The sequence below is a fragment of the Lactuca serriola genome, chromosome 6, assembly GCF_051521515.1.
Source record: "Lactuca serriola cultivar US96UC23 chromosome 6, Lser_US96UC23_V15, whole genome shotgun sequence".
Lineage (NCBI taxonomy): Eukaryota > Viridiplantae > Streptophyta > Magnoliopsida > Asterales > Asteraceae > Lactuca > Lactuca serriola.
This window is the reverse complement of record NC_136413.1, coordinates 191059054-191131142: the sequence shown is the minus strand read 5'-3', so window position 1 is coordinate 191131142 and position 72089 is coordinate 191059054. Positions and strand designations below refer to the sequence as shown.

Genomic DNA, 72089 nt, shown 5'->3' with positions numbered 1-72089 from the left:
CATTCCTTCACGGTTAGATTCTGCTCACTTCTTCCCTTAAGCTTCCTTTCTTTTCTTCGATCCTACAAAACATCAATTGTAATCTTATCACATTATGTATTAAGAATCTATATAGAAGCTTAAAAGAGTTAGTTAATGGATTTTACCTATATTAGAGCCATACGTTTCGACTCTCCCATCTCTTAGATCTGTTAGGTAAATGGGTCAGCTTCGTCTCCAATGCCCTCTCTCTTGGAATTAAAAGCAAATTGACTCTTTTGGAACATGACATGGAACTACTTCAGACATTTTCTTTCTCTTATGATCAAACTTTTCGATCATATCATGTCTTTCGTTTCCATTGTCTATATCCATAGAGGTCTCGAAGGCAGATTCACCAATCAACTTTGCTTTTCTATTGCGCCAAACCATTGCTGATTCAGCAACAATAAGCATATAGGTGAGATCTATAAGGGTCACGTCGCGGTTCATCATATAGTACTCTCTTAGGAACTCACTATATGAGTTAGGAAGTGACTGAAGAACCCAATCAACAGCCATTCTTAACCTATCAATGTGTGACTCCATCCCTAGGACGTGTGCACACACCGACTTTCCTTCTTTATGTTTACTTGCCAAAAGGGCTTGAGTGATCTTGAACTTTTCAAGCCTTCGAACTTGTGGGTTAGGGAGAATAATTGGAGGAGGAGGAGGAAGTGAAGTATGATCTCTTGTTCCTTGATCGAATCGTGGAATATCATCTTCATGTGGAATGCTTGTTCCACGAGATTTGAGAAGACCATAGTTGTCAAATTTTGACATCTACAAAACGGGAGAAAATAAATTCAAGTTAGTTGATTGATTGAATCCTTAGTAAATCACCCAAATGAGATACTAAGGCTAGGACCCAACACAATATTCTACAACTCGGGAGAGGGATGCCGTAACCCTAATTGCAGAATATTTGAAGGTAAGTGAATGACGATTCACTAATTTCCACCACGAAAAACGAAAAGGAATTTAAGTTTTAAATCTATGAAAACTCCTAGATCCTTTGAGATTCATTAAACTTTCAATGGCATGTTTAAATCTTGATATGCCCCTCTTATTTGTGACTGGGATGCCGAGGATCACAAAGCGGGTGTGAATAACCATGCAAACTTACATGGTGCCCTCACATGTTACAGTCACCTATTCGATGTGCCGGTAAACCACACACGCTCCACCGAACTATGAAAAACATTGAGTCACCCTTTGCTACCTTTTCTTAGAACCATTTAGTGTGCCGGTAAACCACACATGCTCCACTAACGTCTTTGCAAGGGCACAAAGTGTAATTTCATGGAATTGCATCAATTCACTTTTGCATAAGTAACTAAGATTGGGGATTTGTAAAACATTTAGTTACTTTTGTAATTCATTATACTTATAATGGAAGGTTTCGTCCTATCCTACCCGTTCGGCTAACGACCCTCCACTAGTCAAGAGTGCGGTGGGTAAGAGTGAATACCCATTCAATCGCCATTTTATAGGCAATTTCCTTAAACACCCCTTATAGACTAGCTTCGTGAATGAGGCCTACTAACGGTAAGACTGACTTTTACTCATACATACATATAATGTTAGACTTTTAATGTTATATATATATATATATATATATATATATATATATATATATATATATATATATATATATAGTATAGGGTGTATTTTACACTTTTAAAATATTAGGTGATCAAATTTAATAATCATACTTTTAATTCAATTAAATTGCAAACCTAAACTTTTATGGATTTATTAAACCTCTTTTAATTATACACCTTAATTAATTAATAAAACCATAAGGGTGTGATTTGAACTTTTTCAAAACTATACTAGAGTTTTAGAATTTAACATTCCTAATTAAACTTTTAATCAACTTTTTAATTCCAAAACTTGAGGGCAAGTTTTGAAACATTTCAAGACATTAGGGTTTAGAATTTAAATATACATCAAATTAAACTATTAATCAAAAATTTAAATTCCAAAACTTGAGGGCAAGTTTTGAAACCTTTTTCAAAACATTAGGGTTTCAACTATTTAAATTTCAAAACAACAAAACTTTTGGGTTCAAATTTAAACTATAAAACCTAAGGGGAAAATATGAAAGTTTTCATAACAACAAGGATCAAATAACAAATAATCTAAATTAACAATTAAACACATAATTATCCATATTTGATTTATTTAATGATTTCTTGTAAAACAATTTATCAATTTAGTCAAAATAATTAATCAATTATCACATAAGGAAACAATTATCTTATTAATTGATAAATATCTTCAATTAGATCAAGAATATAGTCAAATATATCATAAAATCGGATTTATATTGATCTAATATGATAAGGTAACTATCCCAAAGCAAAAACAGCAAGAAATCCCGAGATATACTCCATCTGACGAGTTTACTCGTCGAGTCTGCATGGACTCGGCGAGTCTAGCCTCCAGAACATCAAAAATCGAATTTTTTGAACATGTAATGCATCAATACAATTGAAACCAGTCTAGGGTTTGATACCACTGATGGGTTTTGGTCATAATACATCCTATGTGCTCATACAAACCCTAATGCTTGGATCTAGGTTTCTCTATTGTACATGCAAGTTATCCAAGGCTATAAACCCTAATTCTAGCATATGGGAATCAATATTAACATATAATTAGGTTTAAGATGTTACCTTGATTGTTATGTTGCAATAACAATCCCAAATCTCCTTGTATTGACTTTGGAAGGCTTAGAGTCACAAGTGTCACTCCTCTAATGACTTACAAACACCAAGAGCAAATGGAGAAGGTATAAAAAGAGAGGAGAGGTATAAGAATTCGTCCCTAAGATGCCTTGGGAAGGTCTGGACGAAATCATAAGCCAAAGGGGGTTTATATAGGTGTAGAGATAGGGTTTCAGTCCTTATCCTTATCTAGTTGCTTGCTTACCAAGCAACCCATAAGATAAGCCTTGAATCAAATTCGTCCAACCTATCCTTAAGATAATCCTTACCTTATTTTGTAACTATCACATAATTACAATTCAACCCCTCTAGTTTAATTAATCACAAAATTAATTCTTAATTAATTATTGACCAATATTAATTAAACAAATGTGATTTCTCCTTTAATATATTATTCTTATAACATATTAATAAATCATAATAACCTCTCTCTCTCTATTTATTTCTCCAATCAAGTTGCTTTGGTGAAGGCAACCCAAAAGGACCATGCACCATCGGGTCAAGTACATACCAAAATAGTTATGGACTTAGATACTAATCCAACAAGGAAGACCCGGGGGTTAGCCCTAGGCAATATGCATGAAAGACCAGGGGGCGGCTCCTGGCACACTGTATGTTATTATGGATGATAGGAAGACCTAGGGGTTAGCCCTAGGCAATATATATGAAAGACCAGGAGGTGGCTTCTGGCACACTGTATGTTGTTTAGCTAAGTAGAGTAGTATGTATGGTTATACTTGCATAAAAGACCGGGTGGTGGCCCTTGGCACATGTCTGTAAGACCAGGGGGTGGCCCTTGGCACTTGTCTGTAAGACCCAGGGAGTGGCCCAGGCTTGACCAGGAAGACCATGTGCGGCCCGTGGCATAATGGCAAGACTATGTTTGGCACATAGCACCTTACTTGATTATGGATGAGTCGGTTACGTATGGTACTTGGCTATGAATGGTTTGGATGGTATGTGGTATATGGGGAACTCACTAAGCTTTGTGCTTACGGTTTTCAGTTTTGGTTTCAGGTGCTTCTGGTAGCGGATGATGGAGCTCGGGATGATCGCATGGCACACACCATAGATTAGTCAGCCTGGGAATGTTTTACTCTGATAATGAACATGTGTTTTGAAAACTAATACTATGTTTATGTTTTGAAATGATGATTTTACTTTAAGTAATATTTTATTAAAAGAAATTTTTAGTCTTGAATTTTGGGACGTTACAAGTTGGTATCAGAGCCTTGGTTTGAGGGATTCAGGCATACTCTCGGGTGTGCCTGAACTCAAACTAAGGGGTCGGATAAAAGGTTTTCAAAAATGAAAAGACAATTTGGTAAAAAGAATTTTGAGAACGAAAAACAGTTTTAGAAAAGCAAAAAGAATTCAAAAAGAAAAGAACTCTGAAAAGAGAAAAGGGGTGTGGTGCATGCAATCAACCGAGCTCAAGTAAGTACCCCAATATACCCATACAAGTTTATGTTATGATTATCAGATAATAGAACAGCATGCTAGATTAGGACTAAGGATCTAGGGAGGATGCCTTATGTGCCTGTTATATGTGCTTTTGAGCTGCATGATAGTGGTGGCTAGACAGTAGTAGGATAGCCTGTTTAGGTTATGCCTGAGTTTATGAGCTTGTGTTGCATGCTAGTTCAGATTCTGGATATGATATTATGATTGCTTGAGTATGTTATGGTTAGATTTTCCCTTGTCTAAATGTTGCTTGCTTTGTGTATTGTGGGATTCTAAGTGATGGGAGTTAGCCATCAGGTGAATACGTCATGTCACATGTGATCAGGGTTGAATAATATCAGAGTGTTGGATTTGGCCCTATTGCGCAGCTCTCGTTTAAGTCTAACCATGGTAGGGACGAGTCTTTTACTCGAAGGATTATCTGAGCCGCGTCACATGTGATGGTATCCAGGTAATGGCTAATTGGCATACGAGGAAACCTTCAGCAGCTGAGGACTGCTTGAGTTGGGTCAGAGGTTTCCCTAGGGTCAGCCTAGGATGAGGTAGTGTTGGAAGCAGAAGTAGTAGAAAGGGACCTGGTGGAGTCAATGCAGTTCTTGAGGAAAGTACGGATAGATGTGGAAGGTAGTATGGGCCCGTACTACTGAAAGCAGAGGATCCATACTTGATTCGGGAAGGGCCGAGACAAGACCGGGAACCTGGTTGTGCGTGTGTTTGGTCTCGCAGCAGTGATCAGTATTCTGATAGTGGTTGTGTTATATTTTCAGCATGGTGACGTTGCGAGAGAGACCAGTGGGCGGGTCAGGATCCGGTTCAGGATCAGGTTCGGGCGTGGGATCCGAACCAGTTGATGATGGGTTGCGCGAGTTCATCGCATCTGAGATTACGAGAGGCATCCTTGAGGCGACCCCGGTCATTTTCGGGTCGATCAAGGAGGGGATCATTGAGCTGATGGAGGATCGCCTCCGAGCTTTCAGGAGTGATTTGGCGTCTGGCCAGGCAAGTACACGCACGTTGTCCTTCAAGGACTTCAGAGGGTGTGGTGCGCCGGATTTTCATGGGGTGAAGAACCCCATTGCTTCCAGGAGATGGATCACATACATTGAGTCTACACAGTTGACGAGCTTCTACCCGGATGGGTCGAAGGTCCGCTTTGCGGCGACATGTTTGAGAGACATAGCTAGAGATTGGTGGGAGTCAGTTGGAGACTCATTGGGAGCCTCGGTCGTCGAGGCTATGACCTGGTCAGACTTCGTGACCAGGTTTAGGGCGGAGTTTGCGCCGGCAGTGGAGGTTCAGTAGCTGGCCAGAGAATTCATAGACATGAGACAGACGACAGAGTCGGTGGCGGAGATTACCGCCAAGTTTCAGGAGAAGGCCCTATTAGTTCCTCAGTATGCAGTGGATGATGAGATGCAGAGGATCCGCTATCATGACATGTTGAGAGCGGAGATTCGGGAGCATGTCAGCTTCTCGGCATGCCCGACCCTGGACTCTATGATTACCAGAGCTAGGGAGAGGGAGATCGATCTGGAGCACATTGCGAAGAGGAAGACAGATCAGACATTCACTTTGGAGGGTCCCGGGAAGAGACCCAAGACTTCAGATCAGCGATTAGTGGGTCGGCAGGGCCGAAGTCAATGCAGCACGTGCGGGAAACCGCACGAGGGAGTGTGTCGTTCCAGGAGTTCCAGCTACTACAAGTGTGGCAGTGATGGTCACGTCAACAGGGACTGCCTACGGGGGGCAAGCCCATTATGTTTTCACTACAATCAGGTGGGCCACAAGAGGACCGACTGCCCGACGATGAGGGGAGGAGCAGGGAGTGCGCCTGCCCCAACGACTATGAGGATTACGGATGGGCGAGAGGGTAGTGCCATGCAGTGACAGATGCGGAATATCTGGATTACAGAAAGGAATGTTGCAGGTACGTATCTATGGCTATTTTCATTCCTATGTGAATTAGGGAAGTTTTTACCCTGGACTCAGGCGATTTTATGTATGATTTGTCTCTCTGTTTGTATTTGGATTGTATTTTGGAATTGTCATATGCCAATTGCATACCAGGAGCTATTAGTAGCTAGTGTAGGTCGTCTTTCACTTCGGGCTCGAAGTGTCCAGTATCATCTCGGTTACGGTTGAAAATGGTTCGGGAGTGGTCAAGCACCATCATCAGGGTTGATGGTTCTGATCTGGGCGTTCGGGATGGCTTTCAGAAGCATCAAGGAGAGTGGCTTATCACCAAGGAGTCTGTGCCCAGTTATTCGGACTATAAGGACAGTAGTAAGAGCTTAGGGGATTTTTTTTAGCATCAGGGATGCGGGAGGTGTTCATCTAGTATTCGGTAATCATACGGTAGTTGGAGTGGGCTAGAGGCAGATCGCTAGCAGGGATAGGGCGATGGTGGTTATCATGCCTATCGTGTAAGGAAGGAAGGAATGGAAATCTTCGGGTTTTCGCAGGCAGTAAAGACTTAGCTAAGGCTAAGTGGGGGAGAAACAGACAGGTTATGGGAATAGAAGGGGTTTTGAAACTAGGTTAAGTTTCCCTCTCCTGTTAGGAAGAAAGACGGCTCGGGTGACTGTATGATTGGAGGATAGTGTAAATTGGAAGTTGGGAAAACTTGTCAATTGTGAGACCTCATTCTCGAAATTTCTGGTCGCGGATTACATAGGAATCGGTTGGGAGTTCCATTTGGGACATGAGTACCACTTGGGGGTACTCAATTGTGTTGTATGATCGACTATGGGTTAGTCGTAGCATCCACTAGCAGCTAGTCGGTGTGGAAAGGTGTTGTCAGACTACCGGATGGCCGTAGCATTAGATTAGTAAGACTGCGGTGTGGCCTGTAGCATTAGATTAGCAAGACTGCGGTGCAGCCCGCAGCAATCGTATGAGAGTATGGTTAGGCTACGGTGTGGCCCGTAGCACTGGTTTAGTAAGACTGCGGTGTGGCCCATAGCATTAGATTAGTAAGACTGCGGTGTGGCCCGTAGCATTAGATTAGCAAGACTGCGGTGCGGCCTGCAGCAATCGTATGAGAGTAGGGTTAGGCTACGGTGTAACCCGTAGCACCGGTTTAGCAAGACTGTGGGGCGGCCCGTAGCCTTGGTTGGCTGGCAGCGTAGAAGTGTTGAAAGACTACGAGTGGCCCGTAGCATTCATCGGTCCCTATTCGTTAGAGCGAATGTATCAGGTGTATGATTTAGTGGCAGAGTGGATTGAGCGGTTATTGGTGAAGTTTCTTCGAAAGTCGCTGGGAGCGACTAGGAGTTGAGTTGGGGATAGCGACCGGTGGGGGCCGGTCATCCAGATATTGGTAGATTGGTAGGGACCAGGGTGGTCTCAGTTCATCCGGAAGGTAGATAAGGAATAGTAGAAATTTCCAGCTAGTAGCAGTGCTGGCAAGCGGTCTATGGTGAAATTCAGATAGTTGGTCGTGGGGTGCTCAACACCAATTATAGTAGAAAGAATGCCCAGTGGATACTGGCGATAATGACCTGTAATGGAAGTAGCGGTAGTAATGGATTTGGTGAAGATAGGATCTTCACGGTGGCAGGGGAGATAGTTGTTTTGGGGCATCGCCTTGGGAAGGCAAGGGAGTCGCGTGAGGAAAGAAGGGGTGAATCCCTAAGGGTTCAGTTGAAGTACTCGGAGAGTACCAAAAGGTTGTCGGCTGAGTAAGTTGTGTTTCCAGAATGATCAGGGTCAGAGTTGACCCGAAATGATTATCCGCAAGGATTTGTGTTAGTCGGAATGACCGAGCGGGAGGCCAGCGAAGGTAGGCAGCTGGTGTTGGATTAATTGGTGAGTTATTGGAGGCAGATCGCAGGCGGTGGGCCATAGCAAACTTCGAGGACGAAGTTTTGTTTAAGTGGGGGAGAGTTGTAACACCCAAAGTTTTGAAGGCCAAGAAAAGAAAACCCTAGTTTTTAGGGGCGACTCGGCGAGTCCTAGGAGGAACTCGGCGAGTCCGAGCGGGATCCGGGTCGAGGTGTAAGTGACCAACTCGGCGAGTCGGCCAAGTGGACTCGGCGAGTCTGGTCTGTGCGAGGAAAACCCTAAATCCGGGACTTTGGGCGCTATTTAAGCTCCTTATTCTCTCCATTAGGGTTCCTTAGAGCCTCCCTCATTCAGAAAGCGAACCCTAAGCCTCCATTGTTGTGCATTCAAGCTTCCAAGCCATTTTTGGGTGAATTGAAGGAAGAAGAAAGAGGGGAATCAGTGAAGCTTCAAGGATTGGCTTCAGATCTGGAGTTTATGGAGCCTTTCTGAGATATTGGAGGTAATAAGTCGTCTCTCTCCTTTAAGATCTTCCATGGTTGTGAGATTTGGGGCTTTTAAGACATGTTTTGTCACCCATTTGAGTTAGAAGTTGGATCTGGAGTTGCTACTTCAGATCCAAGTGTGTTATGGACTAGAGAAGCATAAAGTATCAGCCCTTGAGTCAATGTGGAAGCCCCTTGGCCTTAAACCCTAGTTTATGGTGTATTTTGCTTAGATCTCCTTCTCTACACGTAAAGTTTGCAACTTTACGTGAGGAATAGGCTTGGGAAGGGTAGATCTACAGATTTGAGTCCCTGCATGACTCAAAAGTCCTCTGCATGTATGAAGGACCGGATGGACTTGGCGAGTCCTTTGAGTGGACTCGGCGAGTAGCTTGAAGATGAGGAGGAAATCGACGAGTGGGATGAACAACTCGTCGACTCGGATGAAGTTGGGCATGAACTCGGCGAGTTGGAAGAACAACTCGGCGAGTTGGATGAAGATTGTCTTGGACTCGGCAAGTCTGTTCTTGGACTCGGCGAGTTAGGTCGCGAAACCCCAAACCCTTCGAGTTGAGACTCGAAACAGTGAGTCGAATGGAGACTCGGTGAGTTGGACAGGTCAAGACTCGGTAATCGGTAGACTCGGCGAGTCATGGACTGACTCGGCGAGTCGAGTCGCTAAGAGAAGGACTCTGAACATGTGAACTCGGCGAGTAGGGTTGACCTGGAAGGTTGAATTTGACCAGGACTTTGACTTTGACCAGAGTTGACTTGGTTGTCTTTCGGGGGTCAGTTAGACTCAGTGTTGCTTTGACATTGGTAGCTCGGGGAGCGAGTGGAGCAGGAGTTCAGAGAGTTGTCGGTCAGCAGCCAGAGGTTATCAGTAGAGTTCAGCAGTGCGAGGTGAGTCTCCTCATTGTTTGTATGGGTCTAAGGCACCAATGCCAGCCCATTTAGAATATGCAAGAAAGACCAGGGGTGGCTCCTGGCACACAGTATGTTATTATGTATGGTAGGAAGACCCGGGGGTTAGCCCTAGGCAATATGCATGAAAGAACAGGGGGCGGCTCCTGGCACACTGTATGTTATTATGGATGATAGGAAGACCCGGGGGTTAGCCCTAGGCAATATATATATATATATATATATATATATATATATATATATATATATATATATATGAAAGACCAGGAGGTGGCTTCTGGCACGTTGTATGTTGTTTAGCTAAGTAGAGTAGTATGTACGGTTGTCTTTGTGATACTTGCATAAAAGACCAGGGGGTGGCCCTTGGCACATGTCTGTAAGACCAGGGGGTGGCCCTTGGCACTTGTCTGTAAGACCCACGGAGTGGCCCAGGCTTGACCAGGAAGACCACGCGCAGCCCGTGGCATAATGGCAAGACTATGTTTGGCACATAGCACCTTACTTGATTATGGATAAGTCGGTTACGTATGGTACTTGGCTATGAATGGTTTGTATGGTATGTGGTATCTAGGGAACTCACTAAGGTTCGTGCTTACGGTTTTCAGTTTTGGTTTCAGGTGCTTCCGGTAGCGGATGATGGATCTCGAGATGATCGCATGACACACACCATAGATTAGTCAACCTGAGAATGTTTTACTCTGATAATGAACATGTGTTTTGAAAACTAATACTTTGTTTATGTTTTGAAATGATGATTTTACTTTAAGTAATATTTTATTAAAAGAAATTTTTAGTCTTGAATTTTGGGACGTTACACAAATTAGAATCTCAAGGAAAGTTACCTGCACAAACCGAAACAAACCTAAGGCACAACGTGTGTGCCATCACATTGAGAGGCGAAAAGAGCTATGATGGTCCAAAAGTGTCGGTTAATCAAAAGGAAGAAGAAATAGCGGTCGAAGAGGCAACCAAATAAGGGAAGAAGGAAGAGAAAACAATCAAAAAGAAGCCCTTCATCATTGAGTCTAAAGCCACACCTGCTCCATTTCCTGAAAGATTAAAGAGCACGAAGAAAGAACGGGAGGAGAATGAGATCATACAAATGTTCAAGAGAGTTCAAATCAACATTCCACTCCTCGAGGCCATCAAGCAGGTACCTAGATATGCAAGGTTCCTTAAGGATCTTTGTGTATCTAAAAGGAAATTAAAAGGAAATCAAGTCGTAACAGTTGGGGAACATGTATCCGCGGTTTTGCAAAAGAGGATGCCCCCGAAGTGCAAGGATCCCGATGTCTTTACCGTGCCTTGCAAATTGGGTAATCTTCATGTACCCTGAGCCATGCTCAATCTAGGTGCATCTGTAAATGTCCTACCATATTCTCTTTTTCAAATCAATTGGTGTAGGAACATTGAGCAAAACCGGTGTGATCATCCAACTTGTCGACCGGTCTTTGGTACACCCAAAGGGTGTACTAAAGGACGTGTTAGTGCAAGTCGATCAATTTATCTTCCCGACTGATTTTTATGCCTTAGATATGGGAGATGATGACTCTCCAAGTTCAAGTTCCATACTTTTAGGTGGACCTTTTCTTAAAACTTCCAAAACAAAAATTGATGTCTACAATGGAACTTTAAGTATGGAATTTGATGGTCAAGTTATCAACTTCAATGTTCATGAAGCAAAAAAGGTTCCTTCTGAGGTTTAATCTGTCAATCTTGTGAATTTGATCGAGCCCTCAACTAAAAAGGGTTTAAGTTTGTCTAACAATGAACTTCTAAAGTTAGTTTTGCAAGGAAAACTAGCCAGGGACAAAGCCAAAGAGCTTGCAAAGGATGTCGATATGGACAATGAGGTGCTGGAGAGTTTGGAGTTTATTGATGACAAGAAGCATGTGAGGAGTGATGATATAAAACCCAAGCCATCCACCAAAGTCAAAATCCTTCCACCGGTGGAACAAGCACTAGATCCGGGAGCAAAAACTCCATCGGACCCTTTAAAGCTAATACATGTCGAGAAGGAGAGAACTCAACCGGTCATCAACTCAAATAAACTATCGAAGAAGGAAGAGAGTGAGTTGATAATCATGCTGAACAAATACCAAAAAAGTATTGAGTGGACAATCTTTGATATTAAACAGTTAAGTCCTTTTTTGTTTATACGCAAAAAAAATCCAAAGGAAGGTTGAAGGTTCCGTTGAAGGAGGTGGCAAGAAGATTGATGTGTTAGAGAGGCCCACATACTTAGAACGAAGCATATGCGGGGGCAAAGTCGAGCCAACGACTTAAAACAAGGGCAGTTTACCGGGATGCAACCCGGGGGTATTTTTGTCTTTTTCTTTAAAAACATTTCCATTTCTTTGAGTTTTTGGTTTTTAATGTTCCAAATGCATTTAAGCATGTTTTTAAATCACCAAGAGGACCTCAGGATGCAAAACTATTTCGTTTGAAGGAGAGAGGATTTTTTGGGTTCAAAAAGTGGGAAGTGGCAAACAGAGCCGTACACGACCCATGTTCATTTTTGCCTTATATTGAGCACGGGTCGTGTTCAAGCGAGGCAAACATTTTCGCAGTCAGAGGGGTACATGGCCCGTGTCTTTTTTACCTTATGCCCAACACGATCCGTGTTCAGCCATTTTCAGAATTTTAAACCCCCAACACGGGCCATGTGATTTTACACTAATAGAACACGGGCCGTGTTGGCTGCTGAACAAATGCGTTTTAATTCTAAAAGTCGGTTTTTATCCCTCCCCCCCCCCCCCATTCACCCATAACTCACCCCCAAAACAATTTCTCTCTTCCAAGAACCCCTAGGTCCGAAACTTTCACAATCTGTTTTGTGCTTTTGGGCTTGATACTTTATAGAGGCAAGCTTGGGGAGGTTGAATAGGAGGTTCTCACCACCAACTGCAAGGCTCCAAGAACGATTTGGTAAATTCTTTCCATATATTTAATCCTTCATATTTTGATTTAAAATTCAATATGTGTGCACTTGTGATTGTTTTAGACTCTTATCCAACCCGACTACCATCCCCCCACCTTCCGGTGATTAGATAGGTTGTTCCGCCCTCTCCAAGCACCGGGGACGATGCTTATCTTTAAGCTTGGGGAGGGATAGAGTTGTACACTAGGTTCATTCATGCATTTAAAAAAAACAAAACAAAACAAAAAAAATGTATGAGATGATGAAACTCTTTACATACAAGTGCTCCATGAAGTGGGAAATATGAAAAAATACCGAAGCAACCGGATTGTTATCGGAAGTGTAAAATTAGTTTTCATAACTAGGAGACCCAAACACAGTAATTCGAGACCTTAGCCTTAGATAATAAAAAGAATTTATATTGAAACGTTTTTGGGCGGTAATAACAGCTATAGGATGATTTGCTTCTGAATGTATAAAAATAATCTTTATCGACAACTTTGGACCCACATAACACGAACCTATTTATTGACATGCGTTACCCCCGCGGTAACAGAGAGCTTAAGTATCAGATCCACACAGTCAAGAAAGAAGGAAGGGTATAACTGTGATATCTAGTACCCAAATCATAATTTCAAGTGCCAAAATGAAGAAATCTCAAGAAATTCCAAAAATGAAGATTGAAGAATCCAAGTTCAAAACGAAGTACAAATCAAAGTTCAATCAAATCAAAAGCCAATTCAAAGTCGAATCTGGCGAATGAAGAACTGTGTGATATGATACTTGTGGCTCTCGAAAAAGTGAAAGCATAGGAGCTGGGCTCGCTGTTTTAGCGAAAGCTGATTCGTTGTGACGGGTTCTTAAGGATGCGTTGATTCTGATTCTTGGCCATCTAGTCTTAAGGACATGAGATCCGGACTATGTTATTTTCGCCCATAAATCTTAGTAAGGTATAACGTTTTAATAAAACTAGGTTTGGACTATTGGGTTACAGCGTTTCGAGTCTTCCTCACCTTGGGAGTCTGTGATATGTGGAAGGAAGCAGGATGGTCGCCTTGGTATTAATGATTGGAGCCCCATTAATGTAAGGTTTGATCGTATATGTCTATATTTATAAAAATAAATAAAAAGATTACTTGTGTTCTTAAATCTTTTGTTGGTTCAATTTTTGTTCCTTAAGTATCTTTTGTACATATGTTTCATTTTCATGGTTTTCATCGCATGCATTTGTTCTTAGCTTTTAGGATCTTTTTGTCCACATTTTTTCTATGTTTCTTTTTGCCATCTAGAAAAAGTCCTGTTTGTACGGTTCTTGTTCTTTCTTGAGGACAAGAAAGGTCTGAGATTGGGGAGATTTGTTAGGTGCTATTTGTGCACCTTTTTGCACACCTTTTAGTCCCATTTAATGCATCTGTTTAGCACAATTGTTCTTCCTTTTTCTTGCGTTTCATCATATTCATGTTAGTCTCTAGAACAACCTTATTTGCACACTTTTATGTCCTTTTCAGGTAAACCGGAGGTTGGAACGCACTTTGGGAAGTGCCGGGAAGCATTGGTGAAGATTTCGGGATGATCGGGCGAAGAATGAAAAAGTTGGAAAAATCAAGTTTGCAATTGGAGTCAGAGAGGTACATGGGGCGTGTTTGACCAAAATGGGAGCTATTTACCATGCTGAACACAGGGCGTGTCAGTTTAGCCTATTTTAACACGGGCCGTGTTCGACCCAAAAGCCAACTTTTGGCAGTTTTTCCTATCTTTCATATTACGGGTTGAGGGCCATTTTTACACACACACACACACACAACATATCAGAGCACCATTGGAGAGGAGAATTCAAAGGTTTTTGCAAGGGTTTGTCCGTTAATCATTTTGAAACATTAATTCTCATTTTTGTAAGTTGTAATTACACTTAATTTCATCTTTTAGACTTGTGATCTTGTTCTAGCCAAGTGTGGCTAGAACCCTAGTTTCTCCAATTTCATGTTTTGACTTCTTGGTAGTGACTTCAATCATATGACCTGATGTTTGTTCTTAATTTCTATCTAGTGAATTTGATTTAGCTTTAATCGAATGTTTGATTCTAATTGTGATTCTTATTGGCCATTTGAATTAGGGTTAGGTCATTCAAGTTATCTCTTTTACAAAATCCGTAATTGTTTTGTGAAATTGAACAAGTAACAAGCACTAAACTGAGTTCCATTAAATGAATTTAGTGTAAATCTTATTCACACACTCTTACGCTCCCGAGCTTGTGAGGAGTATTGGGTGTTGTTGAGAACATTCATATAAAGTTTAATGCAATCTTTCAACCTAATTCTAAGAGCGTGTTCAGATTAGGTTAGTAAGGTTAGGGTTAATCAAAGAGCTTGTTTTGGTTAATTAATGTGGTGAATGGGAAGCGTTAGAGCTTGTTAACACTTTCAAGTACCAACTTAGATAGAATTAAGCAAATATCATGTTATCTTGGAATCACATTGCTAAGTTGTCATACATGAGGTTGGAGTCCTTACCATTTCTGAATTTAATTCACTTTTTAAGTTGATTACTTGTGTTTTTAAGTTGATTACTGTTGGTGACCATAATACCTTGCGCAAGGAGGTATAGACTAATTATCCCGTGTTTATGTGGATCGACCCTGCTTGCCTTGTACTACCTTTTAGTGCAATATAGTGGGATTCTTTTGAAGTATATCGTACCCCTTTATTTGTTGGGTTTGACGCGCCTAACATGGGGTCAGAGGCCCTGAAAGAAAAGAAAAAAGAACATGTGTAACACCTCAAATTTTTAGACATTTTTTTTTTCATTTTTAATTCACCAATGTTACTCATAAATTCAAGTTATCACATAAAATATAAGTTATTATCAAACAATATCAGAGTATCCCAAAATCCACATGATCTCATAAGCTGGCGAATGTGTACAATCATGTCTCCGCCTTCCCGAAAATCTACATAAATACCCGAAACACATTTAAATCAACACTGTAAGCACGAAGCTTAGTGAGTTCCCCAAAATACTATATACACAAATAATTAGCCTCTGATGGATATATCTCGATAAGGACCCGCTGGTCATGTGTCTCGGTGAAGACCCTCCGGTCTCACGTCTCGGTATGGACCCTCCGATCACAACTCAACATATACACAGCATAATATAACAACATAAGTCACAAGACATAATGCATAATAATACATATAATAGTATAATTAAATAAGACTCTTCGATCAACAATACGAATAAGACCCTCTGGTCGATAATATAAAGAAGACCCTCCATTCAATAATACGAAAAGACCCTCCAGCCACACATGCATTACCACACAGCTAAGTATAGTGAGAAGACTCGCTTCAACCGTTATGCGAGTAATCCTACATTGTCGATGTTGCTGCGAAATGGCTCCCAAACTGAGCCAAACAACCCAACACCATAATCAATAACTAAGCAAGGCTAAAACCTAGCACTAGGACCGAAGATGACCCAACTAACCAGGGCCACAAATGACCTAAATCCATTAGGCCCACCAAGGCCCAATACCAAAAGATCCACAAAGGTCCACTAATGGCCCAATTTTCCAAATTAGGCTCAAAACCTCACTTAGGCCTTACCATAAAGCCCACTGCTTAACCCTTCACCAAAACACACCTTCTCAGATGGACCAACAAGACACTAAACAACCAAGCCAAAAAAGGTAGACCAAACACACAAACCCACTCAGACAGAGTATGCGGGGCGTACAAGCATGTATGTGCAACGTACTCGCTTGGAGGCTTGTACATTGCGCGTACTTGCTTGTACGCCCAACTTACTCACGTTATCCAACCTAAACCTCATTTCCACTTAATCCATTAAGACAAAGTTTCCCAAACCACAAATCTTTCCTCATTGAGCTGGAATATCACGTAAAGTTGCCAACTTTACGTCCACAAATGACCAAATGAAACTCTTTAGCTAGAAAGGGACTTAATGGGTGATCTTAAAGAAGCCCAAAACAAACTCAGTTCTTAAATGATGAACCTTTAAACAACTTAGCTCATCCATTAACTCAAAAGAAGGCCAAAATCACAATAAACTAGTCATGAGGAGATCTAATCATACACAAGACAAGTTTGAAACTTAATACCTCAAATGGTTTCCCCACAAGATGATGACTCTGGATCTAAGGTCACTCCACCAAGCCAAGCAACTTCAAACTCCTCTTATTTCCTAATCAAAAGCATAAAAGAACACCAAATCCTCCCAAGAGCTCAAGAACACTCTCAAAAGGTAACAAAGTCGATTAGGGTTTCTAGGGTATGGAGGTTGGATTGGAAATGAAGGAAAAGGGACTAACATTAAGCTTATATAGGGTACAATACCAAGTATTAGGGTTTTCAACTTTTCCACATACGCCCACCGTACCTCCTCGTACGCCTAGCGTACAAGGTCTCGCACCCCGACCCACTTTCCCACACTTTCCCACACTCCCTTACGCATGGCGTAGAGGTCTTCGCATCAGTACTCCCCACGTAACTCCTTGGTACGCCCAGCGTACTAAGGTCTTCCTCCAAACCCTAATTCACTCCTAAAGCTGTAACTTCTTTGATACAACTCCGAGTACAACCACCCTTATACCCATGAAAAGGCATCGAGGAGTCGTACACTATTATCAACTCATATCATCCATAAGATAATCCGAACAAACATCTACTTTCCACAAAAGCCCAAACTGAAAAATTACCGAAATACCCCTTTAGCTCCAAATCACAACTGAATAACCGAATCATCCAATATACATCATCGACCTCCAAATTAGCCCAAAACAAACTTCTTCAAGGATTATAACCCTGCTAATACCCAATCCTTGATCACCATTCCAAAATGAAAGCGACCTGAAACAGGATGTTACAATTCTCCCCCACTTAAATTAGATTTCGCCCTCGAAATCTTTCCTTACGAACCCTCAGTTCATAACAAACAACCCAAAAAGTGCAACCGCAAATTTAAAACATAAAAAACGATCTCCCCAAGAAAATCAAACCCAACAAAAACGTCCAACCTGAAGTAGAACGAACCTTTCGCCGCTGCAGAACCACTTCTGCCTCTCCAAACCTGAAATCTATATTGGTCTGACTCCCCGATATACCGCCCATGCAAAACATCACCATGTTAAACCCTCATTGAATAACAGACCAAACAAAACACTTCCAAACCTGATTATCTTGATGCGACCAATGGAAACAAGTTGTTGACCATAACCAGCTGCAGAACACTTATGCTCGACACACCAGTCGATCTTGATCGAAACCCAAAAGAAACGGAGGGGTCACCTCGCACCGAAGACCAACCACCGATACTGCTATCAAAACCCATAAGAAGAATGAATCACAACACTCTGTCCTCAAAACATTAAAAGAAAAAACTGCCGATCCGCAAGGAAGCTAAAATTCTACCCTATGTCGGGCCTCCCGTCAGACATAACCATTCCAACACCAAACTCAGGACGATTCAGTTCCGATCCTAAACTAAATGACCATGCCCGACCGAAACTATCCACTGATATCCGTAAACATAAGTCGCAACTACCTTCCAATGCTTAACACTGAATCCGACTCTCAGCCTAAAAGTTGAACCGCTAAAGGTTGCCCTAGCCCATATGTCAAAATGACTCCAACAGCCGTTCGATCCAACATAGTTATCTTAATCAGTCACGTTTCACATGCAAACACTATGTTCGCTTTACTCCAAACGAGTATTACAACCGATATGTAGACCCACACATCACCTCCGACCTTTTTCGCCTACCACTCACTAATTCCATGCAGGCTGTGGTCTTTCCCCAACTAAGAACCGACCCACACAGGTCTAATACATCGGGTGGAATCCATGACCACTCAAAATGAAATCCATTTGAAAATCCGAAATCCCAGCCTGCATATCCCCTTCACAGATGGAGCCAAACTCAAACACAAGAACCTGATCTACAACCCATATCCAACCTGATACTCAACTCACAACCCGAGATCTGCTAAACTACATGTGCATTACACCCTAATCTTCCTGATTTGCGACAACACCTCCCTAAATCGAGATATAATGGTTCCCGACCACCGCTGGGTATACCAGTCTCGCACCTGGTCCAACCACTAGGTTCCCAAAGACTCATATGGCAAGGCTACCCTGCCTAAGAACCCCTCTGCTTCACACACTGACTAATGGATACCACGACTCCTCGTAGCCTTACGAAAATTCCCCTATTGGATAGTGAATGCTACGACACCATCAGTCTTACAACACTCCCTCACTGACTAGTGAATGCTACGACACCCCACAGTCTTACAACACTCCCTTAGTTGCCATAGGCTCACCCACGGTCTTTCCTGACAGTCTCAAGTGGTTACCCCCACTTAGGTTCATCCACTCTATTATAACCTCGAAACTGCTAGATTATCGAACCATCCCACACTCCCATTACCAAATCAATACCACTGAGTTTACTGAACCAATACTCCACGACCAAACATTAATGAGTGCACACACTCAACCGGATAAGGCACTAAACTACTCTTGAAGAAGATTGCGTGCCCAAAGTACATCCCCTTAATACAATTCCATACCTCTCAACAATCCCCTCTGGCAACAAAGAACTGATAGACTCACAACTCGATTAGGCAGATAGTCAATCCAATGCTCCACTTGCCACTAAAACAAACCAAGTTTTATAATAATTTTACAGTCCAACACTTTAGAGCAACATACTCGGGAAACCACGATACACCATTACAGAATCTCACGATAGCTTGTCAAGACCACTGATCTTCAACTTATACAACTCGAAACCTTTGAAGTACTCCAACTCAAGAACGGAAAATCATCAACGATTAAAATGCATTGACGACAACTAAAAATCCCAACATTCTCTGATCATAACCCTCGCGAAACTACACATACCAACTCATTAAGAGCTTAATCCTTAAGCCCTTAAGTCCATTTTCCAGGTCCAAGTCCAAAATGATGTTGACCATAAAGTTTCCAACTTTATGGTATTGCATGGCCATTAAGTGCCCAACACCAAAGATCCTAACCTCTTAATCCATTAAGACAACTTAGGCCATGCATGAGAAGAAACTAGTGTCCAAGATTACATTTTTATGACTCAACATGCTCAAAAACCTCTGAAAGGACAACTCAAATGGATTAGAGTAACCTCCACTCATAATACCAAGCTTATAGGACCAAAAGAACATAAAATCAAGCCCAAAACAAGATATAAGTATAACTTCACCAAGTTCAGAACTTTATATCTCCAAGTGATGTCAAATGATGATGTGATTCTGAATCTAAGGTGCTTCACTCCTCCAAGATGGTCTATACTTCCTTCTTTCTTCTTCAAAGGCAGAAAACATACAAACAAGCTCACAAGGTAGATTAGGGTTTGCAAAAACGTTTTGAGAGGATGGATGCTGATGAAAGGAACCAGGTTTGAGAGTTAATGAAGAATAAGAAGGGTCCAAATCCTAAATATTAGGGTTTAGGACTTAACCTCGTACGCCCAACGTACGTAGCTCCGCCCCACAATTCCAAAAATGCCAATATTAGCCCCTCCCAGCCACAAATCTTACATTTTAAGGAATGGTATCTTGGACTAGAGCTAACTTTATTGCTAATTAAGACTTATATCTTTTTTTTTGTATTTTTTAATTGAGTATGTTGAAAAAGATAAGGTTTCCGTATGTTGTGGGTTGGAAAAGATAAAGAAAAAAAAAAAGGAAAATTGATGTAACATTAACTTGAGTGGATTGGGACTTTGGAGAGAAGCATAGACTAGGGAAGGGAAAATGACTTGTTAAGGTAACTAACTATTTCAATTGTCCATATATAGGTAATGTTCTTTTTTTTTTTGTACACATTAAGGTAACTAACTTGTTTTGTTTGTTCACATTTAGGTAATATGACCGACTATCACCTGTTTGTGCTTATGTGACATCCACCTGGCATATGACTTGAATACGTTGCACCTACGTGGCATGGTGCATATATGGGAAAATGACTTATTAAGGTAACTAACTATTTCAGTTGTCTATATATAGGTAATGTTCTTTTTTTTGTACACATTAAGGTAACTAACTTGTTCTGTTTGTTCACATTTAGGTGATATGACCGGCTATCAACTGTTTTTGCTTATGTGGCATCCATCTGGCATATGACTTGAATACGTTGCACCTACGTGGCATCCACCTGGAATATGACTTGTTTTGGTTCTTCTTCCTCATCTTATTCTTCAAAACGACAAGATGAATTTCAAGCTGATCATCCATGTGATTGTGGCTTACCATCTCGTGTGAAGATTTCAAGAACTCCTAACAACCCAGGAAGAAAATTTAGAGTTTGTCAAAACTCGATTGTAAATCAATATTGTTGAATATGTTGCAGGAGTTCTTGAAATCTTCACACGAGATGATAAACCACAATCACATGGATGATCAGCTTGAAATTCATCTTATCATTTTGAAGAATAAGATGAGGAAGAAGAAGCCATCGTCGATCGATCTAGGGTTTAGAATTAGGGGTGGAATCGTATGACACAGTTATAGTGTAATCGAATGAAGACAATATATGCACCATGCCACGTAGGTACAATGTATTCAAGTCATATGCCAGGTGGATGCCACATAAGCAAAAACAGTTGATAGCCGGTCATATTACCTAAATGTGAACAAACAGAACAAGTTAGTTACCTTAATGTGTACAAAAAAAAGAACATTACCTATATATGGACAACTGAAATAGTTAGTTACCTTAATAAGTCATTTTCCCATATATGCACCATGCCAAGTAGGTGCAACGTATTCAAGTCATATGTCAGGTGGATGCCACATAAGCAAAAACAGGTGATAGCCGGTCATATTACCTAAATGTGAACAAACAAAACAAGTTAGTTACCTTAATATGTACAAAAAAAAAACATTACCTATATATGGACAATTGAAAGACATATACGAATACGACTAACCCAAAAATAATCATAGACGTAGTGAGAGCGCCAAACATATGTTTTGAAATTGGAATCTCACTCTCTAGTCTCCCACACACACACACACACACAAACACAAACACGCTTGTGGAGGCGTTGTTCATGAGTTGCTCGGCCATGGTCGATGGATCATCATAGAGCTTTGATGGCATCCGCTTTCAACTTCAATTAGTCTCAGTTCGTGGCCGCATTCTGTGTAATATATGCAACAGAAATGCCTGTGAAATCCGTCCATGGACAGCAGGGAGGAGGATAACCTTCCGGCAGACCACAACCATGATCCCAATCTCTACCGTTCATTTAACGCAAGCACGTCTTCTTCTTCATCTTCCTTCAACTCTTCTCCCCCTGACTTCCTCCGTAATGTACAAGCCGCCTTCAAACGCCATCGTAATCTCTCTCTCTCTCTCTCTCTCTCTCTCTCTCTCTCTCGCTATTTCTCTTTAATTTTATAGTTTCAGTTCAAATCTTAGTTATTCGCTTCTCACGAGATTATGAAATTAGGGTTTTGTTTTACCCATGTCCAAATTTCGAGGGCTTCAGCAGCTGGTCTAATTTATTAGTAAAAATTAGGGTTTCCTTTGACTTAATTTAGAGATAGAGGACTCACTTCTCGTCCTTCTGTTGCTTGGCTGATACATCAAATTCGCGGTTACCTAGTGGCTGGAAATTTTCAACGGGTCACCAACCTAGGGTTTTCAGTGTCATCTGTCCGGATTCTCTTTGTTGGTTTATGTTGGGAGTTTTATTTGCAGATCCTTCAACTTAGGGTTTTCTTCACATTGCAGGTATGATGCCTCGGATGAACTTGAACAACTTCCAACCTAGACGATTAGTGGCTCATCGACAGGAAACATCAAATAGCTCAAGCCCAATACTAGATTCCAAAACGGATGAATCTCATCATGTTTCAGCAAAACCATTGGCCAAGAATATGACGACTCTTACCACTTATAATCATGAATCTGCTTCAGTCACACCACCTTCGATTTCTGGCACACCTACTGAAGAAGGGAAATTTAAATCAGTTGATGCTCAGAGATGTCAACCTAGTTTCAACTGTGACTGTAAAAACAAAAATTCTTTTGATTTGCCATGCTTACAATGCAAACAAGTTCTACCAGTTGATGCTCCAAAGAAGGTTCAGTTTGCATTGGAAAATGATGCACGATCTCATATGGGTTCACTTGCATTGACAGAAATGGAATGTGACACAAATAATCAACTAAATGCCCCAGCTGTTCTCAATCATGATCCCAATCTCCAGAATGTTCATAATTTGGATTCTGATCTTACTTCAAGGCCTAATGATGAAAGAAACTTCCTACAAAGTGACTTTGGACACCACATGACTTCATCTTCAAACCTTGGCTCAACTTGTTGTGCCACAACACTAGTGAATTCAGTACATGCTCCCATGGTTAATTCAACAATACACAGCTATCCTGAAAACAAATGTGAGCTTCCTAGAAATCAGCAAGGTAAAGAAACAGGATCATCTTCTTCTTCTTCTAGCATGCTTAAAGATCCTCCTCCTGTTTCTGACAAGTCAACCAAGGGGGACCCACTTTCAGTTGATGCTATTGATTTAAAGAATGATGTGAAATCAGCATCTTTGAAGTCTGGAAAGCAGGAAAAGCCTTCTTCAAAGAAAGATGCTTCAGCACCTCGTAAGCGAAATTATGATCCGGATTTGTTTTTTAAGGTTAATGGAAAACTCTATCAAAGGCTTGGAAAGATAGGAAGTGGAGGAAGCAGTGAGGTCCATAAAGTAATTTCTCAAGATTGTACAATCTATGCATTGAAAAAGATAAAGCTTAAAGGTCGTGACTATGCAACTGCATATGGGTTCTGTCAGGAAATCGAATATTTAAACAAACTCAAAGGAAAGGACCATATTATCCAACTCATTGATTATGAGGTACGTGATTTTATTGTAGCATCATTTCCATACAGAAGGGTAAAACCGTCATTTACCCTCATTCATTCATTCAGTCTTGAGTCTTGACTGCTTCTAACATTCAATCTTCTTCTTAGGTGACAGATAAGGCTTTGCTGAAGGAAGTGATGAGTGGTTGTATGAGCAATAAAGATGGAAGAGTGAAGGAAGATGGGTGTATATACATGGTACTTGAATATGGTGAAATAGATTTAGCTCACATGCTTTCACACAAATGGAGGGAACTTGACACTTCCAGCTCCACCATTGATGAGAACTGGCTTCGTTTTTATTGGCAGGTTTCTATCAATCCCTCATTTTCCAGTTTTTACATTTTTCAATATCTTACAAATGAATAAAAGTACATTGGTATTTGCAGCAAATACTTTTAGCTGTTAAAACCATTCATGAGGAACGCATTGTGCACTCAGACTTGAAGCCAGCCAATTTTCTCCTTGTGAGAGGCTCTCTCAAACTTATAGATTTTGGTATTGCAAAAGCTATTTTAAGTGACACCACAAACATTCAACGCGATTCTCAGGTTACTCAATCATCTCTCTCTTTCTTTTTTACTTAATTAGTCAAGTAAACTAAATATGACAGACATTAACCCTGTTTTTATGTATATAAGGTGGGGACACTAAGTTACATGTCCCCTGAAGCATTCATGTGCAATGAAACAGATGCAAATGGGAACACCATAAAATGCGGTAGACCCTCAGACATTTGGTCACTCGGATGTATACTTTACCAAATGGTATATGGAAAAACACCATTTGCTGATTACACAACATTTTGGGCAAAATTCAAAGTCATAACCGATCCAAATCATGAAATCCATTACCAACCACCTCCCCCAAATCCATGGCTTCTTGACCTAATCAAGAAATGCCTCGCGTGGGACCGCAAACAAAGATGGACTATCCCTCAACTCCTTCAGCACCCTTTCCTTGTCCCCCCGATTCCGGTTCCGGTGTCCGACCGGAATCTTATTCAGTTGGTTTCCGATTCCTGTCGTGAGGATCGGAATGCGATGTTGATGTGTTCGAGGCTTCAAGAACTGGTGACGGACCCGGTCGGTTTGGGATCGGTTGATGAAAAATGTAAGTTGCTTGATGAAATGTCGAGGCTTTGTATTCAATTGAAGGAGTTGTTAGGTAAACCGGAATCTAATTAGTTGATATGTATGTAAAAGTTTGTATTTTTTGTGTTGATTTTGTATTAAGAAACAATTGATGTTTTAGGTTTGTGATAAAAAGTTTTCTCAAAAAAATATATATATGAATTTGAATTATGATAATACATACTCTATGACATATCTAAAGTTTCAATGAGAAGTCCGACTTTTTTCCGAACAAGTGCGAGTTGATCTTGCATTGTTAAAAACTCGTTCCTCATAATCCTCTCGGCATCTTGAATGATCGTCTCGTTTACACCTTCTTGCAATAGTCGTGCTCTTAGCTTTTCTGTAGAGACTGTTGTAACACTGGTTATAGGGTTCAACAATTCGCTATTAGACATTCGTGGGAACATCCGCTTCACTGCCTTTAAAGCTTCCATCCATTCCATTTGATCTTCCCGTGTGTGCGCTTTCAAGTGCATCCCTTTTGTTCCCGTAAATATCGAAAATCGTCTATCATCCGATCTACTTTCACAAATAGATGATACCTACACAAGGGAACAGTATAAATATCTTATGTATTTAACAAATATTTGGCTATTATGTATCTACAGGTAAGTTTTATAATCCCAATAAAACCACATGTGCACATTAGTGAAGTGAGCTATACGTAGGGGTGAGCAAACCCAAACCAAAAAACCGAGAAACCGACAAAACCAAAACCGACGGTTTGGGTTTGATATTTTTAGAAACCGAAAAATCGGGTTTGGTTTCAGTTTTTAACCAGAAACCGACTCATCCAAACCGAGAAACCGACCCATACTTAAAACCGACAAACCGTCCCAAGAAACCGACCCATCCAACCCGAGAAACCACCCATACTTGATTGTGTTTTAGTTGTAATAGACTATTTCAGGCTTTAAGTGTAACTTGTAATAGACTATTTGTTGTAAGACTCATGTTTTTTTGACTTAACTTCAATTTGTTATTTTTTGAAGTATCTAGCTTGTTGCTTCATTTATGGAAAATGGGTTAAAACCCAAAACCCATGGGTTAAAACCCAGAACCCGTGAGTGTATGGGTTGAACCCAAGAAACCAGAAAACCGCCCAAACCGACCTCAGAACCCGAGAAACCGAACTGGCCAGAAACCGATCCTATTGGGTTCTAAAAACCAAAACCGACCATTTATGGGTTGGGTTGGTTGGGTTTGGGTCCAAAACCGACCCATGCACAGCCCTAGCTATACGTGCTCGAAACTACGTCGTTTTGAGAGGCATAACGAATTCTACACCTTAATTTTTGTACATAACAACCAAAAGTTAAATTTTTCGACAAAAGAATGAATATATGATCAAATCCACACAATCATGCAATGGAATGGTAAAAATATGATAAAACCTTGAGATGAAGTTCACCAAGCGGCTTGCGGTGGTGAGGATTAACATGGCGGGGATTGTGATTATGAGAAGAAGTACCAATGATCCGGCATTCTTTATCGGGTTCTTTGGTGGCAATGGGGCAATGAATCTTGTAGTAGGAAAGCACACCATCTTGTAACAGAAACCATCTTGGTCGCCAACGTTTCCCACAGTTTATCCATTTAAGCAATATCCCTGCCACCCTTGTGCCTACCATTGGATTTGCTGGTGGCTCTGCAACATGAGGATGAACATGGTGGTTGTTGATGGCGGAAGAAGGAGGAGGAGGCATGGTTTGTGGCGGGGACATGGCAATGGTGGATGGATCATGGATGTTGGTTGGCCGGAGAGAGAATAGAAAGAGAAATGGTGTGCGGTTATTTAGGCGAATTAACAGTTAATCTAAGGATAAGGATAGGTTATATCCACCATCGCTATTAATGTATTTCTCATATTTATTCGTGGTCCTAAACCAATCTTTAATTTTCTCCTTCCTCGTTAATAGTTTTAAAAAATTATATATGATCTATGCAAATCTTAAAATATAATTATAACAAAAATAGTATTTATATTTTTAAAAATATATTTAATTGAAGCTTTGAAAATTCTAAAAAGATGAATATATAGTGAAGATTATAGAAATAAAAGTAATTTATATTTTTTTTCACGCCGCTATAATGTTATATTCCCCAAAAGCAATGTGAATCATGTACACAACAACCACAAGAAGCCCAATGCTAAGACTCAAACACTTGTGGAGGCATCTACCAAAAAACACAAACAACATGCGGTGAATTTCATCGGTTGAGTTTGAAACTTGAATGTAAAGTAGACAGGGATACAAAAGTCATTTTATGGTATGATTACGACCAATGAGTTGATAAAAAGATGATAATATGATGAGTGATCAATATTTTTGACATTTGTGTATTCTCATTATTTTTATAAAATGAGATGGAACTTGGAAGCATAACAACATCTACTATCTAATTGTCTTTACTCAAAGCAGCTGCCAATTTCGTTTGGATGTGGTCGACTGCAGCACGAGGAGAAAATCTAGGAATTATTTCCTGCAACAACACAAACTTTATCAACCACAAATTTCTAAGTCTGATACAAAATCCAACTTCATCTTCTTCATCTATGAGTTGTGCAACCTACAATTAGAGCTACAATGTGTCTGATACACTGTTTGAGTATCAATGTATCAATTTCAAATCTGTTCTAATGCAAAACTAAAGTTGTTCATGATCTGATTATGCTATTCCTACCCTGAATGCCTGATTTGCCTTAAGTTGTTAGCATTATCTTTGGTAACATCTTAAACTACTAATCTTCTTCATTTATCAGTGCAAATATATCCATGAATCCTTTTGAAGAACCTGTTTTAATAGAAAACCCTTATATGCGTTTAATTAAAACATAAACGACTACTTGTAATCGAAGATGTATCAATTCAGAAGCTGAAAACTTAGCCTGTTAAAGGTGGGGTATCTTTGTATTTAATTAGGGCACAAATTGACTAACCTCGGTGCCATCAGAACGGAGTCTTGCCAAGACCGGGATCTCATACTGATATGCTCTTTCCCATTCAGGATTGCTAGTTATATCCCTAATCTGATACACGATCATAAGTGGTAAGACGTAGCTTAAGGATTATTGAAACGACAATCATGGGGGAAGTGAGAAAGAGGTATGGTACCAGGTACCTACCTGCAACTCGACGTCATGGAGGGAGTAGGAATCAGGTGAAGGAGAAGAAAGAGAGAAGGCGGAATGAAGCTTTTCTTTGAGGCCATCGCACAAACAGCAGCCAGGCTTGGAGTAAAGTATCAGCTGCTTTCTTGATGCGGATTCGGAGGAGGAGGAAGAGTAACTGCAGGAGGTAACAGAAAAGATGGCGGGGCTCCCGGATTTGACATTCAGCCTGCGAGTAAAGTTCATCATGGTCGCCGGTAATGTTTGTCTTGCTGGTAACAGTGCAATCGCCGCGGCGGCCATATTTTCTTCCCTCGTGAAAACGCCCAATTTTCCAATGCTGTTGATAGGAGAAAAAACTGTCAAAAACGAAACTCTAAAAAAGTCTCAATGCCCCCCAATTTTTGCATATGCTCGTTTTGTACCCACAACTTTTTTTTTTCAAGTGACAAAATTGCAAGAATGGTCCTTGTGGTATGTCCAAAAATGCTATTTTGGGCTAAACAGGTTTGGACTAGCACAAATAGTCCAAAATTTTTCATTTTGTTGCATTTTTTGTCCAAAACAATTTAAAAATTCTGAAAATGACAAATTTGCCCTTTTCCATTTGTTTTTTTCTTTTCTTTTTGTTATTTAATTATTTTCTAACTAAAAAAATATAAAAAATAAAAAAAAATCTCTCTCCCTCTCTCTCCTGTTCATCACCCTATACCACCCACACAAGCACCACCGCCCAACGCCACCTTCAATCTCCCAAGACCTCCCTTATTCCTCAATTGCTGGAGCTTCCTGTTAAAGCTCGAAACTTGAACAGAAGGATTAAGGCTTGAATCTGATAAGATACCTTGTATTGTTGATGAATCGACTTTGCTTGAACATGAATTAAAGGAAATTGGGGGGGGGGGGGGGGGACGAGGCTAGATCTGTCTGATTAGGAGTTAAATTGGGTTGCAAACTGATCTTGGAAGAAGCTTAGTTGAAAACTAATCTTGCCCCTACTTCTGATTCATAATCATCATTGGTATCAGAGGTGGCACCTACAGAACCTGCTCCATAATCAAACTTTAAGATATGGGTTAAATACACACACTGAAAAGGAACTCAGGATCACATTCAAAGAAGATGAAAATGGTGTGTTCTGAACAGAAAAGAAAAATGGTTACTGAGATCGATGGAGGAATAAGGAAGAATGACTGGAAGATGCTTGAGGGTCGAAAAGAGATGAATACAGAAGGGAAACAGGTGGTTATCGTCGGTTCTTCTTCTCCGATGAACAGTGCCGACAGTCCTGTTTGCAATCGATCGGAGGCTTGCTTCAGCTGGCCATAGTGGCAGTTTGGTGGTTATTGGGTCAGTCTGCCATTAAAATGGAAGGAAGATGAGAGGTTGGGCTGAAGAAGGCAACAAATTCGGTTGTTGTTGGGTTTTTCTGGTGATCAGGAGAGAGAGAGAAAGAGAGGTATTTTTTTATTTTTCTTTTAAATATTAAAGAATTTAAATAAATAAATAAAACTGGAAAAGAAAAAAACCAAGGGCAAAATCGACATAACAAAAAAGTTTAAAGTAAATTGGACCAAAATGGCAAGAAAATAAAAACCTTTGGACCATAAGTGCTAGTCCAAACGTTTTTGGCTCAAAATGGCAATTTCCACCTAATCACAGGGACCATTCTTGCAATTTTGTCTTTTCAAGTTGAAAATTAGAAAACAAATGCGACCCCAAATATATACTAGGTTAGGGTTTGAGTTTAACTCGAATTGCTATTGAGCTTTATGTATATTTTAACCGGTTATGTTGCAAATTGTCTTTAGTAATTGTCAAGTTTTATGTATATTTTAACGAATTAATGTTATAAAATAGATTTTAGTAATTGTTAGTTTGTCTTTCATAATTATCGATTTCAGTTGGATAAAACAATAGGTGACAATTTAGGGGTGAACATATTAACCGAAAAACCGAACCATAACCAAATTAACCGATATCATCGAACCGTTTAAACCAAACCATTACTAAAATATACGGTTCAATTTCTAATCTTTGTTAACAAACTACATATGGTTCGGTTGTGATTTCAATTAAAAATCGAACCATTATAAACCAAATCGAGCCAATAATATTAATAATGTTTTAATATAATATAATATTAAATATATGATATGTAATTATATTGAAAATTGAAAATTTGAAGGATAATTATTTGGAGTTAGATAGGATAAGTAATATTCTATCAATACAATTATATATATAGGTATATACAATAATAGTATAATACAATCATTTATTTTTTATAACGGTAGACTTATGTCATCTTAGACCATTTTGGTTAACCGATATTAACCATTAACCGATTAAAACCGTTAACCAAAACCAATATTTGCTGCTACCTAATGGTTATCGAAATACATTCACCAATTCTAATGGTTATGGTTCGGTTTTGACCAAGAACCGAATCAAACCACCCCATACACACCCCTACGTGACATCTCATACGACATCCAATATGACAAAATGTGTACATATAATGTCTATTTGGCGTCCATGTAGATTTTTATAAAATTCAATAGTGTGATTATTGTAATAATTATAGAATCAATGAAATTAAGGTTTTGTTTGTGAAGATGATATAAATTAATAAAAAGGATAAATATAATGAGAACAATCAACCAGAAAGACCCAACAACAACCAACCCTTGAAAACCCAAATGCAAATGGGTTTTTATCTTATTTACAATTTCAACACTTCATCATAAAAAAATAACATAATCATTTGTTTTAATAATAAGTAGAAATAGTTATTATAATCATAATATTATTTTTTTTTACAAAAAAGGACACATGTAAAACAGTAATAAACTGCACCGTCTGAATGATTTATGTTAACCCGTCACAAGACTTACGTAAAAGATTAACTGTACAACACTAGTAACACTGTGGGTGTGCTATGGTTTGAACCATGAACCCTCTTATGTGAAGTTTCACTTATAACCATTAGGATCCCATTGAGGGCACACATTACACATGGACAACTTTGCCACTTTGGATTTCTTATAGATGTGGCATAGGGTTGGATAATGTTTTACCAGATTCGAAATCACGTTAGCGGCGTAATAGAATAAAACAATAATTTATTTCACTAATAAATATAATCAAAAGAGAGCCGCTTTATATCACTAATGATTATTATGTTGGATTAGAAGTCTAAGCCCATAACTATATTTGGTATGTATTTGACCCGATAGTAGCATGATCATTTTGAGTTTGCCTTCACCATAACAACTTGACTAGATGAGTTATAGAGAAAGAGGTTAATTGTGATTTATTAATATATTATAAGAATGATATATTAATTGAGAAATTATATTATTTAATTAATACTGGTCAAGAATTAATTTATAATTAATTTGGTGATCAAAAGAGATTAATTAAATTAAGGGGACTGATATTGTAATTATAAGATAATTACAAGATGGGCTGTGGACTCCTAAAGAAAGGAGGTGGATGAAATTTATGTGGAAGCCCACATAGAAATCGTCCATAGGGGCCTTCTGGAAGGATCATGTGTACTGTTTAGGGCTTAAGCAATCAGATTAGGGTTTTGACTGAAACCCTAGTAGGTCAGCTATATCAGGAACCCTTGGGACTCTAGAATTCAGCCACTTGAACCCTAAGAAGAGTACCAACCGAATTTTGTGATTCATAACCTCTCTCTTATATTCCTTTAACTTGCTCTTGGTGTTTGTGATCTATTAGAGGCATCACATTTGAGGTGCTAAGTTCTCAAAGGTTGAAGATCAAGCAAGCTACTAGAAAGGTAATCATCTAACTTTGTATTAGGTATTAATTTCGAAAATATCATGCTAGTTTAGGGTTATAGCTTTTGATGATTATTATTGCATGTATAATTAGAGAAAACCTAGATCCAAAGCTTTAGGGTTGTATGTGCACCATATGATTGATGTAATGCTCAAAACTCATCATATTATTACACCATAACAATTCTTAGATACATAGTTAAGCCCTCACTACCGTTTGATTTTTTTTTTTTTTTTTTGATATCGCTTGGTGTGATACCCATAAACTTCGTATGTAACTTTTTAAACTGTTAGATAAGTTTAAGGTGGATGTATGCACTATAAAACATATATGGTATGATGTAATAGTAACATGCAAGTTATGTTGGCGGAAGTTGAAAGTAGAATGTTATTTATGTTCTAAGTAGCATACTATTTGGCAGTACATGTCCTATTTCGGCGCAAGATTTAAATGTTTAAGTTAGTTTGGTTTGAACCTAAGACTAAAACGATTTAAATAAAAAATAGTCGACTTAATATGACTTAAAACATGAAAGTTATGACAAAAATGACAAAGGACTGTATAGGACGCGTCTCGAGCAGATAATACAAGTATCCATAGAGTGAGAGCATCGGTATTATATATATATATATATATATATATATATATATATATATATATATATGATTTAGTTGCACAGTCCACTCTTAAACAAACATGTTTAGTTTGCATGTTGATCAGTTACGGAAAATGTGGTTAAGTTTAACTTAAACGGGAATTACCATTTTAACTTCATTTGCTGCAGTCTTTGTTCTAGACCCGTTGGACAATATCTAAGGTGAATTTTGGGAAAAGTACACTATTTTCAAAGAATTAGAGCTTATATTAACAATTACTTATTACCTCCATAAACAAACATGTTTAGTTTGCATGTTGATCAGTTACGGAAAATGTGGTTAAGTTTAACTTAAACGGGAATTACCATTTTAACTTCATTTGCTGCAGTCTTTGTTCTAGACCCGTTGGACAATATCTAAGGTGAATTTTGGGAAAAGTACACTATTTTCAAAGAATTAGAGCTTATATTAACAATTACTTATTACCTCCATAAAGCATCAAAGTTGTATCTTCTTTGATCTCCATCTTTTAAATTTGGGTTAAAATAGGATTTTATCATGAGTGAAGGGGGTTCAACTTCGATAGTCTCTTCTATCAAACTCAAGTTGGTTTCTCCTATATCATCTTAAGTTGAGGGAGTGTTATAGTATATTATGTATCTTTCTTACGTTGGTGTTAGTATTTACTACACATGTTCGACCCTAACACTTCGTAGGCTTTGTGCGGAAATTAAATTGAAGCCTCATTATTATTATTATTATTATTATTATTATTATTATTATTATTATTATTATTAACTAAATTCTCTGCTGTTAAATTTTAAACTTAAAATTTATAACCAACATATCATACATTCCATTATATGCATGCTTTTATTGATTAGTAATAAATTGAAACAACAAAAACAAAAAATAAATAAAGAACCAACACTTTATTATTTTTTAATTATCGATCTTTTAACATTTAAAAAAAATCATCGATTATTCTTTGATAATAATTATTTTCAAGAAAACATTTCTCATTCAAAATCAAAGTCAAAATATTTAATCTCATGTAGATCACAAATAAGATTTTAAAAGATTTAGTTTTGAAAAAGTCTTTCCGCTAATGCATCACTATTGAGAGCAATCAACAAAATTTTGTATGATACACAAAAGCTATATAAGTTTTTATCTTTTTAAAGAAATTTAATTTTGCATTAGTTGTACTATATTTGTTGGTAAATATTTTGTAACAATTTCAATTTGTTGAATACAATATGAGATATGGCAATTGTAACCTTTTATAAAGATTTTTGTTGCTTGTTTTTAGTTCATTGATATTTAGTGACTTCAACTTTTCTACTGATAAAACTAACATGTTTTCATATTGATTGCATTGCTCAAACCTTTGGTCCAGTAAACAAATAACTTGATTATTTATGTACAAAAAATATCACATCTTAAATGATTATTAAAGTAAAAGTTCATGTACTATTTTTGATAATTCAATGTCACTTTTGTCAAAATATTTTTTTTCTTAATTTCTTGTTTTATTATTTTTTTATTCAAAATCTTCTCAAACTCATGCTTTCTCGGTAGCAGGGTAGATATAAAAATCTCTTTATATTGGTATCAATTGCAATTATACTTATAGTTAATATGATTATTTTTGTATTTTCTTTTTTTTGTAAAACTTGGTATTAAAAGAAAATTTCAATTGGAGACGGTAGCCCCGTACTACCGCACAATCCACACAACCCAGGACCGCCAACCTAGGACTACAAATATGTTATTTGGGATTAAACCCTTTCTTATGTTTATCTTATAGTATTATTTTAGAATTTTAGATAATTCCATAGACTCACTTTGTGTTGTAAAATGTAAACTAAACTCATAATGAATAAAAAGAAGTTAAAAACCATTCTACAAAACAAATTCAAAACATTATGTACTTTTTGCTAGAAAAACATTCCAACAGGCTAAACCGTTCAAGTGATCCATGCCACATGGTCATAATGGACTTGACCCACTGAACCCAAAATCGGCAAGCCATTGTCAGAACTCAGAAGGAACATAAAGCCATCGGACATTTATTGTTTACCCGATATGGAGGCCGTCGATATTAATGCAAAAATGTAGGATAACAGACTTAACACTTAACACTAGCCCCAGCCCCATACCACTTTTTTTTCCTATTAATCAGGTCAATTTACATTTTTTTTTTTAACCAGAAGAAAACAAAATAAAAACGATATAGGTTGGGTTAAGGGACAACAAATGGAAAAATACAACACTAAATCCAATTTAAAGAGATCCCTTTCAAAGCAAAATGGACTCTACGCAAATGGGATGTCTTTATGTTCGTCCAAAGCAAAAACAGGGTTTGGTGTTACATGTATTGTATGCATTCATTTGTCATTTACCAATTCAATCACTAAAATTATGCTAATATTGATCATGATCACAGAACTTCATAAGATAAAATAACATGCTTCGTTAATCACCAAAAAGAATGAATGATTTTATATCATTTATTGCATTTATTCCATCGAATTATATAAACATAATCAAATATACGATTAGAGAAGCAAATCAGACTTGGAAGGCAATCTCCTGAAAAAGTTAAATGGCACCGACGGCATCCTGTTCCTAAACCTCGGATGCCGGAGCCAGTAAAGTCCAAACAGAACCGCCACCACCTGAAACGGCGTCACATACAAAAACACCGCCCACACCAAAGCAATTATTATAAAGATCGCGGTAGCCCTAGAATCTCGCCAGCTCAGCAACGCCATAGCCCTCTCCCCTTGTGTCGCCATATCCCCAATCACCGTTTGAACTCTTCCGGCAACACTTCTCATCCGATCATACCTCATCCTCACAATATCATTCGGCCGTGAAGTTGGAAACGGGTCAAATTCCTCATCCAATTCATCAGGATGCACCACCTCTGCCTGCGATATCCGCGCATCCATATGCGGTGGATTCCGTGGCCGGAATCGGTAATTCCAAAGTCCGATCACAAAAAGGTAAAGAAACACCGTCGGAAGTATCAATTCCGGGTAGCACACAAGAATCACAAACAAAACGTGTACCAAAATGGTGGTCAACGGATTCCGCCATTGACAAATCCCATCCAACCAACGGAATACTGCGGTGACTCCCGACAAAAGTGACATAATCCGGTTAAAATTCGCCTTGCTCCTCCGTAAACTCCACATATGGTAATCAACGTCGAGCATATACTCGACGTTTTCTCTTTTTAGTGGCGGTTCAGCTCTTGCGAGCCGAGTCGCCACTATCATCATCGCTTGGTGTCTTAACCAGTCGATGTGTTTAACGGAAATCGGTTGAACATAATGCATTTTGGGGAGCAGTGGTCGCCCATACTGGGCGACCATGTTCACCCATGCCATGCAGGTGAACCGGATTGCCAAGTGGAGCTCACCGTGTTTTTTTAACCCATTGGGTGTTAGGACCAACAACGGGTAGTAATGCGTGTAGATTCGATCCGTTTCCAAAGTGGATAACCGAATTCTAACTTTCCCGATTCGTTGGTCGCGTGACTCGTCTTTGTCGCTGATGTGGCAGTTGTCAAAGACGGCTACGGTGATGACTGTACACGGGTCGTAAACTTCCCAGGTGTACTGTTCGTTCCAGCGAGGCGTTAGTGTGTTGAGAAGTGTACGGGTTCGAACCCATTTGTTACCATATTTAGCGACACAATAAGCGTCGGTCATACGACCCTCTCGAATCTTCATAGGAAGGAGATTCTGTGCACTTAGGATTCCGAGTTCGAGGATTCCGATGCTTTGTTTCCTTAAAAACTTGGAAGACGGCTGTAGATCACTGCTGAAATGGGTGGATTCATCGAGAACATGATATCCAGCGTCTAAACATAATTTGAGCTGAATCTTACTTGCGAACTTGACCTCTTTCTTCTTCTCGGAATCATCGTCCCAGTGGGTGGGTCTCCCGAGGTCAATCCACACAGGTTCCAGAGCTTTTCTGTAATCGATTCTTTGTGGGATTCTACGAACGGGGACATTTGTCCTGCCGACACAAACGTCTTTTCCTGGCCCAATTCGATCCTCAACGCTGATTATAAGAAACTCGTCGAATGGTTCAGAGGCGACGAGCATTAACTCCTCCTGCCATGAGGGATTCAAGCTTCTGATTTGTGAAATTCTGGTGGTTCGCATCTGGCTTCCGAGGTTTATCTTGACGTAAAACTCAGGGTGCCGACTCCGGTCCACAGGGATGAGATCTTGAGCGTCGATGACGTGAATTCTTAGGTAGAATAATTTTGGAGAGAAATAGACATTCGATCGCGTGTTTGCAAGGTTGTGATGACTAATGCCATGAGCATCGGAGTGCCATGCTCCGGGGAAGGCTTCGTCGGCCTGAGTTCCCATCCAGACGGCGAGCATGATTTCTCCCCTGACTTTTACACCGTTTTTGTCTTCCAGTCTGTACCATTGAGGAGCTAAAGGACTATCCGGCGGGACTCGAGTTGGAACATCGACTATATCGAATCTGATTTTTCCGACGAAATCGTCTTTTGTAATTAAATCTTTATCCTTCACTACCAATTCGAGAATGGTGGATTGTAATCGTTCTTTGGAAAATGCGAAAACCTGGTTCCAGACAGGGTGGTGATTCTTCTCATGGTGTTTTGTGACGCCTTTGTAGTTTCCGAGCTTCACTTCCACGTATGGGTCGAGGCTGCCGGTGACGTCCATCGACGGGAGGTCTCTGGCTTTAACGACGTTTACATACAAGAAATGCATCTGCTCCACCAGATCGTAGGTTGTCGCCGTCTTGTCAGCTCCACGGTACCCCATACGCGCCGCCACCGGCGGCCGTGTCTCCACTAATCCGAAATTCGATGGTGGTTTTTGTCCCGGGAACTGCTGGTGCATATGCATCATGTTTGGTGGTCCAGCTCTCATGAAGTTGCTTTTGCTTTCCACCGTGACCGGGGGTGGAGCTGCCGGGACCGGTGGTGGCGCGCCTCCGTGGCCGCCGGTGCCGACGGAGAAAAAAGTTCTGACTTCCTTTTGTTTCTCTTTATTCTTCTTCTTTTTCGCATCACTATCGTCGTACTCCTTGTACTCGTTTTCGAAAGGAAAATGATTGTTGTTGATTTCTGCTTCTACAGGGACCTGTTTGGTACTTTTAAAATGATCGTTCCAATCATCTTCATGACGAGCATGGTGGTGCTGTTGCGGTGGCGGTGGCTGTGCCGGTGGCGGTAGATTTGAAGAAAACTGACCATGAACGGCGTAGATTTTAAGAGCGATATCTCCTCGTATATTGGAGAACAATCCACGTTTATCAAGTGGGTATCTCTGGACAAAACCTTCAGTCTCCGACAAAGGCACAGAGTCGCCAGATATCCGAACACGACCAAGAAAGTTTTTCTGATGATTGGGGTTCCGATCATTATATACAGTAACCTCGATAGTGGAGAACGGGAGATTTCTGGGATCTTCAACGTTGAAAACGAGAGTCTCATTCCAAGCCGGGTTGAGATCTCGGATTTTGGTTTGGGTACGCTGGCGTTGGCCATCGAAATTGACCTCAACAAAAGCGCTTGCAGAGCCTTGGCCGTCTTTGGGCATGAGGTCGGCGGCGTCGATGACTTGTACTACTAGCTTGGCCATGGTTTTCCGGTGGCCGGCTGATGAATTGGAGGAGAAAGTGAATGAATTGGGGGAATGACTAATGACTAGTGACGTAGAGGTGAAGGGATGAAGTTTGGTATAGGCGGTGTTGTGTTAGTGTTGTGGTGATGGTGGTGGTTGGGGCCTACCATGGAAGAAGATGGGTCCTGGTTTTTGATTTATCGTTTCGTATATCTCTTTTTGATTCTGTGGTTTGATATGAAAGGAAGTGAAAGCGATTATGTTTGTTCAAATACTCCCTCCGATTCTGAACAAATATACTTCTTTCTTTTTTTCAAACTATTTTTTTTATTTTAGGCATATTATTCTTGTTGTTTTTTACGAATATTATATAATAATAATGGGGTTAACTAGGTTTTTGGGTTGATTTTGTTATATGTCGAATGTATTAGGTATATAGTTGTTTAGGTGAAGATTTTCCTAACATTTTAAGTTGCGTAGTTATTTTGAGTGATAATTCCATTTATTAGTAACCAAATTTCTTAATTATTTTGTGCTGAAATTTTGTTGTAATTATGTTAAGATTAATGATGATTGTTATAATGATTATTATATCTTTGATATCTTATGGACTTATAACAATGTCACATATATTAGAAAAAATTATTAAAATTTGAAAGTTACTTTTTTCAAAAAAATTTTTTTACATAGTTTAACAAATTATATATATATATATATATATATATATATATATATATATATATATATATATATATATATATATATAATTTGGTTCCTAAATTCAGTGTTTGGTTTCTAGCTTTTTTATTTCTTGCGCTTTGACCAACCGTATAATTTCATTTTGTTGGCTTGTTCATCCTTTTTGAACATTAAAATATTATATTACTCTTATTTATTTTCTTTTTGATTTATTTATTATTAAGCTATTTATAAAAATATATATATATAATTACATAGTGGTATATTAGTTCTTCGCCTTAATCTGCAACTACCATTGAGCACCACTAACATCGACGACCATCAAACACCATTCACATCCACACCTATATTTTGTTTTCATATTGACACCACTATTTCCCTTTCCTTCATCGATCACACATCATCGACCACACACTCTCAATCTCTGGCACCACCAAAAAAACTACTAGCAAATCCTTTCTTTCTTCAACAAAAAACCCATAGAAAAAAAACATACTAGGGACTACTGTCTACATCTAATGAAACTAAACCTGATGATAATACCTTTCGAAATCGCCTCAAATGAAACCAAACCAAGAATTGCCTCAAATGGAGATTGTTAGAAAAGAACATTGATAGGCTTGGAAAAAAGACGAAAACCCTATATTTATTCCCAATTTCTTTGATTTCCAATGTATCATCTTCTTCCCCTTTTAATAAGCTGATTTCAAAGCTTTTACAAGCTGGTGAGGTCATTGTTGTAAAACAAACGGAAAGCCTAAATCCACCCCCACCTCTCAAGCTTTAGTTAGCTTCTATTATAGACAAAATCCACATTCGATTGCAGACAAAACAACACCCACCTTATATTTCGATGAAAAAGTGGGATCTAATGGTTTCTAGTAATGGTCCTGCCGGCAGTGTACCGGTGGTCTAGAGTGGTTTAGCTTCAAACGACGTGAGAGAAAAGGGGATGCATAGTAGGTTTCAGAAATTGTAAGGTGGGTGGGATATCTTTATTTATTTTTTTTTTCTAATTATGAAATTATAATATAAATAAATAAGGGTGGTATAGTATTTTTTGTATCAAATAATGATGAAAAACACAACAAAATAAAATTATAAAACAGTCTGTAAAGAAAAAAATAATTTAAGAACCAAACATGTAATTTTACTAAACTAATAACGATTTCAATAATTTCTTTCTAAAAGAATGTATTTGTATAGTATTTTACTTTATAACAGTGAAAACTCTTTAAAATGTTTATTTTATTTAATTAAGTAATATTCTTGAAGTCATTGATTTTAGTGTTTATTAATTAAATAGAATTGTTATATTGGTATAGTGTTTGAATAGTACTTTACCTTATAGATATTGAGATATTTATATAAAAAAATATAAAGTTGTTTATATAAAATGAAGTTCATTTTCGAAAAAGATCTACAACTATATTGTGGTATGATAATTTTTTATTATTATTGTATTTACGGATCTATTGACATATATTTATCAAAAGTAAAATATATTTATATGATCCATCAGTTACGTATATCATATTTAAAATAACAAGAGTGTCGATTTTAAAAGGCAAACATTAAAAACATAATAATATTAATAAAATATTATGAATTCTTTTAGCTATGTAGTGACAATTTTTTTTCCATATGTTTATCATATTTATCAACCATAATCATATCATTCAAGCAAGGTTGTTTAAATCCCGATTTTGATATGAAAATCTTATGATTTTAAAATCCATAAGTAAAAAAATAATCACAAGCACACTATGATCCCTCTCACCTCATTATTTTTATTATGTAGTTGAGTCTCAAGAATTCATCTATTCAAATTAAAATCGAGCATCACATGTGATAACCCAAAAAAATGAATGCTATATATGATAATTAATTGATTATATCAGTTTTTTTAGAGAATTATAACTAGGTGTAATTAGGTTTAATTAGGGAAAATAATGAGGATTAAATCCTAAAATCGTCACCTTGATTAGCAACATAAATTCGTGCATGTGAAGAGGTTATAACAGCTGCAACCATGGGCATTATAAAGGGCTCGAGAAACCAAGTGGAATGCCCACTAGAATTGCAAAAAGAGGTGAAGATTCGAGTAAGAAATCAGAGGAAGAAGTCTGTGAAGATTTTTGGTATTCTTTCAAGAAAATTGAGGTATTTTCTTCAATTGAAGCATGATATAATCACTTAGTTAGGGTTAGTAGTTCGCATTACGTGTCTTGGTTCCGTCTCATGTCTCCTCATGTCTCTGTTCGGCTAATAATTGATGGAATTTGGGTGTATAAATATTTGATTATATTTTCTAAAATAATCTGGTTTGAGATTTTGTTTTTATTTGGTAGTTTTTCTCTTAAAAATCAAAGCTCTTATGTACTTAAAAATGACAGAAAATGAAAAAAAATTAAAAAATTCGGGTTAAGAAGATAGCTCTCGGAGTGCGTTTCTTTGAATGGGTTAAAAACCACCTCTCTTGAAAACATAAGAATGCAAATATAAAATTAAAATATTGATTTGTTTTTTTTGGGTAGGGGTTATTATCGATTCTCAGCTTTTATATTTTAAGAATAAATACAAATTCAACCCCTGTAGTTTGATGACATTATGATTTTGAGATGAAATTATATACGAACACGTTATACTTCAAATGAATTGGAGATTAAAATTTTATAAATAACCCCTATAAATGTGTGAAAAGTTATTTTTTTTACTTTAAATATGACATGGTACTTCTTTTTTTTGAAAAAAAACAAGAGTTACAAAATGGTCCCTACAGTTTTATTTACTCGCTAGTTATTATTATTATTACTATTTTGAAATTACTTGTATTTTAAACATTCTGATTATCTCGACTTTTGAAGTGTTATTTTATGGTTAAAACCTTCTAAATTTGAAAACGTTGTGCTTTTAATAAACTTGTCATCCGAATGAGACACATGTGTGATGGAACCGAAACGGACACGTTGGATGTTTTCTAAGATTACGACCTTAGAAAATTTGTTGGTTAGACGTAGGGTGCATGTCTGCAAGTAGCGTGACGACACGATCTTAGTAGAATTTTTCGATCCCGATCCGATTTTACGATCACAATTTTATAAAGCGTAAAACCATCTTAAATAAATAAGATATCGACTTTGCCAACATTGATACCATTGATTTTAATTTTCATAAAAAATTGATTAAATTCATGAATATATTCTTTTTAGAATTAAAAACAGATGATAGGATAATTATGCAAAGATTGTTATCTTAATAATTTTTACAATTAATGTTAAATAATTTAGTTAGAGTCAAATAAATTATCATATAAGAGAGAGTATCATTTTTTTATCTAGATAAACTATGTAAAAACTACTCATTTTGAATGATCGAAATATCATTATTTGTTGGTAGGATGTCCTTGTCCACATTACAGTGCGCGTTCCTACATGTCAATTCCAATAATCCCATTGCACCACTAAAATTGTGCACTTTTTGGAAAAGCAATACAAGATTGATTGCATTGTATCAAATAGACCACTAGAATATGAGAAACTGACTAATCTAATTCATTCATATAAAAGACTAATTTGATAGCAATAATCAATTTCTTATAATTTTTATAAAATAATCACTTACTCCGGAATATGATATTCCAGAGCATTTATGTTCATTTCGGAGTTGGTGGTGGTTACTAGATATTGAGTCCAGAATATGATATCTGTACGTTTTGGACAAGAAAAATGTATTCCGGACTGAAGTCAGGTTTGTATGGTCATTCCGGAATGGAGTTCTGAAAAAGTAAAATAAGGGTATTTGTGAGTTCTTTGTTCTTCCACAAGAATATATTTCTTTGTGTTTGTTTTTCTATTGCTGAAACCCATTTTGATAGTTTTCATATACTGTAAAAAATGAGTATGTATAAGACTTTTTTTTCGAGTGTCAGTTTCCGGTGGAGGCATATGACAACGTATCAAGGGATTTATCAAATATATTGTTCGAGACTATACATGTTTTGATATAGATATAAACAATGATATCAACTTCGGTGGGTTGATAACGTTGGTTGTTTCTAAGTCTAAGTTACATACTAATCAAATACGTCTATCTTTTTATAACATCTCGATTCTCAAGTATAAGAGTTATTCCTTTAAGCATGTTTTTTCCTTTGGAAAACGGTGTGGTGGAAGCCTCGCCACAGCGTGTTGAAGGAATTTTGGGTCGCATGTTTTTATGAACCAACATGACGTGTTAGTGAGGGAAACATGTCGTGCTGGCGGCTGGATGAGAAACCCTAAATTTTAGGATTTTACACCCTATATAATCTCCTTAAGTCCCTAGGGCTGATCTTTTATCAGCCTCCAAAACCCCATATCGTCCCATGTGAACCCTAATCATCCTTCCCTCTCATTTGTGAGCTAGTGTGATATTTTTGGAGCAAAAGAAGAAGAAAGCAAGGATCTAGCAAGCAAAGCCCTCATCTTCATTTTGACACTCTTCTGGACCTTTGCAAGTGTCAAAGATCCGATTTTTATTCCTCTATGTAGCTAGATCTTGAGTTTTGTCCCTTTTTCTCCCTATTCTTGGATGTTGCTATGGATGGATCTCATAAAGTGTAACACCCAGAATCAGAAAGGCCAAGAAAGGAAAGGAAAACCCTAAGTCAAAAGAGGGTCAACTCGTCGAGTCCAAGGAATGACTCGGCGAGTCGAAGCGGACTCCTTGTCAAAGATTAAGTGACCGACTCGGCGAGTCGGCAAGTAGACTCGACGAGTCTGGTCTGGTTGGGAAAGCCCTAATTCCGGGACTTGGTACCCTATTTAAGCATTTTATTCTCTTCCCTGGGGTTCATTACAACCTCTCTTGTCCAGAACCCCAAAACCCTAGCCACCCAACTTCATTTTTGGAGCTTTTGGTGAAGATTGAGGTCCATTGGAGTGGATTTTGAAGGCTTGGAAGAAAGGAGCAAGGAAGGAAGTGTAGATCCAGCCTTCATATCGTTTTGGCAACTGTTAGAAGGTAAAAAGTCTAGACCTTGAGCTTTCAATTGATAGATCCCCTTTCTAGTTTGCTTTTAGTCACATTTGGATCATTTCCAAGGTTAATCCGAATATTAAACACTTGAGGATGGATTTGGACAACAGATCTGGACACTCTTGAGTTTTAGGAGCTCAGAGTTGCTGGCTTTATCCAGCTAAGATCCCATTTCATAACCTAGGTTTTCTTTGAAGCTTGGATTAAGTGTTTTAGCCCCATAAAACCTTGCATGCACGTAAAGTTAGCAACTTTACGTGCAATGCCAACATAAGGAGTCCAGATCTATGAGTTGGAGGTGTTGGGATAGACTGTAATCGAAAAAATAGAGATGTCACAAGATGGACTCGGTGAGTCATTTCATGGACTCGACGAGTCGGGCCGCAAACCCAAGATTTTCTGTTTATGAATCGGATCAGTGAGTGGGGTTAGAGAAGGGCTCAGTCAGTCTGTGTCCATAATGGGCATGAAGATCATGGTACTCGACGAGTTCAAGGAGGAACTCGACGAGTCCAAGGCAATCTCCTTGGCTTATGAAGATGGACCCGACGAGTTGTTCTACAACTCGGCGAGTCGGTTGAAGATGGTCCCGAATGTTAGTTGAAGGAGAACCCGTCGAGTTGTTGCTAGACTCGACGAGTAGAGTCGAGGTTGCTTTGGGATTTGAGGAGCATGGACTCGACGAGTTGGTAGAACAACTCAGCGAGGTGAGTCAACTGGAAGTTGACTCTGACCATTGACTTTGACCTTGAGTAGGACCTTGACCAGAGTTGACTTAGTTGTCTTCTTGAGGACAATTAGGCTAAGTGTTGTTATTGGTATTAGTAGTTCGGGGAGCTAGAGGAGCAGCAGTTCAGGGAGTTGTCGGATAGCAGCCAGAGGGTTACTAGCAGAGTTCAGCAGTGCAGGTGAGTTTCCCTTTGTGCGAATGGGTCTACGGCCACAATGTAGGCCCATTATGTTCATGTTTATGTTTATGCTTATGTATAGAAGGAAGACTCGGGGGTTAGCCCTAGGCACCTATTGACATATGTTCCGGGTTACGACCTGATGCCGAGCGAGGCCCGAGGAATGTTAGGATGCTAGAGGTCTTTGTGATTCTTGCATGTGTCGGTATGAAAGGATCCGGACCGAGGGCCCGATGTCGGGGTAAGCCCGAAGTACGTTAGATAATAGTATGCTTCCGGGCCCAGGGTCCGATGCCGGGGTATTCCCGAGGAAGATTCTTATGTTGTACGTTAGATTATACTTGTTGTCTTCGTGATACTTGTATGTGCTTGTTGAGGAGGTAAGTGTGGGCGAGGTCCTGTATCTCATCACTAGTTGAGTATGGATGGGGTTCCATATCTCGATATTAGCATAGCAGGGGCGAGGCCCGTGATAGGAAGGATGTGAGTGTGGGCGAGGGCCCGTATCTCACTACTAGAAGGAGTGTGGACGGGGCTCCACTACTCCAGTAGCAGACTAGGGGCGGGGCCCAAGTTAGGTGAGGCCTTAGAGCAGGGTATGGTTAGGGAATGTTTATGTATGTTTCAGAATGTTATTTAATCGTATGTATGTGTATGGCGGGCGAGGCCTAGAGTCAGGCGGGGTCTAAGGGAAACGGAAATGTATACCGAGCGTAGCTCGAAGCCAGGCGGGGCCTGGTGACGGACGAGGTCCGATAGCGGGCGGGGGCCCAATATATGGTTATGTTCTCATCATGGATATGTATGGCATGTATGGATCACTAGCTATGTATGATATGTGGTAGGTTGGGGAACTCACTAAGCTTCGTGCTTACGGTTTTCAGTTTTGGTTTCAGGTATTTCCGATAGCGGAATGAAGAGCTCGGGATGATCACATGGCACACACCAATATAACCCCTTTTTGTATGTTTGAATGACTTAATGTTATGGATTAGTAATTTTTTTTTTAAAAGAAATTTTTGGTCATGATTTTTGGGATGTTACATAAAGTTTGCAACTTTATGAATCTCCACGTCAAGGCGACCTTGTAGTGGCTTGGATCTGGTCTTTAGCCAAGCTTTGATGCTATGCATGTAGTTTAGTTCATAATTTCCCCTTTTTGACCCATTTTGGGTTCAAGACATACATTGGACATGCATGTCTATAAAACACCAACATTTGGGTTGATTTTGCTGCTAAAATCTCTCTTGGAAGGGATGGGTTCCAGATCTCAAGAATTTTGTGCTTAATGGTTAAACCCTTGGATCTTCAAGCCTTGTGGATGGGTTTTTGAACACTTGGAGTATCCCCCAATGGATAAAGTTGGAAATTTTATCCTCTTAGATAGCATTTGCGTTTAGATATGAGCCTCGGAGTCCCTGGAATCGCAGGAACAACTGAATGTATTAAGTTGGGGTAAACACAGCGTGTTTGCCTGCCAATACGATGTTAGATAGCATTTGCGTTTAGATATGAGCCTCGGAGTCCCTGGAATTGCAGGAATAACTGAATGTATTAAGTTGGGGTAAACACAGCGTGTTTGCCTGCCAATACGATGTGTTGGCTGGGGTTTTCCGGACCATTTGATTTCCATCGAAACACGACGTTTTCGTTAGTGCACACGGCGTGTTGGGTCAACATGGACTGTTGTCCTTGCCTGTTGACTTTGACTTTGACCATGGTTGACTAATTTTGACTTTTGAGTGCATTTCGGGTATTTCGGGATTTTGATGGAAATGGTCACTTAGTGGATGTAGGTTTTGAGTAGAGAGATGAGATTCAGAGTCGGACCTTATCAGTTCTGTCCAGCTTGTGAGGTGAGTCTTCCTTGTTATACTTTCGGATCGAAGGTACCAAGGCCGACCCACTGGTTTGATTACCTGATATTATGTAAGCTGAGTATAGAGTAGATGTGAATGCTAGTTTTGATAGGCTAGTTTGGTAGATCTGTAGGACTACCTGTGATACTGCCTATTTATTTGTATATGATATTATCTATTAAATGTCGATATATGGTGTGGGTTGGGTTGACGTTGTACTGCTCCGTGTTGTAGCCAACAAACCCTTGAGCATACTAGATATGAGCTGAGGGTCAGGAAGGGCATGTCAGACTCATATTGAGCTTTTGCTTATTCGTGTAATCTTTTCTATTCTCTCTGTACTTTTGAAAGCTAATTGGACCCAAACATATTATATTTACTTCTTGTGTTCATCAATAATACTTTACTTTGATCTTGTTATTCAATCTCGATTTCATTGCAACTACAAAATCTCCGAATACACTTGAATAAAAGAAAGATATTTAGTGCATAAATACTTCCAATGCCCAAACCCCCGAGCTCTTTACTAGCCAAACAATTTTTCAAATCAATCTAAGTCATCTTCCTATCTTCCAAGTCACCACCCACAAAAAAAATTATTGCGAAGGGACTCCAATCTTTTTTCCACATCTATCGGCATCCTGTAAAGGGACATATAATAAGTAGGGAGATTCCCAAGGACAACTTTAAGCAACACCATTCAGCCTCTAATAGAAAGGGTACGAGCCTTCCAACCAGAAAGTTTTTTTTAACTTATCAAAACCCCTTCCAATTTGCAATACGCGACATATTGCAACCAATTGGAACCCCAAGATAAGTAAAAGGAAAACCCGAGGTCCCACAGCCCAACACCGCAACCATGTCATTAATACCATCTTCATTGAGCTATTATACTCTACTTAACTGAGTTTATAGTTTTCTGCTTGGTCAGTAAATAGTAGTGGTACTTTCGAATATGTAAACCAATCTTTTTCATCCTAAAGTTCTTTCACGATCACACACAATGACATATGTCCAAGAGATTTTTGGTATAAACCAATCAAGATCTAGACATATCAAAACTTTGTGTTTATGATCCAGCATCATGAGACCGTGATGGAAGTGAAACCCAAACTTTCGAAACATAAGGAATTGACGGGGAACTTAGTTCCATATTTTATTGAAACTTTTGTTTCAGTACCCATTTTCAATACTCAAAATCATATTCCTTCTTTTGTAGTAATCTTGATCAAATGTTCGAAACCCACGACATTTGTTACCCAATAGGATTCAAGAATAATTTTGGTTAAAGAATATGATTTCCGTATGAGTGTAATTCTTAACCTTTGTTACTTAATAAATTTTCCAAATCCTACTTGTCACTGGTTGCACTGGTCAAATAGGTAATTTCACTTACAACTTGTCACTCTTATGTTTAGATGTGGTTTGTAACGAAATCTTCAACCACCTTCAAAACTTGATAAAAGAGGCACTTTGATACTTCTCTATAAGTATTCGATTGTAATTCACAGGAAACCACACAAGATGTTAGTCATCTCTCTTTATGAATAACAAAGTGATCTTTGTCTAGGATCTAACTACATTTGTGTCTAAATATTTTTGACATCACAGAACCAAAATTTTCTTACCTTGCTTCTTATCCTTTTGTTTGGCACACATTGCACTCATGAAATCCTTGTGGTTCTGAGTAATACCAACTCATGCTGATGATTTCTCAAGATTGACACATGACTTTGCTTTACAACCCAAAAGTGAAAAAGCCCAACCTCCATTCCGAAGGTTTATGACGGTTCTCATTCTCTTGGTGTAACGTCCATAAAAATATGCCAAATTTAAACTTTCTTAAAACATTTCAAAACCATTAAGCATTACAAAACTTGTTTTCAAAATAGTATAATAACAGAGTATCCGAGAAACAAATTCATAAACATGAGGAGTTGTACGATCACGCCTTTGCCTTCCTGCGATCATCTGATGTACCTGAAACAAAACTGAAACTGTAAACCCAAAGCTTAGTGAGTTCCCCCAAAATACCGATACACTGCAAATAATACATATACAAATAACATGTACTGGGTCCACAACTTTACAGGCTGGATTACCCCTGGGCCCATAGTGTGGGTCTGGCTTGCCTTCCGGGCCCACAACTCACATCTGGATTGCCATCGAGCCCACAATACGAGTCTGGTATGCCCTACTTGGCCCTCAGCTCCTATATGGAATGTTCCCAAGCCTACAGTACAAGTCTGACATGCCCTACCCGACCCTCAGGTCGTATTTGGAATGCTCTTGAGTCCTCAGTATGAGTCTGGCATGCCCTGCCCGACCCTCAGCTCATATATGGAATACTATAGGGTTTGTTGGCTACCGCACGGAGCAGTACAACCTCAAACCAACCCACATAATATGTCGACATATAACATAGCTAATGCATATAAAAATAATTATGTAATAATACAAGTAGTCCTATAGATCTACCAACTGGCATAGCGACTATCAATCATAACTAACTCATACTCAACATAATACCAACTGCTAGGATATCATATCCAATGGGCCGACATTGGTGCCTTCGACCCCTTAGTATAGTGAGGATAACCCACCTCTTAATTGTCGAATCGAAGTGATAATCTCAAACTCTTGAACCACGACCACGAACTCCACCACCTATATTTACCATAAGACCATTTCCATAAATTTCTAATATACCAAAATACCCCAAAAGTCAACTAGCCAACCCTTGATCAAAGTCCAAGTCAGTGGTTAAGGTCAACAGTCCATATTGACATAACTCGTCGAGTGCAGTTCACCGACTCGTCGAGTCCTTCCAGAACTTGAGAAGTAGTGAAATCCCCAGTTGACTCGTCGAGTTTCCCTGCAACTCGTCGAGTTCATGCATGTCAAAATGTCGGGAAAACCCTAGCTGACTCGCTGAGTCATCCTACTGACTCGCCGAGTCCATGCATAAATCCTTGCACGACAATATTCATCAGACTCGATGAATTGGCCATGCAACTCGTAGAGTCGCTTCAGTCCTTTCTCTATTCAGATGCTTTTTAAGCCACTCCAAAGCTCCATGTTACAGATCAAGCTTCCCAAGGCATGTTTATCATGTAAAGTTTCAAACTTTACGTGCATGCAAGGCTCTAAAGGCTTATAATGTCAAATCCAAGCTTATAATGGGGTTTAACTCAAAAGGGAAGGTTCATACTTGCTAAAGCTGGAGACTTTATAGCTATAGAGACCAAGATAAGCTCAGATCTGAATCTGGAACTTCAGATCCTATCCCATACCCAAAATGGCTAATATACATGCTAGAAAAGCCCTAATCTTAAACATAAAGAGATCTAGAAAGAGGGAAGGTGAAGGTAATGACTTGTTACCTTCAAACTGATGCCAATATGCATAAGAGTCAAATCCACCAGCTCCTCTATGCACAAATCCGCTTATACTTCAAGTATTCTCTTTCCAAATCACCTTCCAAGCTTGAAAATCACACAAAATGGGCACACACACGAATTAGGGTTTCTGGGCTCATAAGGGGCTGTAAGGGGAGGCTAAGGGGGCAAACAATCCTTTAAATAGGGTGGAAAACCCCGGAAATTAGGGTTTCATCCTTTAGCTCCAACTCGTCGAGTCGTGTCCTCCGACCCGTCGAGTTGGTCACTTAAATACGTGGCCAAAAACGTTCCTACTTGATGAGTCAAGGCATCCAACTCGTCGAGTAGACCTTTCAAATATGAAAGTAAAGTTATAAAGTCCATATCTGAGAGTCGGGGCGTTACATTTGGGTCAAGTTAACACCCTGTGTGATGTGATGTTTGGTGTTCCACCCCGGGTTTCAAGGAAAAAGTGATGATCTATTATTCACGCATGCCTACTTTTCTGATGACTGGTGCAGGTTTCAAGGATACACGTCAGCCATATTTAATGTAGAAACCACTTCAAGTTCAAAATTCCAATCAACTATAAAAATGGATTTGGAGGTTCAATTCCAATTTTACGACTACTTAAAGTTCACAAGAGATTTTTTCCTTTATTCTCTCTGATTTCTTCAAGCACTTCAAAACCCTAACAATGGCGGCCAATCAATCCCAAACCACTGATGATGTTTCTTCTCCTCCAATCATGAAGATTCAAAGCACAAATTATTGAGTTCTTGATGATGTTGATGCTTATCCAGAGGGCTTACGGATGCTAATTGTTGCTCTTCAGCATTTCGTGTTATCAACTGCAATGTTCAGTTCGTTTGCAGTTCCTCTTACTTGGTTATCGCTTGTTGATTCCATGGCTACTTACATCAAGACAATGCAGATTGTTACTTTCCAACTCATGAATGACAAGAAATCCAGGTTATCCAAGAAACTTTTTGCTCAAATTATGAATATGCCCAATGTTGAACCTTTTTCTAAGGTTAACAATGCCCAAATCATTTACATGTTTAATGAGATGGGTCATCAACCTGTTCTTACCAAGATTAGTAACTTTAAGAAGTCGTGTTTACCATGTCTTTGGAACTTTATGTTTGGAATCTGTCTTCGTTGTTTAACTGGAAGAACAGTAGGGTTAAACAAAGGCCGATTGGAAGTGTATGCTATGGTTGATGGAACCTACTACAACTTACAAGTGGATTACGCGACTTAACTTTGGAAAAAATTTCTCAAGAGTATTGAGAATACAAATGCTGTTGATGGAATTTCGTGTGCTTGATACTGAAGCTTGATATTGCAGTTTGTCTACATGAAGGAGGGGATTTAGGCTTCTGACACTGATGAATTGCCATATTTTGCTACTTATCATTATCCTAAGTCTGTGGAGGATGATGTTGATGTTTTTTTTCTTCTGTAGCTCGCATTCTTGATGCGATGCTTCAAAAAGTTGATCATGTCAATCCAATTCTAGTATAATACTTGACGACACTTAATCCTTCAATTGAAACTGCAAAATTGTTGGATGCTTCAACTAAAGGTTCTTCGAAAAAGAAAAGAGGATCCAAGAAGAAAGTTCAGGAGAGTCCTCCTCATGTGAGTCCTGAAAAACTTTCGAAAACAAAAGCTAAAGGTGATAAGGTTTCGAAGAAGAAGGATCAATCGCCCATAGTTACCGAGCCTGTCCTTCCTGAAAAAGAGGTTGTTGCGACGAAATCTGGTGTTCTTAAACGGCTGAAGAAAATGGCTTATAGTTCACATGAAAAATCGACATGTTTTTCTCCAAAACTTCATTATAAACCTCAAGTTACACGAAAGGGGGTGATCTTTCGTGAAATTCCAACACATGTTTCTCCACAATCTAAGAAGAGGCATGCTAAAGACATGGCCAAGCACATTTCTACGAAACAAATGAAACACAAGAAATTGAGGAAGTTAGTTTTACAAGAAGACTGAACTGGCGAATAAGTGTTTCCTGAAACTCGAATCACTGATACAATGGGTCATTCTTCACTGGTGAGGGATTCTCCAGTTCAGTCTACTTTCGAGGAGATTGGGAATCTTGATGGCAATGTGGAAACTTCTACAGTAGACACAACCATTAATCACGATGAACAACCACAACAATCAACTCCTGAGCAGACACTGGTCATACCACCCGAAGTTTCGAATATTGAGTCATTTAATGAGGAGGTACGAAATTCAAACATCAATGCAAATGTATCTGGTGCGTATGTAAATGTTAATATGGGTGAAGGAGTTTTACATAACGAAGCCCAAGGTACTACTACTTTCATTATATCTTCATCTCTCCCAACTTTTGCTCTTGACACCACTGTTTCATTACCACCATATATTGTTCCCAATACATCTCAAAATCCTTCTTTTTCTTATTCTCCTACTTTTGACAACATTATCCAACAACCTATTACCTCTTTGTTTCCTTCCCAATCCCCTAAAGAACCACAAGCTGTTAATGAAGATGACATGGATGATGATGGCTTTATGGGTTCTTTTGCTGAAATACAGTTCAATTCTGAGGAAGAAAACATTCCTGATCATATGTTGCTGTCAGGAAAGCAGTTTAAAATCAAGGATCCAATTGAATCAATTGAACCCAAGAAGTTGATTAGCCTTAAGAATGAAGGATTCCCCAATTCCTAGAGGATGTCAATGTTTACACATCCATAAAGGGGTTATGATTCATAAGCTAGAGATGATTTCTACCATCATAAAGCCCTTGTTCCCAGTAAATTCACTGATTCAATGCTAAACCAAAGAAATAAACCAACAATTGCTTATTCAAGTACCAAGCTCATGATCAAAGCATTAAACAAGCATAGGAAATAAGAACTAGAATCATAGACATAAGATAAATGATAAATAAGCATAAATCCTTCAAAAATCCACAAACATTTAAAGGTTTTAGCCAAGGTCTACTAAAATAGAGAAATTAGCCATTCATGGCAATAGAATAACAATCACAAAAGTCTAATCGCATCAAGAAACTAACAATTACTTTGGAGGATAAGAAGAATGTGTATCCAGGCTCCCAAAATTGCCTCCTCTGGTCTCTAATGGTGGAAATTCGAAGTGATAGCTGAAAGATCCCTCCCCCAAGGTAAATGGTAAGCCAAATGACCAAAATGCCCAAAACTAAGCAGTTGCGCGGGTACCCGCGCACGTGAAAATCCACCCGTGCAAATATTGTTGGAATGTTATTGCCTCATTTTTCCACCACTATACCATAACACTACCCAAGATTCCCTTGGTCCCCTCCATATCCCACATGATTCAAATTACTCAATCATCTTTTAGCTTCAAATATGGATGTTCCAAGCCTAAAATAATAATCCATGACCCATCTTCACAAGCCCACTTCATCCAAGCCTTTAGCTTTTTAAGCCCAAATCTCCTTTAATGGATCTGCAAAGCCCAATAATGCCTCGGAAGCCCACAAAGCCCATTCCAAGCTAATCCACAACCGCAACAAGCTCCAAAACCCTACAAAATACCTCATGCAAAATAAAAAGTCCCCGGTATGATCCATGGCAAAGAAAATAAATAAAATACAACGCAATATTGATAAAAATATCTAAAAATCTAAAATAAAATAATAAAAATAAGGAAATAAAATAAGCTATCAAATCACCCAAAGCTTAAACCTAACTTGTCCTTAAGTTAGAACAAGACTAAAATGAGCTCGGGATGAGCTAAACTAAAAAGGAAAAAGAAAGATACCATAGAACTTGGTAAACATCAGTCAACATGGTCAGAATCAGTCTTTCATGGAACCTACGCAACTTCAAAATGTTCCCTGCTTTAGAGCCATAAACCATATTCTCGAACCACTTGAAGGGCGAATAGATCACGTCTGTATGTAGTCGCGATATGCAAGACAAAGGAAATAGAGGATGCGCCCAGTAGGGGCACTTTAAATCACCAATGTAGACCGTAGTGCATGAAGGAAAGGGGCCTCTTCACACACGATGATTCCTACATTTGTCAGGCTAAAGTGTATAATATGAAATAGGGTTTTGCAGCACGGCCTCCGGGCAAACATCCGGCTTCAGAGGCTTATCCCTTGTACCGTCCTTTACAATCTACCGTCTCATCATCATAGCTTTAACAAGGTGCAAATGATCCTCCTGGTCTTGAAAAAGGTGATCCAAAAAAGCTTTATCATTATGAATATATTGAAGCCTTGACTGTATCTGGGGAGATGCATGATTTTGTGAAAGTGCCCAGAAGAAGTTTTGATACAGTAAATTCCACAATGAACTAGTTGGACTTTCCTTTGAATAGAATGATGTTTTTGAAGAACAATTCGAAGTTGCTGATAAGTATAAGAATAAGTTTGAGTACAGGCGCATGAAGTTTCATTTTCATTTTGTGTTGGGAAAGAAGGAGGAGGAGGTATATTCGTTAATCAAGATAACAAGTGCTCTTGGCATTTCAAAAGACATTTTGTTCGAAGGCATGTTACAGAACTATAGGTTTCATGTTGTCCGAGCAAATACTGTTACATTCGACTTCTCAGTTATAGATTTCCCATTGATGAATCTTCATGATCTTTTGGTTGTGGCATTAATTATGAAGAGTGTAGATATTTCGAAACCTCAAGTGACAAAAAAAAAAGAAGATTTCTTGAAAGGGTTTGGTGACTTAAAGTTTTCATTGAAGGGTATTTTGGGTCGTTAGCCTTAACAGATGTTGAATTGGCTAAAGTATTAGGAAAAGAAGTCGAAATTCCTCAAACCATGCTGATGTCAAAGGCAAATATAAACAAGCTTGAAGATGGAGAGATTACCTTGAAACCTTTAGGAATTGCTTTTGTGGAAAAAAACAAGAAGGGCAATAATTCAAAATTCCTGTTTCAAGTGTGTGATGTTGAAAGATATACATCATCTCATTACACTAATCTCTTAGTCCGGATGAACAGCTATAACAAAAACAAAGATAAAGAGAAGGAAGAGATTCGCAATATTGTCAACGGGTATGCTGAGATCCGAAGGATAATTCATCAAACTACGAAAGTTTTAATGAACTGATTCGTCACTCCTCACAAAGGGGGAGAATGTAGAAGTCGAATTTAGTTGTGAGGTGTCGAATGTCATTTTAATGTTTCATTAGTTTGTAACTTTATTACAAAGGCATATATGTTTCGAAGCTTATTGTAATAGTCCCTTGTATTTTTTGTTCTCTTTCATATTTCCTATAAATAAGGAAGTGTACTAGAGTAGATAAGAACTAAGCTTTTGCTTATTCGTGTAATCTTGTCTATTTTCTCTGTACTTGTTGAAAGCTAATTGGATCCAATCAAATTATATTTACTTCTTGTGTTCATCAATAATACTTTACTATGATCTTGTTATTCAATCTCGATTTCATTGCAACTACAAAATCTCCAAATCCACTTAAATAAATAAGAGATATTTAGTGCATAAATACTTCCAATGCCCAAACCCCCAAACTCTTTACTAGTCAAACACTTTTTCAAAGCAATCCAAGTCAACTTCCTATCTTCCAAGTCACCACCTACAAAAAATTATTGCGAAGAGATTCCAATCTTTTTTCCACATCTATCAGCATCTTGTAAAGGGACATATAATAAGTAGGGATATTCCTAAGGAAAACTTTAAGCAACACCATTCGGCCTCCAATAGAAAGGGTATGAGCCTTCCAGCCATAAAGTTTTTTTTAACTTATCAAAACCTCTTCCAATTTGCAATACGCGACATATTGCAACCAATCGGAACCCCAAGATAAGTAAAAGGAAAAACCGAGGTCCCACAGCCTAACACCGCAACCATGTCATTAATACCATCCTCAGACACGGAAATACCCAACAACTTACTTTTTTGAACATTTATTTTCAACCCCGAAGATAGAAAAAAACATCGTAAGATACTAATTCAATTACTAGCATTCCAAATAGACCATTCCCCCAAAAAGATCACATCATCTACGTACAAAAGATGTGAAATAATTAAGTTATTACCACTAATAGAAGCACCTTTGAAGAAACCAATAAACATCGCCTTTTGAATTACTACATGTAAACCTTCCATTGCAATAATAAATAGAAAAAGGGGATAAAGGATCACCTTGACGAAGACCTCCACAAATCTCAAATTCGGCCGTGGGTGAACCGTTAACAAAAATGGAAGCAAGAGCATTCGTAATGAAACCTTCTATCCATCTTCTCCATTTAGAACAAAAACCCATTTCTTCCATCATAAGATATAAAAAATCTCATCTTAACGAATCATAGGATTTTTCAAAATCCATTTTAAACACATGCAACTTTGATTTTCGTTTTCGATACCACTTCATAATTTCATTAAGAATCATAGGACCAACCAAAATATTTCTGCCTTCAATAAAAGCAGATTGCTCAGGACCAACACAATCGCCAATAACCAAGCTTAACTGATTAGCTAAAAGCTTGCCAATAATTTTATATTGACAACCTATCAGGCTAATAGGTCTAAAATCATAAACGAACTTTGGGGAAGTAATTTTAGGGATCATGGCAATAAAAGAAGAGTTACACCCTTTTGGAAAATGGTTTTTTATAAATAAATCTTCAACAAAATGAACAACATCTTTCTCAATAGTCGACCAAAACGCCTTAAAGAAAGCAAAAGAAAAATCATCGAGGCCCGGAGCACGATTATTGCTACAATACCAAACAGCCTGTTTGATCTCATCACAGGAAAACATAGAATCTAAAAATTTGGCTTCAGCGGGAGACAACCGATTAGGGAGGGGAGCATCACACCACATCCGGGAAGAAACTATAGGAGAGAAACGACGACTAAAATGGTCAAAAAATTCTGATTTTATTAAATTAGGCTCTTCAAGCCAATTCCCATCCTTCATAACGCCTTTCATTGTTGTGACATCCCCAAAATCACGGCCAGAAAAGACCGATTTTCATTTATGCTTTTTAAAATAATTTCAGAGTAAATCCTTTTGATTTAAAAGTGTTGCGGAATTTGTTCCCAAAACAAAACATGATAAAATAATATTTATCAAAGCATTTCATCAAGAGATGCATTTTCATTATATAATCGGAACTCGGGATGTCATGTTCCGATACAGACCATAAAGCATAAACGATAACATTACAAGTCATTCAACAAATATATACATATACAGACTTGTAAACAAAACAACTTGATGATTCAACCATCTTATGCCCTCGTGCCACTACCTGTAATACAAATAAAACTGAGTGGGTCAGGCTTGGGAGCCTGGTGAGCATATAGGGTTTTCAACCCACAATAAATAAGTAATATTTAATTTCACCAACCAATCCCTATCCCGATTACCCATTCCCGTTATCCTCACTTTACGTCCCTAAAATAACATCTATCTCAAGGGACCTAATCTAGGATTTTCATCGGGACGGACATCACTGTTAAGGGGTTTCCTCAACAATAGATATCCTAAAGGTAACCATGAGGGGGATAGAGTACACCGGTGAACACATCGTTCACAACACCTACATGTTATGAACCTGCTAGCGTTCCACTGGACTGTCTAGAAAGAGTCCGTGGTCGTTATCCATACTCCGCTGAATAACTAGATCAACAACAACAACAACATCGAGGCCTCTCATCTGTTTATTACACACCAACTATCTACCCATGTTCTACCCAACATATTAGTAGATAAAATATATATTCTCATACATAGTTTAAAACTTGTATATCATTTTCATTCAATATATATTCCACATAACAGATGAGGCATACCACATAACACGTATTTCATAGAAAAACAATTCAAATCTATGAGATAGAATAAAGTGAATATCCATTCACGCATACAATCACAAAATATACACATAACAAGTATATCGTATAAAATACTTCATAGTTAGTCGTTAGAAGAATGTAACTACACCCTCACACATATAAACCACAATTTACTTAATACACTCAAACCACACTTGTATTATTATCGTGTTTATGAAAGGTAGTATACACTCACTTGATCAGAAGACGATCGGACAGCACTACGACTTGCAGAAGTAGTTATCCTCAGCAGATCTGGAAGATCTTCACAAAAATCGAACTTCTCGCGGGCAGAGCTTCGACTCGAGAACCGCACTTCTCGGGATCTTCGGGATCTCGGGACTTGCCTCGGGGCTTGAGAATAATACCGGGGCTTCGGGGTATTTCTGGCATGCAAAACGATGCAAAACAGGAGAGAGAAAAGAAGAAATTGGCAAAAGACTCAGCTGCCTTCGGATCCTATTTATAGGAGGCTGGAGCCTCGGAGTACGCGAGGCGTACTGGCCTCCGAAGTTGTCACTGCCTGCGTCATCCGAAATGTCGACACTCTTCGGAGTACGCGTGGCGTACGTTGGATCGGACTGGTGACTCCCCCTTCGGATAATGCCGGATTTTTCAATTAAAAATAAATACAATTTATTTATCAAACTTCGGAAATTCATATCTTCTTCATACGAACTCCGATTTCGACGTTCTTTATATTCACGGAAAGGTGAGACTACGCTCTACAACTTTCGTTTAGACTCCGTCGGCTCATTTTAACTTTATTTTTATTATTTATTTTTAATAGGCCGCGACAGAAAAACTTCGTTATAAATTCATAACTTCTTCGTTTGACGTCCGTTCTCGCCTAACTTTTTTATCGCTTAGATACCAACAACGAGACCTTCGATCCTCGTTTAGAATGCTTCGGTTAAAAACCGCTCGATCTCAAATCGAGTATTTCAGGCTGCACACCGCTAAGCCGAAACTTCGATAAATCATAACTTCCTCATACGAAGTCAGATTTGGGCGTTCTATATATATTCGGAAACCTCTTTTCAACTACTACAACATTATCCAAAGATATTAAGTTTATTTTACACTTAAATTTTGACGCTTATTTTTTATTCTTAATTAATCAAACCACATAATTAAGCAATTAAGCACAAAACACATAATACTCAAATAATACATTCTTATTATTTCAAAACGGGTTACAAAGGTTAACCTAGACTATTACATTGCTAAAAATGGCAAGCCCGGAAACATAGGCGTTACAATTGCCATTTGTCTACGATTTTTCTTAAGGATACCATGAAAAAACTTAGAATTTTCATCTCATTCCATTGCCCAATCAATCTTAGCTTTTTGAGCTAAGTCTTTAGCTAAGTCATTCCTTGATCATGTATTTTATACAAGAGATCCGATCTTACATTAGGAGACATACCAAATACTAATAAAGCTCTAATATAATAACAATTTATACGTATCTAATACTATGTAATTAAACAAAAAAGATATAATTAAATAAATAATCGTTATGCCTCACTAATAGATATATATATATATATATATATATATATATATATATATATATATATATATATATTGGGTTAGATTATTTTGTTTTCACTATCTATTGTGTGCATGTATGATTGATTCTGGACCAATCATTTTAGTTATTTTAAGAAAGTAATTAATGCATATTACATGTTGAAGATATAATGTATATTAATTACATCTTCAGCATTTAATATGTATTAATTACTTTCTTAAAATAACTAAAATGATTGGTCCAGAATTAATCATACATGCACACAATAGATAGTGAAAACATTTGAACCTAAGTCTCTCTCTCTCTCTCTCTCTATATATATATATATATATATATATATATATATATATATATATATAATGTTTAAACCTGTGGAAACCACGGTTGATAAATAAAAATATTATTAATAATTCAAAAGTGTTATCATTAATCAATGATTTGCAAACATATTAGTTTCCAAAGTTTATCATGATTAGTTCAGATTAATATGTAAACTAGTTTGAATATCTTAGCGGCGTTTTTTATGTGTAGAATATGATGAAGTGATGATTTTGTACAATGAAATATAATGAAAATGACATAGATATTTGATGAGATCATGGCTTTGTATAATGAAATATAAAATTGAATATGATAAAAAGAAATGTCACATTAAAATAACATCTATAATAACAATAACATAGTTGTTAATCATAAATTGCAAACACTTATTTGTATGCAACATTAGATGCTTTGTTAGTCTATATACCACCTTTATTTAAATTTTTTTTTGAATAATATGGCAGAAAAGTTAAAGAAAAACAGGAATGATTAAAAAGAAATAAGGAAATAAATACCATTAAAAACAATATTGTGAATATCCATATAAAATAAGGAAGTAAATATAGACAAAATTGTTTACTGCTCAATCTGAAGTGACTCATACAACCTAAAATTCGAAAGGAAGCGTTTGTGGGGTAAAAAATTTATAAACATTAGCTCGGGTTCTGCATTGCAACCTGAAATTCAATCTTGAGATAGTAAATACAGACAAAATCAATGGCAAGTAGAAGTAAAGGTGACATAAATTACAAAAAAAAATCCATGTCTAACTATGCATCAGCCATGGTCCATGGTCTTCTCCGCTTGTATATGGTATTAAACGTAACGAAGGAAGATCTTGGACTTCACCAAGTACAGGTACTTTCACAATCCAAAATGTATTTTTCTTTTTCTAAAATACTACAAATTGATTTATTCTTGTCGAAGATGTTACTTCCAAATTTGGAATTGATCTAGATTTTCTTCTTACTTGTCGTAGTTTTGGTAAATTTAATAAAATATTATAAGTCCAAAGTGCAAATGTAAGAATGATATCTAATCGAAAAATTAAGTGTCTTCATGTTAATATAAGCTTTTATTGCTCAGTCTGAAGTGAATCTTGCTGTGGATTCTATTATTGTGTTTTAAAAATTCTTAGTCTCATTGACTTATAATATGCTTTGATGAGTGTATCTCATCTAAGAAACCTTAACTTATAATATGCTTTATGTTTCTGTAAATTTTTTGAATGTCAACTTTGGATTCATGCTGCTGGTAGGGTTCTAGATCCAGAAATAATTAAAGCAATGGAGGACTTCTACAGACAATTATATGCATTAGTCGGAGTTACTAATCTCATTTAAAGCAATGTTAACCTTTTGGTTTAAACGATTTGCTTTTATTGCTACAATTGGTAAAAGTGTTAAATGCAAGAAATAACATTCTAAAATGATATTTTTTTTCAAAAAAAATAATAATAAACATAAACGCTCACAGAAAGTATGTTGTTTAAAACTGCTATTTTATTCAAAAAAAATTATGTTGTTACAAAATATAAATATCACAAAACAAAGTACATTGTTATTAGATATAAACACCATAAAAATTGCAACACTATCTTTCATTTATCTCTTTGTGGATTGATTTTCATATGATGGAATCCGGGAAGGAATGAAATGGTTCATTCCATAGGAATGAAGAATGACTTGTTTTTTTAGAAAAATGGAACGGAATGAACCAATCCGTTCCCTTTATTGATTTCATTCTTAGAGGTTTTTTTTTCAGTTGTCCCATGATGGAACACCAAAATAACATTGTACATTATTCTAGAATTATTTTTGGACTTAATCAATAAACAAAAAACATTACCAACAGTGGAATGGAAAAGGACTTGTTTCATTAGCACAGTGGAATGAACCAAATCGTTCCATTTTATTGGTTTCATTCTTAGATGGGTGTTTAGTAATTACCCGATGACAAAATTCTTCAAATATAACAGAAAAATAAATCTTCAAACCAATGGCAGAAAGTGAAGGAAGAAGAATGTTAAAATCGGTGAATCAATGAGGTATACAAGAAAGGAATAAATGGGATGTCGTTTCAAACTTTATGATAAGATTACATATGCTGATTTATTGCCTCATATTGCTCAATTCAAATAATTACATTAATTTTTGCTGATTTGTTGGGATATTACCATTGTTTCTAATTTAAATTTAAACCTCTAATGTACAGGAATGGATTTAAGAAGGAATAGGCGGGAATAGACTGAATTATGTAATGCCTTCCGAGTTTTAAAGGGTAGAAGGGTAGAATTGGAATTTCAGTTTGATAATATGGGCGGGAAAAGATGATGGGGGTGGCTGAGCAATTGCCACGTGGCAATTTTGTAGTGTTTTCTTAGGATATATATATATATATATATATATATATATATATATATATATATATATATATATAGGTAAAAGATCAAATAAGAACTATAAAAGATTAAGAGCCTTAAGAACTATTTATTTTTATATTGTCATTAAATATTCTAATACATATACATATTTTTTAAGTTTTGATAAATGGAAACATAAAGGTATAATCGTCAATCTCATCTTTTAACTTTAAAATATCTATCTGATCAAATATGTAACGATTTATGAACTACACATTTTAAAACTATTTTTTTCAAGAAACTCTCCAACCAACACAAACGTACCACCACCTTTGTCACCTTCTGTCGTCGCTGCCACCTACTGTCGTCGCCGACAACCACACACATTTGTTTGGAATGTCGTATCAAAGATATTTTCCGCTTCAGATCTAGAGCAACCACTAAAAACGACGTCATCAAGGTGTTTTTGACTCAGATCCATCGTGGATCTTGCATATCTAGCAACTCTTGCTCTAGATCTATTATTTTTGCTTATAAATCAACATTTCTACCTCTAGATCTAGGATTTGCTCAATCAGATCTTAATGTTTGGAAGGATTTTCAGCAAGATCGAAGTACTTCCGGTGAGATTTAGTGTTCAGACGAAGGAGACGAAAGAGTTCCGGCAGAATCCAAGTCGGCACCAAGGGAGCCATCTAACTTTGTGATTTCTACTCCAGAATTACCAATTCCACCGCCATCAAACCACTATAGAACCACCATATCCAGTGGTAGCTTTGTCCTTTTCCAAGTCTGTGATTTTTTCCGCTAAACGCCACCACTGATGACGATCACAACACCACTGACGACTGGCATGGCCAGATTCATGAGTGTCCGCACCCGACGAGTCCAAATCTACAAGATCCGGTGTGAAACATGATGGGTTTTGGTCATAATACATCCTATGTGCTCATACAAACCCTAATGCTTGGATTTAAGTTTCTCTATTGTACATGCTTTGAATCCAAGACTATAAATCCTAATTCTAGCATACAAGTAATCATATTAGATATTAGAATAGGTTTATAATGTTACCTTGATTGTTATGTAGCAATAACAATCCCAATTCCTCCTTGAATTGACTTTGGAAGGCTTAGAGTCACAAGTGTCACTCCTCTAATGGCTTACAAACACCATAAGCAAGAGGATGAAGAGGAGAGAGGATGGAGGCTGCCCAAAATGTGTTCTAACCCTAGAAGAGATGTTCCCCACGTTTTTGAGCCTTAAGGGTTCTATATATAGTGAGGCTATTAGGGTTATCTAACAAGGAAACCCTAATTTGGTTGCTTAAGCCCTAAGCAACCCATAGACTCCTTTAATCAAGCCCATGGACGATTTCCTTATGGGTTTCCCCATAGAATTCGTCCACCCCTTGATTCAAGGCAATCCATGGCCCAAATTGCAATTATCTTATAATTACAATTCCAGTCCCTTAAGTTTAATTAATCTCTTTTAGTCACAAAACTAATTACCAATTAATTATTGACTAATATTAATTAAACAATATGATTTCTCCTTTAATATATTATTCTCATAATATATTAATAAATCATATTTAATCCTTTCTCTCCATAATTCATCCTATCAAGTTGCTTTGGTGAAGGCAACCCAAAAGGACCATGCACCATCGGGTCAAGTACATACCAAAATAGTTATGGACTTAGACACTAATCCAACAGTCTCCCACTTGGATAAGTCTAATAACTATTATGCGTATGACTTCAGATCCTGATCTGCAATCGTAGCTTTCCAAAGCCGCTGTCAACTCTGATCCTATCAGATACGTGTGTCCTTAGATAAGGGATCATATATTCCTCCATTCTAGATATCATATGAGATATGATTTCAAATCATTCTCTTTGTACTACTTCTCGACTTCCGATTTACAACGACTGACTAATTGAACAAATCAAATTAGCCCTAGCTCGGCCGAGCATTTATGTTTGTCATCACTAAATCATCGAGGGGCCCAAAGATATCGCTTTTATCCTACTTTGGATAAAAGGAACGGATAAACTTTGATACAATGCTTGCTTGCACTCACTCACCGAATCACACACAACAATATGTTTTATAACACCAAGTTACTAGTGTGTTTACATATTATCAATGTGCAACCGATTTGTAAGATACAACTCACACATCTCAGTTTCAAGAATATAAGATGTTATCGTCTCACCAATCACTCGTGATACAATTCATGGAGTGATCCAAGTGAGCGTGGGTTTAATCCAATGCTCAAGTCACATTCATAAGCACTCATGAACGTTGCAGTAAACATTTGCTTATGTCTAATGCTCTTTAGACAATCCACACACCAATTCACGACAGTCTTCATTCATATCTACTTCCAACATATGAATGACTGTGGCCCGTTCGAATAATTCGATTATTCTTAATAAACTCAATTATTCTGGAAGTCAAAACATGCAAATGTGAAACACAAGAATAATACTAATCCCATATGACCTCAAACCTTTGAGTATAAATACAATGACTTTTATTTATCACCATATTGATTACTCATTATTTGTCGTTTCGAGTAATCAACTTCTTACTTGAATTACTACACTTGTCCCATGCTCCTAGCATGCACATAATGTTTACCTATGGTTCTTACTTTGTGAAATAGATCACATTGAACACATTTCCAATCATTCTCATTTCACAACTCCAAATCCTTTTTCATAAGTTTAAGAATATCAAATTCTTGCCACTTATAGAATATGCTAGATTCTAACATTTTATGCAACTATCCTTTTGTAATGTCACTGCACCAAAGTCACAAAGACTTTTGCCAATGATGTTACAAAGTCCTCTATCGGAGATTGTTACAAGACAATTCCTTAGATATGATGTCTCTCACTCAAAGTACATTCCTTTGAACATCCTTTTGCATAAAAGTTCCTAATCTAGTCATAGATTTTCAGTATTCAATTCCCAACATGGACACGCTTCCATATTTTCCATATGACAACTCATTCTTAATAGAATCTTTTCTATTCATGATAATGTCGATATGGTCCATCCAATATGGAAACATTTCCATATTTTCCATATGAACACTTATTCTTAATAGAATTTTTTCTATTCATAATAATGTCGATATAGTCCATTCAATACCATGCTTCCAACTACTCACAAGCAACCAATCCTCGTCGAACTTTGGATTGTCCTTTGATAGTTGTCCTTTAAATGCGCTAGACATTTGGAAAATCTTAGAATGGTCAAACATTAAAGCATTTGCAATCGATCCTTTACCCGAAGCGTATGGGACACGACGCATAATGTTTTATTTGCTATGTTCTCAAAATTCGAATTGTGAAGAGGAATGCCGTAATCATAATCGAAATTTTAAGAACACACTATGTACCTTTGACTAAATTTATTAACATTTCTCAACCTAATCCTTTAGATTTGAAATGAAGCATAATATTCTCTCCCTTAATTATAGTAAAACAACTTTACAACCCTTACGACTTTGCAAGGAATGACTTTTGTTTTCTATAATTAATATTGCCAACTTGCAATACTTTCCATAATAATCATACAATCATAACTTTTATGCTCCCACTATCATGATGATTACTATAAAACATAACACTTATGCTCCCACTAGCTTCGACATGTATTCATAAACATCTTAACTTTCAGAAAAACAATACCTATTGAATTTCTTAAGTCCATGTTTCTAATACTTAATGCTTTGATAATCTTTTATCAAGGCCGCTTAAACTTATACACCTTTGCCTTAGATAGTTCATATGTGTGTCTAAACATTTAAGACTAATTGCCAAACCTCACAATTCAAATCATGGAAAGGGATACCGTAACCATAATTGAATTCGAGAATGCAATTTTACAATCACTATCTTCTTAAAATCTTTCTTAGTGAAAGCATTTCCTCACAATCATTTTCATGAAGGAGGAAATCTTACGACACTTAGATTTAAACGGTGTATGTGTTCCTATCCATGTGAATTTGTTAAACCCAAGGTTTACGACAAATTCAACCTTATATGGACCGAACTTTTTTAATCTTGATTTCTTGCCTTGTGGTAGCACAGCTGCCCACCACGTCTTCCAAGTAGTTAAGCAGCTCACCCTTTCCTATCAATGTACCTTTCATTGATTAAGGTGCTTTGCCTTTTATGCGTTCAAAATGAGAACTCATAGGGCTCACATGCATAATTAACTTGATTAGATTGGCACAGAAACAAAACAATGTCAACACGATAGGTTATAAACCTCAACTCGTGTGCTAGTGATGATCGATAAGGTTTATTTGATTTGTTCTTGAAACCTTTCAAGACCATTAAGACTCCCACTGACTCCTTGACATATAAGATTCTCTTGTCAATAACCATTACTTGACAAAAAAATATTCAAGAGTTAGTGTAGCTTATATCAAAATACTTCATAAATTGGTCCTAGTTGGTCTTTGTCTTATCCAAGACATCACAACTTTCCACATTTGATGAATGTTATAAACCTTACTTTTTCACTCGATGTCACAATCTTAACTTTAAGACTTGTTATTGGAACGAAGTATGATTGACTTCTTGATTTAACCATTTCTTCAATTCTTGATTCCTCTTCTTAAACATACAATTGTACTAAGACTCACTTAGAGGATCAATTGAGATATGGTTCTTAATCATTAAGACCTATCATAAAGCATAAAAGGTACTCTCCCTTCTTCTTAGAATGGAGAAACTTTTATCTTTCTGCCTACTTGATTCTTCTTATTCGTTCTACTATTGATTTAAACCTTTTTAATCAATTCTGAATTACACTTAATCTTGTAAGTATAATCATATTTACTAAACCTTTAGTAAATCATGACGAATATCTTTGTTACTCTTATGGTGGACTTGATCAACACGCAACTTTGTGTATTCGATCTCCAAGTCCTTCACTTGACACTTTGTCAATGAATTAGTCTAATTATCAAATATGAGATTTCTCATTCATTGTGCAACCAAGTTGCGTGATTCCAAATTTCTGTCCAATTGAAACTTGGGTGATGAGAAACTCTCCCTATTTGGTAAACTCTCGACTTTCCATAAATAACATAATAAGAACCAAATCCATTATTGCTAATAATAGAAACATTCAAACATCAATTTTTCATATACACCGTTGTAAGGATAATATAAAAAAAATCAAAATTTATTTTATGCGGAAAAATTTGTCCTTACAATGCAACTCATTGAAAAACTATGCTAATACATTTTTCTTAGCAATCTAATTCTAACTCTAAGCAGTAGCTAAAGAATCTAATCTTCGAGAAATGCAATCGAAATCCATTCCTCACGGTTAGATTCTGCTCACTTCTTCCCTTAAGCTTCCTTTCTTTTCTTCGATCCTACAAAACATCAATTGTAATCTTATCACATTATGTATTAAGAATCTAGAATAGAAGCTTAAAAGAGTTAGTTAATGGATTTTACCTATATTAGAGTCATACGTTTCGACTCTCCCATCTCTTAGATCTCTTAGGTAAATGGGGCAGCTTCGTCTCCAATGCCCTTTCTCTTGGCAATAAAAGCAAATTGACTCTTTTGGAACAGCACATGGAACTACTTCAGACATCGCCTTTTTCTTATGATCAAACTTTTCGATCATTGCATGTCTTTCGTCGCCATCGTCAACATCCTATAGAGCTCTCGAAGGCAGATTCACCAATCAACATTGCTTTTTCTATTGCGCCAAACCATAGCTGATTCAGCAGCAATAAGCATATAGGTTAGATCTATAAGGGTCACGTCGCGGTTCATCATATAGTACTCTCTTACGAACTCATTATATGAGTTAGGAAGTGACTGAAGAATCCAATCAACAGCCATTTCCTCACAGACGACGGATCCCAACATTCTTAACCTATCAATGTGTGACTTCATCCCTAGGACGTGTCCACACACCGACTTTCCTTCTTTATGTTCACTTGCCAAAAGGGCTTGAGTGATCTTGAACTTTTCAAGCCTTTGAACTTGTGGGTTAGGGAGAATAATTGGAGGAGGAGGAGGAAGTGAAGTATGATCTCTTGTTCCTCGATCGAATCGTGGAATATCATCTTCATGTGGAATGCTTGTTCCACGGGATTTGGGAAGACCATAGTTGTCGAACTTTGACATCTACAAAACGGGAGAAAACAAATTCAAGTTAGTTGATTGATTGAATCCTTAGTAAATCACCCAAATGAGATACTAAGGCTAGGACCCAACACAATATTCTACAACTCGGGAGAGGGATGTCGTAACCCTAATTGCAGAATATTTGAAGGTAAGTGAATGACGATTCACTAATTTCCACCATGAAAAACGAAAAAGAAATTTAAGTTTTAAATCTATGAAAACTCCTAGATCCTTTGAGATTCATTGAACTTTCAATGGCATGTTTAAATCTCGATATGACCCTCTTGTTTATGAGTGGGATGCCGAGGATCACAAAGCGGGTGTGAATAACCATGCAAACTTACATGGTGCCTTCACATGTTACAGTCACCTATTCGATGTACCGGTAAACCACACACGCTCCACCGAACTATGACAAACATTGAGTCACCCTTTTCTACCTTTGCTTAGAACCATTTAGTGTGTCGGTAAACCACACACGCTCCACTAACGTCTTTGCAAGGGCACAAAGTGTAATTTCATGGAATTGCATCAATTCACTTTTGCCTAAGTAACTAAGATTGGGAATTTTATGAAAACATTTAGTTACTTTAATAATTCATTATACTTATAATGGAAGGTTTTGTCCTATCCTACCCGTTCGGCTAACGACCATCCACTAGTCAAGAGTGCGGTGGGTAAGAGTGGATACCCATTCAATTACCATTTTATAGGCAATTTCCTTAAACACCCCTTATAGACCAGCTTCGTGAATGAGGCCTACTAACGGTAAGACTGACTTTTACTCATAATGTTAGACTTTTAATGTTATATATATAGTATAGGGTGTATTTTACACTTTTAAAATATTAGATGGTTAAATTTAACAATTATACTTTTAATTCAATTAAATTGTAAACCAAAATTTTTATGGATTTATTAAACTTCTTTTGATTATACACCTTAATTAATTAATAAAACCATAAGGGTGTGATTTGAACTTTTTCAAAACAATACTAGGGTTTTAGAATTTAACATTCCTAATTAACTTTTAATCAACTTTTAAATTCCAAAACTTGAGGGCAAGTTTTGAAACCTTTTTTGAAAACATAAGGGTTTTAACTATTTAAATTTCAAAACAACAAAACTTTTGGGTTCAAATTTAAACTATAAAACCTAAAGGGCAAAATATGAAACTTTTCATAACAACAAGGATCAAATAACAAATAATTTAAATTAACATTTAATCACATAATTATCCATATTTGATTTGTTTAATGATTTCTTGCAAAACAATTTATCAATTTAGTCAAAATAATTAATCAATTATCTTATAAGGAAACAATTATCTTATTAATTGATAAATATCTTCAATTAGATCAAAATTATAGTCAAATATATCATATAATCGGATTAATATTGATCTAACATGATAAGGTAACTATCCCAATGCAAAAACAGCAAGAAATCCCGAGATAACCTCCTTCTGACGAGTTGATTCGTCGAGTCACCTTGGACTCGGCGAGTTCAGCTATGGACTCGGCGAGTCCAGCCTCCATAAACCCAAAAAATGAATTTTCCAGATATGCAATGCATCAATACAATTGAAACCAAGCTAGGCTCTGATACCACTGATGGGTTTTGGTCATAATACATCCTATGTGCTCATACAAACCCTAATGCTTGGATCTAGGTTTCTCTATTGTACATGCTTTGAATCCAAGACTATAAATCCTAATTCTAGCATACAAGTAATCATATTAGATATTAGAATAGGTTTATAATGTTACCTTGATTGTTATGTAGCAATAACAATCCCAATTCCTCCTTGAATTGACTTTGGAAGGCTTAGAGTCACAAGTGTCACTCCTCTAATGGCTTACAAACACCATAAGCAAGAGGATGAAGAGGAGAGAGGATGGAGGCTGCCCAAAACGTGTTCTAACCCTAGAAGAGATGTTCCCCACGTTTTTGAGCCTTAAGGGTTCTATATATAGTGAAGCTATTAGGGTTATCTAACAAGGAAACCCTAATTTGGTTGCTTAAGCCCTAAGCAACCCATAGACTCCTTTAATCAAGCCCATGAACGATTTCCTTATGGGTTTCCCCATAGAATTCGTCCACCCCTTGATTCAAGGCAATCCATGGCCCAAATTGCAATTATCTTATAATTACAATTCCAGTCCCTTAAGTTTAATTAATCTCTTTTAGTCACAAAACTAATTACCAATTAATTATTGACTAATATTAATTAAACAATATGATTTCTCCTTTAATATATTATTCTCATAATATATTAATAAATCATATTTAATCCTTTCTCTCCATAATTCATCCTATCAAGTTGCTTTGGTGAAGGCAACCCAAAAGGACCATGCATCATCGGGTCAAGTACATACCAAAATAGTTATGGACTTAGACACTAATCCAACAAAACAAAGCTAGATCCACACGATTCGATGGTGATTTTACAACCTTTATGCCTAACTCGATTCACAATGTGTCACTCCTCTTCTTCACAACATGTATGTTATGATGAGGCTTTGATAAGTGTTTTTTTTATCTTCATACAATTATTTTCATGGTTATTTATGGTGTTTTGCATCTTAATTCATCTTTTCTACTGATTATGTGTTTAAATGTTTAGTGAAAATCAGAACAAAAAACCATTTTATGATGCACATAAGGTATTTGATGATTTGCCTGAATGAAAGTTTTAAGCTGTGAATAGTGTATTTTGTACCTTAAGTTGTGAATAAGTGTATAAAATGGTGTATTAATTGTTCGTAATAAATAAACCTTTTAATCGGTATAGAAGTGGAACCAAAAATCTGAAATGCGGATGTTTGCTAATCCATCTCTAAAGTTCATGTAGTCTACAAGGGGTAAAACTGGAAATACAAGTAAAACATAATAGTTGGCCGTCTGGAGGGCAATTTTAGAAGTTTAATTAATATAGTTTGTTACTCTAGTTTATTTACTGGTGTGGAGAATAAGAGAGGGGGTGTCAAATATGTTAGTAGGATTTATAACCTTTGGGAAAACACCAGCCTCTTGAATTGCCAAAATCCTTGTTTAAGCCTTTGAAATGTTATTTCCGACAAATCAAGCTGGTTTTTCATTATCATTTTCCTTACTTGTGCTTACTGAATTCATATTTGTTTAAGTCTTAGCGTCAAAATGAATTCTCATTAATATAATAATTAACGAAATTACGTCTGAAATAATCTCAAGTTAATCATACATCAAATAAGTCACTGAACGGAGGTTTGTGGATGTCCATTTAAACTTATTATTGCCACTTGAAATAAATAAAGAGTTCAAAGTGTTTGCTAATAATTAATTTTCATTATGATGACATTTGTGGATGCATATAAAGAGTTTCCATTAAAATTTATATATAATTTCATAATTGTTCCAAACAAATAACTTAAATTCTATTGTGATTTTAAGTGTATTTATAATTTTTTTATTTATAGATAATGTTAGCTCTATAAATATTGTGAATGGCTTTTTTGATGAATACAAGATGTTATCTTAGTTTTTATACTATTTTTATAAAATATTAAGTTGTGAATCTACTGCTATTAAGTTGTGAATCAAAGTTTGTTTTTTATTTGCTATAATATTTATGCTTTATAGTTTTTCTTTGTCAATTGAGTTTAGAACGTGTGTTATTATGTTAGGTTATTCTAAAAAAATTAGGTTTTTTTAAGTTGTGATTTTTATGTTTTAATATTCGAGTTATTGTCTTAAGTTGTGAATTTTGTGGATTAAATTGTGATTTTTATGTTTTAAATTATAAATTGACTACACTAAACTGTTAATTTTCAGTTTAAACTATAAAATGACTATATTAAGTTATGAATTTTTGGTATTAAACTATGAATTTTGTGTATTATTCTGTGAGTTGACTGTATTAAAAATTTTAAGTTGATAATAAGGTTGTGAACTTATACTTTTTGTGTATTAAACTATGATTTTATTATATTAAGTTGTGATTTTTGTGTTTTTAATTGTGAATTACATGCATTAAGTTGTGCATTTTCTGTTTAAACAATGAATTGACTATATTAAATTGTGAATTTTGTGTATTAAACTATGAATTTTATGTATTATATTAAGTTGACTGTATTAAAAATTTTAAGTTGAAAATATGGTTATGAATTTATACTTTTTATGTATTAAACTATGATTTTATTGTATTAAGTTGTGATTTTTGTGTTTTTAATTGTGAATTACATACAATTAAACAATGATTTTATTTTTTTTAAACTATGATTTTATTGTTTTTGTGATTTTTGTGTTTTTAAACTATGATTTTATTGTATTAAGTTGTGATTTTTGTGTTTTTAATTGTGTTTTCAGTTGTGATTTTATTGTATTAAGTTGTGATTTTTGTATTAAGTTGTGATTTTAAGTTGTGTATTCTCTATTTAAACGG

The 72089-nt window shown here is 37.4% G+C and overlaps 4 protein-coding genes across 4 annotated transcripts; 1 reads left to right on the top strand and 3 right to left on the bottom strand.

Moving 5' to 3' along the window:
• Window positions 1-21339: 21339 nt before the first annotated feature.
• PPK1 (putative protein kinase 1) lies at window positions 21340-24575 on the top strand. The gene is made up of 5 exons (XM_079005502.1): window positions 21340-21726; window positions 22125-23257; window positions 23374-23574; window positions 23655-23816; window positions 23907-24575. The coding sequence occupies exons 1-5, from the start codon at window positions 21570-21572 to the stop codon at window positions 24450-24452; spliced, it is 2199 nt and encodes a 732-aa protein (XP_078861628.1). The 5' UTR covers window positions 21340-21569; the 3' UTR covers window positions 24453-24575.
• LOC145057633 (Pleckstrin homology (PH) domain superfamily protein) lies at window positions 24486-26543 on the bottom strand. The gene is made up of 2 exons (XM_079005503.1): window positions 25796-26543; window positions 24486-24943 (listed from the first exon to the last, which is right to left on the bottom strand). The coding sequence occupies exons 1-2, from the start codon at window positions 26123-26125 to the stop codon at window positions 24584-24586; spliced, it is 690 nt and encodes a 229-aa protein (XP_078861629.1). The 5' UTR covers window positions 26126-26543; the 3' UTR covers window positions 24486-24583.
• A 111-nt stretch (window positions 26544-26654) lies between these two features.
• Window positions 26655-27892, bottom strand: LOC145057634 (Thioredoxin superfamily protein). Its single transcript, XM_079005504.1, has 3 exons — window positions 27529-27892; window positions 27343-27432; window positions 26655-26885 (listed from the first exon to the last, which is right to left on the bottom strand). Exons 1-3 carry the CDS (start codon window positions 27814-27816, stop codon window positions 26802-26804), a joined length of 462 nt encoding a protein of 153 aa, XP_078861630.1. The 5' UTR covers window positions 27817-27892; the 3' UTR covers window positions 26655-26801.
• A 6508-nt stretch (window positions 27893-34400) lies between these two features.
• LOC145057631 (C2 calcium/lipid-binding plant phosphoribosyltransferase family protein) lies at window positions 34401-37799 on the bottom strand. The gene has a single exon (XM_079005501.1). It carries the CDS (start codon window positions 37568-37570, stop codon window positions 34484-34486), a length of 3087 nt encoding a protein of 1028 aa, XP_078861627.1. The 5' UTR covers window positions 37571-37799; the 3' UTR covers window positions 34401-34483.
• Window positions 37800-72089: the final 34290 nt, after the last annotated feature.

Bases quoted from the DNA above. Each gene is read 5' to 3' on its own strand.
- PPK1 (XM_079005502.1), top strand. From the start codon at position 21,570: ATGGACAGCAGGGAGGAGGATAACCTTCCGGCAGACCACAACCATGAT. The intron at 21,727-22,124 runs GTAATCTCTCTC...TTCACATTGCAG, and splicing joins AGCCGCCTTCAAACGCCATC to GTATGATGCCTCGGATGAAC. The intron at 23,817-23,906 runs GTTACTCAATCA...TATGTATATAAG, and splicing joins ACATTCAACGCGATTCTCAG to GTGGGGACACTAAGTTACAT.
- LOC145057633 (XM_079005503.1), bottom strand. From the start codon at position 26,125: ATGTCCCCGCCACAAACCATGCCTCCTCCTCCTTCTTCCGCCATCAAC. The intron at 24,944-25,795 runs GTTTTATCATAT...TCCCTTGTGTAG, and splicing joins TTGGTGAACTTCATCTCAAG to GTATCATCTATTTGTGAAAG.
- LOC145057634 (XM_079005504.1), bottom strand. From the start codon at position 27,816: ATGGCCGCCGCGGCGATTGCACTGTTACCAGCAAGACAAACATTACCG. The intron at 27,433-27,528 runs GTAGGTACCTGG...ATCGTGTATCAG, and splicing joins TCCATGACGTCGAGTTGCAG to ATTAGGGATATAACTAGCAA. The intron at 26,886-27,342 runs GTTAGTCAATTT...GTGTTGTTGCAG, and splicing joins TCCGTTCTGATGGCACCGAG to GAAATAATTCCTAGATTTTC.
- LOC145057631 (XM_079005501.1), bottom strand. From the start codon at position 37,570: ATGGCCAAGCTAGTAGTACAAGTCATCGACGCCGCCGACCTCATGCCC.